Genomic DNA, 72,089 nt, shown 5'->3' with positions numbered 1-72,089 from the left:
GTGAAACATGTTATAAAAGCCGCTTTACAATTCTCCCTTCATCGATCTGACATTAAAACATGCTATAAACAACCCCTTAGGTACCAGGGAAACCCGCGATAGCACCATCCGGCCCTAGGGCAGGGAATGAGACTCTGACCTCTCACCCCAGGCTCCAAGGGCTCTGAGTTCAGGGTTAATGCCAGTCCAGGGGAGGGAGGGAGCATTCCAGGAGTCCCGTGTCTGGGACGCAGATGGCAGCCGTGGTGGAGGGTACACCTGGAGCGTAGAACCCAGTCCCTGGGCAGGAAGACTGTCTGAGAAACTCAGGGGAGCTGTGGACAGTTCCTCATGCCACCCTCTCCCCACAGAGCCTGCAAAAGGACAGGAATAGGGACAATGAGGCTCCGGGGTCTCCCGAATCTATTCCTCGTCCCTCTTCCTCATTAAGGATTATTTCTTTGCTCCCAAAGATTCTCCCATCCCCTATCCAGAAACTTCTCTAGAAAGTTCATGCCACCATCCATACAGAAACAACTAGAGAGTGTTAGTCTCCCACGGTGTCTCCCTGGGCTCTGCTCAGCTCTTGTCCCAGTGCACATCTGAGCTGTAGAGCCAAGAAAAGGGGTGTGGTTGATCTGTGCCCGGAAGGCCCCACTTAGCAGAGCCCAAGACACCAGCACTAAAAATCAAAAAGAAAATTCCCAAGGTTCCATATGGCATGAAATTGATTTAAAAAGAGGATTACAAGTCACTGTGGCCAAATGCCTGTAACCCCTGCCCTGGGGAGGCTGATGGAGAAAGGAGATGTAGTTCAAGGTTGTTCCTGGCTACACAGATGAGTTAGGGGCTAACCTGGACTACCTGAGGCTTCATCTAGTCAACCAACCAACAGAAACAACAAAGACAATTCTAACATGCATTCTTTGTTTGAGGCGTGAGGTGGCTTTTCTGGCATGAACTGCCATTATACACATTTTATGGGCAGCGCCAGCCCCTTGCAGCGTTTCTGATTCGTCCAGTCTGACTTGCCTTCTCCTCTTCTCAAACCAAAGGGCCCTTTGCTCTTTACCAAACAATTTAGGCCTTGTTCTCATTTTTCACTTGGGACGTTGAAAAAATGCTCTCAGAAACAGTTCCACCATTCAAAAATTCCAAATATATCCACGAGCTTTTATTATTCTTCAAGATTACAGGAATTTTCCTTGGAAACTATTTGAGTCTGGGTAGAACTGCAGCCTTTCATGTCTCCTCTTGCTTTTTGAAATGCGTTTTGGTAAATTGAAGGCTCTGAACTTACATTTATTTATTTAGCCAAATTTAGTCCGTCTAAATATGCTTTGTCATTAAAAACCCCCGAAGAAAAGGTCATTTCGAGCCATCCTCCTGAACCTCAGCGTGGAAATTAACCCGGCGCGATATTACAGCGGCTGTTTGTTACCTTCGGCGTTAGCTGGCGCTGGCTTTAGAAGTTGGAGACGGCGGAACATAAATAGCCATCTTTGGGCCTGGAAAGCCGCTCCACCTTCTGGTCCTAACTCTGTCCATTAGGGCCCGCAGTGCGCCAGATTCGGAGCGACTTTGTCTTTGTGCTGCGGTGCTCCTCCACGGAGATGAGAGTGGGAGGTGTTGCCACAGAAACAAACGCTTCGTGGTTGGAGACGCGGGGTGCGGGTGAGCGGCTCTGCTATGCTCACTTCTTCCCTGACATTCTGGAGAGGAAAATGGTCTCCTTGGTGTAGTAGCCTCTCCCAGATGGCAAGGGTCTTTACCCCACAGCTTTTCTCTATCCAGTGATCTGGCCTGCCCAGACACAGCTTGAGCTCTGGAAGCCAAACCTGGCACTGGACTCAGCTCACAGTTACCCAGGACTCAACAGGGGACCAGGAAGCGCGCCCGGGATGGGGGAGGGGCACTTTGTCATGACTTCTTGTGGGACCCACATTACTGTTCTGGCTTGCCAGGGTGAGCCCATATGGAGCAGTGTTGGAGAAACCTGTGAAAGACGTGTAAAAATGGAGAACGAACCATCTGCCCCCCCTGACCCTGTTCCATTGCCCAGAGGGACATCTGCCTGGATCTCTAGGCTCCTCCTAACAGGCTCTTGTTCGGTGAAGCATGACTTCGTTTGGAGGGAAGCTTGCAGGTTTCAGCGCAAGGTCTGAGGTCAGGGCGCCTTCTCCCTCAACAGCTGTGCACCCCCGGGCCATTCCACTCTTCTCTACTGTAAAATGTGGATAATAACATTCTCTGCGCTTCCTTTGGGTAGCTCTAAGGAAGCACGCTGATGGCTCTGAAACCCTTTGGTAATCTGTAAAATGGTCTGAGTTGGAAGTGGTGACATTAGGCCTGTCTGGGGCTCTATGCTGCTATCTGTGCTCTCTGAAGGTGCCCTGGCCTCCAGTATCTTCTGCTGCCTATTAGCTGAGACAGGAGACTGTTTGGTGACTGAGGACTCTCAGCCCGCTCCAGGCATCTTGTTTTACCTTGGGAGGCAGCCCACCTCTTTTTGCCTCAGTTAACTCCCTCTAGAAAATAGTTCACATACTGGGTTAGTTCAATGCCTATGAACATCACAAAATAAGATACTTAACTTCCTGGGTAATTAACTTCTAAAGAGGGAAGAAGCTAGTCAGATGACGGCCTGTAATACTAGTGGTTCAAAGGTAGAAGCAATCAGAGGGATCACTGCAAGTTCAAGGCCAGACTGGGCTACGTGGCCAGTGTCTTCAATTTAAAAAAAAAAAAAGATGAGGAAAGAGAAGGGACCTTGTGGAGCCTGTGGGAAAACGCTCAAGCAGGGACACTTCTTTTCTCAGGCCAGCTGATTACCCATGATGCACCGAACTGAGGGGGCCCTTCTAATTGTCTGTGTTCCCTTCTTGTTGTCAGTGTGTGTCCTGAGCAGCCCACGGGACAGCTGTCTGTCACCTGTCCTGACACACGGCACACCTGACCCTTGGCTAACGTGACTCTAGGAGTTGTCTCTTACCCTGGACCAAGTCATAACCAGTGGTGTGATAAGGGACAGTGAAAGATTAACCTGCCACATACCTGAGCGAAGTCGCAAGGGGCCTGAGGTCAACCGCACCTGACTCATGAACTTGGTGGCTTCCCGGCCACACCTGAAGGCAGCATCTGGACTTGGGTCATGCCAGATGTGTGGCAGACGCTGGACAGGTGGCCGGAGTCAAATTCTATATAAACATTCATTCATTCTCCTATTTACTCACTGAATGAAATAAAACAAAAACCATACTAACTGAGCAGGAAGTTACAACGGCTGCTGCTTTCCCGTTTCCCCTCCCTCCGTCACTGTCCTTCTGCCCTATATTATGGCTTCTTCTTACCCTGGTCAATAGCTCAGGCAATCCCATGACTGCTGGGTCCACTTTAGGTGTACATGAACTGTCTTTGACATACAGTTGTAAACATGTTCAGCCTAATAATAGAGTTTAAATGTTGTCCATAAAATTCTTAGGTATCTCTCTTTCCCCCAGCTCAGGCCTGACCCAACCGCAAAGATTGCATGGTGTGTCTGATAGAATCATGCATTGGGTCCTGCTTCTCACTGGCTTTTTCTAGCTCCGGAGCCAGCTCAAAGTGGGAAGAAGTGGGAGTGGAGGGATGAAACTGAAATGCCTTTTTAAGTAGCCATGACTGCTGTAACCAAGCCTTTAGTGTCCTCTGGGTTCAGATGCTGGGGAGCTGGGTTTCTCTTGTAAGGCATTTGGTAAGGCCTGGATCCTGAGCCATGCAGTGTCTGGAATTGGAAGAATGTTTTTTTCTGGCCAACTCAGAATTCCCCTTCGACTCTAGTGCCAGTGAAACTCCCTGTGTGGCCATCAAATGCCAGGCTCACGTCACTGCATTAGCCAGGGCTCATCAAGATGACCCACGCCCAAGCACAGGACCCATGTGGCTCCTGGTCATCATGTCAGGGCTTTCCCAGCAAGCTTGGAAGTGCAAGCTTTGCCGAAAATGTTTACTTCTACATCTCAGTAAGTACCCACCATGGAGCGAGACATTTCTAGCTTTGCTCCTAGCTGATTCTCCTCCTCTCTTAGTAGGAGAAACTATCCCCCTTGGCTCAGCTGTGGGAGCTGCTGCATGACTATTCCTGGGGAGTCATGAACTAATATCTACTCACCCAGATCGGCACTGATGTCAAAGTCGAACTCGATGAAACGAGTTTATTGGAGTTAACTGCAGGGAAGTGGGTGAGACTTCCTGACGCATGGAGAACTCAAATGCATCATGGGAAACCCTTCCCTAGCACGAGCAGATTCTGGAAAGCTCCACCCCCGAATATCCCTGCATGGCATGCAGGTTATTCCACTGTGGCTAACCCCCTCCCTTAATTGTTAATGCTCACACAACCCTGGAGGGGCCTGTCAATCCTGTAGCTTTCCTAGCATCCTTGGTAGTGCAAGTTTTCTAAGCTTTCCGCGCTTCCCAAGCCCCATGAGCCTCCTTCCTCCCTTTCTGGGCTGTTGCAGGTTGGAGGAAATAGCTACATGACACAGATGTGGTTTATTTCTCACCTCAGAAGGAAAAGAAGGCACAATAGTGCATCCTGGCAATCCTTTTTTTAATTTTTTAAAAATGATTTATTTAACTTTATTTTATGTGCATTGGTGTGAAGGTGTCAGATCTCATGGAACTGCATTTTCAGACAGTTGTGAGCTGGCATGTGGGTGCTGGGAATTGAACCCTGGTCCTCTGGAAGAGCAGTCAGTGCTGTTAACCGCTGAGCCATCTCTCCAGCCCCTTTTTCGTGCCTCACTCCCCCCCTCCCCCCCGGCAATCCTTTACAGTCAGCCTCAAGCTCCAGCTGCATCCATACTTGCATTTGGTTCCCTGCTGTATCTGCATGTCAGTCTCCTGCTATGTCTGCATTTGGTTCCCTGCTGTATCTGCATGTCAGTCTCCTGCTATGTCTGCATTTGGTCCCCTGCTATGTCTGCTGTGGGTCCCCTGCTATATCTTCTGCATTTGGTCCCCTGCTATATCTGCATTTGGTCCCCTGCTATATCTGAATTTGGTCCCCTGCTATATCTGCATTTGGTCCCCTGCTATATCTGCATTTGGTCCCCTGCTATATCTGCATTTGGTCCCTGCTATATCTGTATTTGGTCCTCTGCTATGGCCAACTCTTGTCACATCCCACCTGAATGGTGAGTTGCATCTCTCTGCAGGATGGGGGCCAGTCACCAGTTGCCTATCTCAGCTCTGAGCATCAGCAGAAATTCTCAGGCAACATAAAAAATCCAACTTTCTGTTATTTTCTCATTCATTTAGTCATAATATTATTCAGTATTGACCCTGTGCCCAAACTATGCCAAGATACACTCTAAAGAAGAAAACCTGGCAAAGACTTTAACTCCACTCTGACCTCTTCTCTGGGTGTGGTGGAGACATCACTAAGGGCTGGTCACTTGAAACCTGTTAAGGGCATTCGACTTGGGCCATGCATGGTAGCACACGCCTATAATTCTGGCATCGCCAAGGCTGAGGAAGGAAGATCCTGAATTCAAGGCCAGCCTAGGGTCTGCAAAACCAAAGCAAACCTCTAACACTCTCCCGACGAGAGCTCAGTTTCTCTGCACTGGTGCATACCTGTGAGACAGACAGTTGTGACTTCACACATGGAATGATGGCCCCAAGGGTTCCAGCTGCCACAGAATCTTTGAGGCACTGACATGCTAATCATCTGAATTTAGAGTCGAGCATATTTGGCTGATAATCTTATTCTTTAGCAAGTATAGACTTAATTACGTTTCTATTTTAATACGAAATAGACACTCTTTAACATGGAGGATTCCTCTGTGATCAGAGCATTTTCTAGATTGGATCCCATTGTGTGACATGGCTGGAGTCAGAACCCTTTTGGTTTGTGTTTGTTTATACGGTAGTTCATCCTTTTATGACGGTGGTACTCATATACCTGTGTGGGAGGTCTCTTCCTTTTGTAAGTTTTCTTTTATTAGATTGGATTTGCTTGATATTTTCCTATTTTGTAAGTTCATAGCTATCTTTCTGCCTCAGCCTTCCAAATGCTGAGATTTAGAGACACATGCCACCATGCTGGGTGACATTTTCCCTCTTATTCCTTGCCCAAAGTGCCCACTTTCTTGCTTTGAATGGATGGGTTATTTAAATATGCAATTCAGCTTGAGTTTTGAACAATGCTTATGTTTTAAAATCCTGCACCCATTTTCAGCAATGCCAACCACAGGCATACAGCTTCCCGTGTCTGCCTCATTGAAGCGGGAGTCTAGATGCTTTGGCTTTGTGAAGATTTTTTTTTCAATCTAACCAAACTTTAGCATAAATGAAAAGTTTCTACCTTAGCCAGGCATAGTAAAACACACATGTAATCCCAGCATTTGCAAAGTGGAGGCAGGAGAATTGTATTAATACCAGCTTGGGCTAAACAGTTAAATTTTAATTAAGCCTTGGCTACAAAGTGAAGATCTCTTTCAAAAAGCAGACAGACAAACAACCACAAAAAACAAACCCCAAACAAAGCCATGATTTAGTGCAGGAAGAATCCATAGAATCTGTTGCCAGATATTGCATTTATGAAGCGTTGTATTCTAACCTTAGCTCCCTAATGTAATATATAAACTTGGTTAACCTCATAAATGTGATTTGCAAGAGCAAAGACATCTATCTCCCTTCTTCCCCTATTAAGTCTGATTTGCATACCAGTGCATAGTCCAAGTGCTGGCAGATATTTGAAAGGAAATCAAAGTATAAGAATAGCTGCCTACAGGAAGATGTGTTTTAAATCAACTCGTTAGTCACCTTCTTTTTGAAAAGCAGAAAGAAACAGGCACCTAGCAACAGCAAGCTGTCACTCAGGATTAAGAAAAGTCATTTAAGTCCGGCGGTGGTGGCGCACGCCTTGGCAGAGGCAGGCGGATCTCTGAGTTCGAGGCCAGCCTGGTCTACAAGAGCTAGTTCCAGGACAGGCTCTAGAAACTACAGGAAAGCCCTGTCTCGAAAAACAAAAAAGAAATAAGAAAAGTCATTTACAGACAGAAGCTTTTGCCCTCTCTTCTGGGGGAAGCCAGGCTTGAACAGTTAATTATGCAGAAGATCCTCACTAGGGACTTGCCTGTTGATCGTCCATATTCATGGCCAACGGCAGTAATGGTAGCTCCAAAGGATGGCTTTGGTAGGAGGGCTGGTATAGTTTCTTGGGAGCTTTCTAGAGCCTGCCAGGGCTGTCAGACTCCAGGCTCTGCCTGCAAACCACGCTCTCACTTCCAGAAGGCTACATGCCTTTCTTCCCTTTCTAAGACGATTCTGAGAAGAGTTCTCCTGCATGCCTGGACCACAGAATCAAACACTACCTACTGAGGAGTCATCTCCCTCCACCAGCCATGAGGAGAGCATCAGAATACAGCATTCATATCTGCACCCAAGCAGACTGAATTTTCAGAAGGGTCTTTTCACACCAGATAGGGCAAGTGAGGAGCTACATTGAAAAGAAACAAAAAGAAGTAAACAAACATTCAAAGGCCAACATCTGGGTGGGGAGATCTGCAGTCCAACATCTGGATGGAAGAGTTTCTCGGAGGAGTTGAGCATGTGTCTGCAATGGGCCAGTGCAGTGGGGAGTGTTTGTCCCTCAGAACCATTCTGCTCACATTCACTGATCACCAGCCGATGTAGGAGCTCAGACTGGAGAGCCACAGCCTGGCCCCCAAAGGCAGGGAGCACAGTGCTTTGAGAACATCCTCATAGTGGGATGTCCTGTGGGAACTTGGCAGTATCAGAAATACGCACTGAATCAAGTCAACCTCTTGCCTTCACATCTGGACCTTTGGTTAAGCAGAGGAAATCAAGCATTACAGGGCAGATTTGCATGTAGTAGGCCGCTCGGGCTAGAGGGGAGGTGACTTACCTTCTCTTGGGGGAGAGGGAGGGAAGAGAGAGAAGGAGACAAACACTGGCTTACCCAAGAAGTTTGTGAATGTAATTATAGCCACCGAAGTCAATTAATTTCACATAGCCATATTTATATAGAAACTTTTATATAATGCTGAAAATTATACTGTGTCAAAAATAATGAACTAAGAGCATTTTAAATGAATGAATTATGTGTTATCTGAATTTATTTATTTATTTTTTGCCAGAATTTGAACCCAGAGCCCCACACATATCAGGGAAGCATTCTGATTCTAGTTTGGTATCTGAATCGATGCTTCAGGAGAGCTGTTGATTAAAAATGGTATCAATGCCAGGAGTGATGATACAGGCCTTTAATCCCAGCGCTCGGGAGGTTGAGGCAAGAGGAGCTCTGGTCTACAGAGTTGGGACAGTCAGGGCTACACAGGGAAATCATGATTCAGAAAAACCAACCGAAAGAAAGAAAGAAAGAAAGAAAGAAAGAAAGAAAGAAAGAAAGAAAGAAAGAAAAGGTACCCAGGCGTGTGTGTGTGTTTGTGTGTGTGTGTGTTGGAATGCATACTGTTGCACACTGTTGTCGTGGTTAACAGTTTCCTAGTTAATTCCCTCATGCTGAAATCATCAGAGGGGTGACTAGGCAGGATGGTAGGGGAAGTGTCGCCTCTCTGCCAATTATCACTGGTGCCCAGGAGAGAAAAAAGTACGGTGTGATACATACTAAATTCTAGCGCAGTGTTACAGCTTCATACACTTCTGTACAGAAGGAAGTCACGATGCACTCTGTTCGCAAAGTCAGGGTGCTGGAGACTGAAGCTCCTGCCCCTGGAGACCCACAGTAGTTCCCAGGAATGTGTGCATTTGAGGGTTATACTTTAGTGCTGGGGTCTCTCTTCCTGTCAGGGAGGCGGGAGACAGCTCTCTGTAGGCAGTAGGGAAGAGCCCCATGTGACCATGGCATGTTGATCACATATGTTGCGGTAAAAACAGAGAATGACATTTAAAGGAAGAATAAGGGTTGCAACAGCAGACCGTGAGAGACCGAGGAAGAGGAAGGTAAATGGAGGGCGTGGTTTGGATACAAGATTATCAAGCAAGGCAGGTGAAGGGAAAGACAGGGCCCTGGGAGCAAATGTGAGGAACCGTATTTCCACACCACCTTGCTTCTAGTGTGGTTCCCTGTAACAGGCGACTCCTGACAGGAAACTTGTACCCTGGAGACCACCCAGATCCCTACGGCCAAAGATCTAGATACGCGGTCACTGTGAAGCCACCAGCTGATTGCGTAAACCTGAGAGAGAGAGAGAGAGGGCCGTGTATAACTAATAACACTTGAAACATAGGCCAGTCAGTGACCTGACAGCTTAGCCAGTCAAGGTCAAAGGTCAAAGCTGAGTCCAGGAATGCCCAGAGGGTCTTTAACTACCCCCGAACTGGGCGGGCAGCTGATGAACAACACATGAACTTCTCCCTGGATGGTCATGCATAGAGCGTGTGGGCCCTTCATTGACTTGGCTCACAACAGCCAGAAAAGTAACCAGTTTCAAAAGAGGCCATCTCTGCTTTTGTTTTGCTGTGAGACTCGTGGGCAAAGGAAAGCAAAGGCCTTTCCTCCCGGGGATCTCTTCCAGCCTCTAGCAATGCCTTTCATCATTCCTGAATCCTTCCCTTTCCCCTCCATTTCCCACTAGGCCCTCATCATTCTCAAAGACGCTGACTTTCACTGCACGTACGATGCAGGAGTCCATGTTCCTACTCATTTTTGGCATGAAACCATGAACCCCACCTCCAGCCTGATCTTGGACAACCTTAGGTACTTGGGCCATATGTGACTGGGTTATGAAAGGTCCCGCTGCCATCAAAACTACCCTGCCTGCACCAGAAGCACTCCTTGTAGGTGAAGGGTGTGGTGGGGGAGAGGTCAATGACCTCTGCCTGGAGACCCTGAGAGGGTAAGAACCCCAGCTTCTTTGGCCCCAACACGCAGATGCTGCCCTCTCCCTGGAACTGCGTGAGGAAAAACGCAAACAGAAGGAGGGCAGCTCTCAGGAAACTGTGACTCACTGTCTCAGTGAGAATGTTTCTGGAAGAGCACTTTAAAAAACCCGTAGTGGGGGCAAGGAAGAGGGCACCAAGGAAGCTAGGCTTCCCCCGAAACTGAGGAAGCATGAGGGTAAACCAATCAACCCCCACTTCCCTCCTGGCTTTGCCTTGCAAGGCCCAGCATGACTGGTGCATAGCTCCCGTGGTTTCCCATCAAAAGAGAAAAAAAGCCATGAGCCATGAGCCCAGACTTTAATATCATGTCCTCATTCAACCAGCTGATTCTTCCCGGACTGGGTGTATACTGTCAGTCCAGTGAGTCATGAACGTGACCGGGGGTCACTGAGGATGAACCTGGCCACGGCAGTCCTATGGGTGTGAGTAGGGCAGGTACTGGGTGGAATGCCCTCTACAGTTCCCATGGCAACATCAAGTGGTGTGATTCCCCACAGAGCCTCATCCCTAGTGCTCTGCTGGGCAGTCTTCTGTGGGTTCTGTGTGAGCTCTGATGATGGTCATGGCTGGGCAAAGTGCCCTGAGAAGTGAGCAAGGCCAGAGCTGTAAACTAGCTCGTCTGGGGACCTGGGAGTGGGGGAAAGCTACTCTGTGGCCCTGGGGAAATGGTGAGCAGAAACTAACCAGGGCAGGGACAATTCATAGAAACCCACAAGCTGGTTTACACACCAAAGCAGCGGTTCCAGCAGCTTTTCTAGATCATTCTACCTTCCCTCTCATGCTTCCCTGGAAGTCCCCACTGTCTCCGGCTCCACCCAGAGAGTCTTGTTTCACGAAGCTTCCGGTCTCCCTGGGAAGGAAGAGGGGAGTTATGAACTATGGGTTCACCACCTTTCTTTCTGTGCTTAAATTTGTGGTTTTCCTTGCGTCCCTAGCCTTCAGAGCTATGGAGTGAGCAGGTATGGGGAGCCACTTCATCCCCAGCCCCACCCTGGAAGCCTACAACTCCTCTGAGGCCAGAGTACTGGGTAGACTTCCCTGGGGCTGGCTTGGCCTGTTTGGGATGCTGGGGGGCTAGGTCAGGCCTGCTGGTTTCTTCAGCAAGAGTAAGCTGCTTTTGTAGCCACATGCAAAACATGGGATGCTGCTGTGGACTGAAACAGAAAGGGAGCAGCTCTGCCAGCCTTTCGGAGAGGGCAGCACCAGACTCCAAGCTTGGGTCCCTTCCTTACACTGTGCCTCCCTTTGCCTTCCTTCTGGTCACTCCTGTCAAGCACTGGTGGGCTAAGGATGTCCCCAGGCCCTTTCCCTATCTTTAGGAGATGCTGACAATAGGAAGGACACAATATTCAGCAGACCCAGGCCTTTTCCTGGGCTGGACAAACTTGTGGGTCCTCTCTGCGAGATTCAACTATTAAGGATCAACCAATAAGAACCCACAAAGCCGGGCTAAGGGATGGTTGCATGGTATAAGCACTCGCTGAATAAGTGTGAGGACCTACCTGAGTTCAAGAACCCGTGAAAAAGCCAGGGTGAGTGTCCCTAAACCCAGGGCCCCTGTGGGGACATGGGAGGCAGGAACGAAAGGATCCTAGAAACTCAGTCACTGGTGTATACACACGCACGTGCACGCACGCGCACACGCACACTCGCACGCACAGAAACACACATGTGTGAGGAGGATGTAAGGAAGCTCACCTTGCTGTTTGCTTGCTGTCTCTAACACAGAGGGTGAGCAGGAGGCCGGGGAAGGGTCTGGTTTGAATGACGCGATCGGATGGGGGTGCTGAAAATGAACAAAGGTGTGAATCACTCCACAGCTGCTCCCTCTGGCATCTATTGTGGCTTTAAAATCTGTGAGCATATGGGAACGGCTGGAAGCACGGACTAGCAGTTGGAGACGTGTAGACGAAGGGAAAAAAAAAACAGGCACTCTTATACCCCCGCCCCATCTTGCTTCTTGGCAAAACGCTGGCCCTTTGTGCTCCCAAATCTGAAAGAAGTCCAGGGCAGCATGTCCTCTTTCCACAGCCCATGCCCTCAGCCTCCAGTTTCCATCTCAGCAGACACGAGGCTTTGGTCGCCGGCTAAAGCATTTTTAAATACTGTGCCCTTTTGTGATTTTTGTGGGATCTGGTTAAATTCCATTCTTGGTTTGATATGGCTGATGGAGCGCTGGCATCTAGGGTCTGGGGTGACACTTGGGATTTGGGCCAGGAGCAGTGTCCTAGTTTGCGTCTATTGCCGTGATAAACACCGTGACTGAGAGGAGCAGGTTTTCACTTCAGCTCACAACTCGTAGTCCAATCGCGAAAGAGAGTCAGGGTTGGAACTCAAGGCAGGAATCTGGATGCAGGAACTGAAGCAAGGGTGCTTAGTGGCTTGCTCAGCCTCCTTCTCCCTCCCTCCCTCCCTCCCTCCCTCCCTCCCTCCCTCCCTCCCTCCCTCCCTCCCTCCTTCTCTCCCTTCCTCCCTCCCTCCCTCCCTCCCTCCTCCCTCTATCTCTCTCTGTCTCACTCTCCCCCCCACCCCCAGATGGGTTCACCTGGCTGTCCAGGAGAACCAGGCTGACTTTAAACTCAGGAATCCACCTGCCTCTGCCTCCTGAGTGCTGGAATTAAAGGCGTGCACCACCACTGCCAGGCTTTAGCCTCCCATCTTAGACAACCCAGGACCACCCACCCAGGGACGACACTGCCCAGAGCAGGCCGAGCTCTGCTGTATCAACAACCAATCAAGAAGATGTCCACAGAGAAGCCACAAGCCAATCTGATGGAGGCAATTCCTCAGCTGAGGCCCCTCTTCCTAGTGACTCTATCTAGTATCAGCTCGACAAAACACTAACCAGAACAGGTGACTTCTTGTTCCAGCAGGAGGTGTCCTCTGAGTGGCTACTCGATGCCCATTCCCACCTGTGGTCACCCAGAAAGCCCGCTATCCCCAATTCTCTTAAGCCTTGTGGCCATGAATGCTTGTGTGTCTCTAGACTGAAGCCGATGTCTCTGCCCCTTTACTTCCCCTACCATGCTTGTAAGATTCTGATGTTTATGTCTAAGTTATTGCCATGTGTCCCCTATCTAGCTCAGGAGTGGCTGAGCCTTATCTCTGCCACCATATGCGTTCGTCTTCTATGTCTATTGCCAGGCACTTCCATCAGGAGATGAGACCACTGGTTCTCAGGCCACTCTCTCCTTCCAAGTCCTCTCCTTCCTGTCCAGGTCACATGGGAACCAGAAGTGTGGAGTCCTAGGTTGGATTCATGGGTCCTCTGAGGCTCCCCCAGACGCCTGCCTTTTTCCCATCCGAAGTTCTCACGGAGGGAGCAGTCCAGACAGCAGCAGTTTGCCTGAGCACATCTCTTGAAAGTCCCCGCAGAGAGCGCCGGTTTCATTTTCTGTCTTGATCATAGCCGCAACTGTATTCAAGTGGGTATGTTCTCAGGGAAGTGACTATTTCTCTGCCTCGAAAGGAGAGCTCACTGGCTGGGGCTTCTAGGCACGGCTGCCACTCCTCCGTCCTTACAGCCATCAGGTGTCGTTGGTGAGGGGCTGTCACATGTATACCGACTATGACGCAAAGGCTAAAAGGATAGAAGATCGTCTTGAGCCGGTGTCAGTGGATGACCTATGCCTACATTCCTCATTATACGTGTGGAGGCCAGAGGACACTTAGGGATCAGTTTCTTCTTCCACCACGTAGGTCCTGGATCGGGCTCGGGCTGTCAGGTTTGGTGGGAAGTGCCTTTACCTGCTGAGTCACCTCACTGGCCCCAGTGACCAAAAACTACTCCTCACTGAAGGAACACAGGGAGGAAGGCTGGGTGACTGCTCACAGGCCTTAGAAAACAATTGCAAGCCGGGCGGTGGTGGCGCACGCCTTCAATCCCAGCACTCGGGAGGCAGAGGCAGGCGGATCTCTGAGTTCAAGGCCAGCCTGGTCTACGAGAGCTAGTTCCAGGACAGGCTCTAGAAACTACAGGGAAACCTGCCTCGAAAAAAACCAAAAAGAAAAGAAAACAATTGCGCTTTTACAAAGCTGCACCCTCAGAGATTCTTCCCCAACGACAAACCCTCAAGCCCACCCTTGGAGTTAAATAAGATTCTCTTCTGTGTTCCCAGATTTAACTGCTTCAGTGGAGGTGGACTCACAAACCAACCAACTTCTTCCCTGGCAATGGTTTGGGAAAGCAAGTCATCCCCATTTGCAATGTGGTAGGTCACCTGCAGAAGATGATGAACGGCTTCTGTCCCTCGCATCCCAGTTCTCCAGCAGCCGGCAGCTGAGGGGCTACTTCCTTGTTCAAGCACATCTAGGAGCAAGCATTCAGAAAGGGAGCTCAGGACAGACCACGCAGCGGCTGCACCCATGTCTGCTTGGTGAGCCAATGAGTTTTGCTGGCTCATTTGTTTGTTTCAACAAGACTATTTTTATTTTACTAATATTTATTTAACATCATAAGTAAAGCTTAAAAATTAAGTATTTACTGTCAAACACAGAGGAACACAGAACATAAAACGAAAGGGAAAAATAGCGTAGCTGGGTACAAACGTCTTGGAAACAATGAAGAGTTCAATATCCCAGTAGCTGATATTTTCATGGCCACATGAGGTGTTTGTTAGTTATCCAAACTGATTGTTCTACTTATTTATTTATTTATTTATTTATTTATTTATTTATTTATTTATTTATTTATTATTTAATTTGGTTTTATTTGAGACACAGCTCCTCTGTGTAGTTCTCGCTGTCTTGGAACTCACTATGTAAACAAGGCTAGTCTCAAACTCACACAGATCCACTCCACCTGCCTCTGCCTCCTAAGTGCTAGGATTAAAGGTGTGCACCATTACCGTCTAGCTGAGATTTCTTGAATTTGGAAAAATGTATCTGGTGTAGGAGTTCCTTCTGTTTGTGTGTTTCTTTCATTGGTTAATGAATAAAGAAACTGCTTTGGCCTAGTTGATAGGGCGGAACTTAGGTAGGCGGAGAAAATAGAACTGAATGCTGGGAGGAAGAAGGGCAGAGTCAGGAAAGCCAGGGATCCTCCGTTAGAATCTCTGGTAAGCCACTGCCACGTGGCGATACACAGATTAATGGAGATGGGTTAAACTAATATGCAAGAGGTAGCCAATAAGAAGTTAGAGCTAATGGCCAAGCAGTGTTTTAATTAATACAGTTTCTGTGTGGTTATTTCGAGTGTAAGTTAGCTGGGAGGCCGGGACAAACAAGCAGCCTGCTCCTCCTACACGTATATTTTTCTTTTCTCTTTTGATTTTGTGTTGTTTCCTTCCCTTATTCTTCTTTCCCCTTTTATTGAACTTAGATTCTTTTCTCATACAATATAATCTGAATACAGGTTCCCCTCCCTCTACTCCTCCAAATTCCTTCCTGCCTCCTCTCCCACCCACTCTCTTTACGCATCTCATTAGAGCAGAACGGGTTTCTAAGAGATAAGATAAAACAAAAAAATCACATCAAAGTTGGACAGGCCAAGCCAACAGAAAAATAAAAGAACCCGAAGAGAAGGCACAAAGACCAGGGACCTACCTACTCATTGCTACATTCTGGAGTCCCATAAAAGTACTAAACTGAAAACTATAATATATATGCAGAGGACCTGGTGTGGGCCCGTGTAAGCCCCGTGGTTGCTAGTTCAGTCTCTCTGAGTCCATATGAGCTTTGCTCAGTTGTATTAGATGGCCTTCTCCTCGTGTCTTCCATCCCTCCTGTCTCCCAGCTCCTTCTGCCTCCTCTTTCACTGGTTCCCTGAGCTCTGAGGGGAGGGACTGGATGAAGACATAGCTCATTTAGAGCTGTGTGTTTCAAGGTGTCTCTCTGTGTGCAGTGTCTGGCTGTGGATCTCTGCATCCTGTTCCCATCTGCTGCAGGAGGAAGCCTCTCTGATAACGGCTGGATAAGGCCCTGATCTATGAGTGTAGCAGAATCTCATTAGGGGTGACTTCTGTTCCTTTCCACTGCATTAGGTTTCCCTGTCACCCCCTCCACTGCCCCTCAGTTCTAGCTGACTCTCCTCATTCCCTGCTTCAGCACCATCTCGTCTCCCTCTTTCTACCTGATCCTCCTGATCATCCCCTCCCTCCATCCCACCCATAAAATCTATTCTTTTTTCTTACCTCCCAGGAAGCTCTGTGTCTCTCCCACCCAGTCCCTTCCTCTATGCCTATCTTTTCTGGCTCTATGGATTATAGCTAGATTATCATCTATTTAATAACTACTATCCATATATAAGTGAATACATTCCATATTTATCTTCATGGGTCTGGGTTACCTCGCTCAGGATAATTTTTTTCTAGTTCCATTCATTTACCTGAAAATTTCATGATGTCATTTTTTTAAAGATTTATTTATTTATTATGCATACAATGTTCTGTTAACATATACACACCAGAAGAGGGCGCCAGATCTCATTACAGATGGTTGTGAGCCACCATGTGGTTGCTGGGAATTGAACTCAGGACCTCTGGAAGAGCAGCTAGTACTCTTAATCTCTGAGCCATCTTTCTAGCTCACGATGTCATTTTTTTTAACAGCTGGTTAATACCCCATTGTGTAAATGTACCATAATTTCTTTATTCATTCTTCTGTTGAGGGACATCTAGATTGTTTTTAATTTCTGACTTTTATGTTAATAAAGCCACAGTGAACATGATTGAGCAAGAGTCCCTGTGGTAGGCTGGATCATCCTTTGGGTATTTGCCCAAGGGTGACATAACTGGATCTCGATGTAGATTGATTTCCATGTTTCTGAAAAACTGCCACATTGATTTCCATAGTGGCTGTCGAAGTGTGCACTCCCACCACCAGTGGAGGAGTGTTCCCCTTGCCCCACATCCTCACCAGCATGAGCTGTCACTTGTGTTATTGATTCCAGTCCTTCTGACAGGGGTAAGATGGAATCTCAAAGTAGTTTTGATTTGCATTTCCCTGATGAGTCAATGAGTTTTTGTTGAGGTTCCTAGCACAAGTATGGTGAGGGGTTATTTACAAGGAGTAAGGGTACCCCAAAAGTTATGTCCCCAGAGGGCCCACCCAGTGCAGATGATGCTGGAAAACTGCATCCCTGAGCTACTGAGCAGCCTGTGGGCAGCTCCACACTCCAGACATCTCTCTTCCTCTTCTGGTGTGCTGGTCACTCTCCAGCCCTAGCAACTGTCCTCTTGGGGCTGGAGAGATGGCTCAGTGATTAAGAACACTGATTGCTCTTCCAGAGGACCCGGGTTCAATTCCCAGCACCCACATGGCAACTCAAAACTGTCTGAAGATCCAATTGCAGGGGATCTGACACCTTCACACCAATGCACATAAAATAAAGTTAAATAAACCATTAAAAAAGAAAAGAAACTATCCTCTCCATTTTATACTGTTGGTAGAGCCCCTCAAGAATCTTCCAAGTCTCTGCTCTTCCAAGATATATGACCTTTTGTTTATTTCCTGTTCAACCCCCGAGGCTTCTGAGCCTGCCTCTCCTTATGACCCAAATATTTCAGTTTGGAAGGAATATTGCAGTTACGAAGAACATGCATGCCATAGACAGCCACGAGGCCAGCACTGATTTGGGGCACATTTCAGGGTGTTATCAGCCTGTGAAGTTCCTTCATACCCAATAGCAATGAAGTCACAGTGTGGGAATTTGGGTAGCGGCAGGCGCTGCTGTTTCTTTCAAGGCCAACTGGTGTGAGACAATTCTGTATTCTGTCAATTATGTTTTAAATAAAAGCTGATTGGCCAGTAGCCAGGCAGGAAGTATAGGCGAGACAACCAGACAGTAAGTAGAGGTGGGGCAATGAGAACAGGAGAATTCTGGGGAAAGGAAAGCCCATTCCTCCCCAGTTCTGTCCCAACCACAGAAAAAGGAAGATGTGATTGCCCTGCTGAAAAAGGTACCAAGCCATGTGGCTAACATAGATAAGAATAATGGGTTAATATAAGTTTTAAGAGTTAATAAGAAATGTGAGCTAATGGGTCAATCATTTTATTATTAATACAGACCTCTGTGTGATTTCTTTGGGACTTAATGATTGCAGGAACCAGGCAGGACAGAAACCTCAGTCAACAGCCAATGTCCACATGAGATCTCTAAGGCCGGGTGAGAGACAGACCTCAGTAGAGGGTCTTTTACAAAGCTTGCTTCTCCCACCTCAAGCAGCCAGCTTGTTCATTTGTTTAGAGACTCTGCAGATGGAACACGGGACCCTGTGAATGCTAGGGAAGGGCTCTACCACTAGCTTTACCCTACTCAGTCAGTCAATTTTGGCACACCAGTATGGAGATGACACAGGTTGCTGATGGCAACCAACCCTACTCTCTTGCTCTTTCCCACTTGGGTAAGGTGAGATGCTGGTCAATGGGAGGCAGAACTCTACGGAGACAACTCTGTCCTAAAGGGCCAACCATTCTATTCTGAGAGCTCCCTCTGCCCTGTGGATGCCAACTGGCCCCCGAGGCTCTTAGCCTACCCTCTCCCTCTGTGCCTTGCTCTTGGCATGCACCTGCTCTCTCAACCTGTGTGCTCAGTCACAGGACATCAGCACCAGAATAACCTTCAGAGCTTGCCTCAGCCGAGCTAATAGCGTGCCCAAGGATGAACTGAAGTCTGTGAGGCACTGGAGATGTGTCTCAGACGACAGTGCTGGTCTACAGCCTGCCATCGGGTCCTGACCCTAGAAGATCACACTCGTCACCGGGAGAATGTCTTAGTTAGGGTTTCTGTTGCTGTGAAGAGACACCATATCTACGACAACTCTTATAAAGGAAAAACATTTAATTGATGGGGGCTTCTCCCTTACAATTCAGAGGTTCAGTTCATTATCATCATGGCGGGGAGCATGGCAGCATGCAGGCAGGCATAGTGCTGGCTACATCTTGACCAGAAGGCAACAGGAAGTGGGCTGAGTGCCACGCCGAGCAAAGCCCGCCCCCACCGTGACACAGTTCCTCCAACAAGGCCACACCTCCTAACAAGTCCACTCCCTATGAGTTTATGGGAGCCAATTACATTCAAACTACCACAGAGAGATTAAGGTTTCTTCTTCTATAGTTATTTACAGCTTACAAGCTCCATGCTAAGACCTCCAGCCTAATTATTCCTGTCATATACATGGAGAACACAAGATACAGAGATGCTAAATAATTTTCCCAAAGTCACAGTAAGTAGCAGAGGTGGATCTGAGCCCTGCGAATGGGCTGTATTCTGGTCTGATGCTCCATTCTCCTTTATTAATATGTATACGAGCAATCGTTGAGAAACTCCGTGGCTGGAGGAATTCCGGCTTTGATATGGCTAACGTTTAGAGGAGCCGATGCCAAAATAGGCTAGCAACAGGTGTGGGCCCAAGCCGAGCAAAACAAATATAAACTCTATGGTTAAATAAATTTGCAACATTGTATTTTACTAAAGTCAAACTAGTTCCCTTTACAGAATGCAGGACTTTTAAAATGCCAAAAGACTTGGTGAGTCAAAAAGTTGTCATCTGTGAGTCAAAAGCCTTTCACAATATTTGAGATCCCAGAATCCTTTGCAATGCAGCCATGTCGTCATACATCAGGTGGTTCCCGAAATACTCAATTAGGAGGAAAAAAGAAAATCATAAAGCTAGTTTTGACCTCAAAGTGGCTCAAGGGTTCCCAGGATGCTCTAAACAAAAAAGGTTAAGAGGCAGGACTTGAGCTGTAGCCCCACAGCAAACTCAATTTGCCCTCGACTCACAGTGAAGGAGTGTGTTCCAAGAGCTGTTTCCTGTTGTCCTGCTTCCTTCTTTTCTTTATCCCGCCTGTTTATTTTTAAATACTCCATTGCTCCGTGGAAGACTCCATGTAGTTTAGTCTTCTGGGAAGTCTACACTCCTGTGAAAGAGACACATTTAAACCTAAGTAAACCTCATTTTAGGAAGACTAATGACTCTTCACTCCCTGTGGGTGGGGATCTCCCCTCTCTGAGTATTTATTTGTACTTAATGGGCTCTGGGGGACGGAGAGAGATTTTCTTCAGTGATGTAACCTGTGTTCCTGTAAATAGCCCCTCACCCACACCCCTAATGAAACTCACTGGGCTATCAAAAAAGGAAAGAGAGGGGAAAAGTAACAGAGGAGGAAAGGAAAATGAAATCAGAAGAGGGACCAGGTAGAAAGGGAAGGGAAATAGGAGGGAGGAATGGGGTGAGCATGATAAAACACAGTTAGAGTGTGTGTGAAGAGCCACTATGAAACACATTGTTAACATAATCAAGAGACCCAAAGTAAGTGCATTATATTGGAGCATTGTCATACAGCGCTTGATCGGGCTGAGAAGGTCACCCACATCCAGGAAAGGTTACTATTGTTTATCCCGTGTGTAAATGTCCTCACAGTGAGAAAGAGAAGCCAAAGGAAACCCAGTCATAGAGACAAGTCTCAACTGGGAACTCCAGCTTACTGTCTTAACTTCTCCAAATGTGGGTGCCTGATTCGATGATTGTGGTAGTTTGAATGTAATTGGCCCCCATAGGCACAGAAGGAGTGGCACTATTTGGAGGTGTGGTGTGGGCTTTGAGGTCTCAGATGCAAAAGCTAGGTCCAGTTCCACTCTCTTTTTCTGCCACCTGCCAATCTGGATGTAGAACTCTCAACTACCCCAGCACCATGTCGGCCCGCGTGCCACCATGCTTCCCATCATGACAATGAATGAAACTTCTGAACTGTAAGCCAGCCCCAATTAAATGTTTTCCTTGATAACAGTTGCTATGGTCATGCTGTCTCTTCACAGCAATAGAACCCTAACTAAGATGAGAATATTATCGCTATCTGTCACTGTCCTTTTATTTGGAAGCCTTGTCTGAGGTGGCTCTCTGCTCTGCTCAGGGCTCTCTCCATGGGGATGCTCTAGCTGATTGTCCCAAAGGGGCCACTCCATGCTGTTGAAGGATATTTGATCACACTGCAAACCCTGAGTTTGTATTTGTGTTAATTAAAAAAATTAACCTTGGGTTAGGAGGCTGTTTTAGTAACTAACCAACAGAAAGGAATCATGGAATCTCAGAAGGCATCCCCGGAGGGATAGAAACAGGAAGTAGTAGGGTGGGGTTTGGAGTGATGCAGGGTTTTCGGTTTGGTGACACAGAAGCATGGGTTTTCCGTGGAGACCAGCAGGGAGAGAGGGTTAGCTATTGGCTATTCAGTCTCTCTGAGCTCACAGGTTTTACCCTAACCTTTGAATTTCAAGTCTTATTTATAATTAGAATGATAGAGATTTAGTTAAAGTTACCTTTGGTGGCAGCAACAGGGCCAGTGTCTGCAGGAACAGATTTTTTTTTGACAGGCTGCAACCTGAGCAGCCAGGCCACTGCTAGACAAGCAGGCAGAGTTGCTGCTGCTGGCTGAGATAGCAGCAGATAAAGGTGCAGCCACTGTCAACGTTAGGACAACATTTTGCGCCCCACTTTGGGTGCCATTTGTAGTCACTTTTTCTTTGGGTCTCCAACCAGCTCCCCAATAAAGACAAAGAGACTTATTATTAATTGTGAATGCTCGGCCTTAGTTTAGGCTTGTCCCATTGACTCTTTTAACTTAATTTAACCTGTTATTTATCATATTTTGCCTCAGAGCTTTTTACCTTTCATTCTGTATGTCCTCCTTTCCTGCTTCCTCTGGGTCTGGCTAGCCCCTGCATTTCCCTGGCATCTCTTTTCTTTATTCCCCTGAACCTTAATTCCTCCTACTTACTCTCCCTGCTTGGAAATCCTGCCTGTACCTTAACCCTTTCTATTGGCCATCCATCTTTTTATTAGCCCAATTGGGTGCCTTAGGCAGGTGAAGTACAAAAACACATCTTTACATAGTTAAACAAGGGCAACAATCTTTTAAATAAATATTTAAACAAATAGTTTAAATAGTTAAACAAGTGATCTGCAACACCAGTCAATTTTTGTGGGATGTTTGGGCATCTGATTTTATGATGTTTTGCCATCTATCTATCTATCTCTTGCTATTTATTCTTTTACTTTGGTTGGCTGTATACTTAATAAATTCACTCATTCAAAGCCAGTGTATGGCCATCCTAGATCATTCTCTGGACCACACAAAACATAATAATAATAATAACAAATTCTTCTCTATCAATAGTTTAGAAGCCAGCCTAATATTTAATTCATCGGCATATTGCTTACTTGAGTAAGGCAGTGTCTTTCCAGAAAGAGATCTTGATGAAGACACAACTTCAATAGGGAGGATGTAGACACCTTTGGTTACTCTCACCACAGATGTGAATGAGCCCCTTCAGGTAGAGCCCCCACCCAGGCAGGTGCTATGCAGGGACAGACACCCAGGGTAGGGGGATTACATCATGGGGTTCTGGAAAGCTGGGTACCCTGGTAAAAAAAAAATAACATTTTATTTATGTAAGAGTCTTGTTGTGACCTGTCCTTGACCCATGAACCTGGGATGTTTATACTAGACCAGAGGACCTTGACTTTGGCTTCAAAGCTCAGTCACAGGAAAGGAGGCATTTGTGGTTCTGTGCTGGCAGTGAACACCCCAGCTGGGCAGAGAGAAATGAGAAAAATGACTCACACTTCAGACAGGTGCTGCAGGGAGCTGGCTTGGAACATAGCTCCTTACCCTTAGTTGGCAGGCAATAAAGGCACAAGGACCCTTTGGCCAACACTTCCCCACTCTTCTCCAGGACAGTGATTCCACTTTCAAACCCTCAACGCTTCCTCCCCTATGGCCACTCTGGGCTGGTGACGATGCTTCTTACAGCACTGAGATAATACAATGGACAGTGGGCTGGCGGGTTCTCAGTGTTTCCAACAACCCCCTCTGCCTGGGTCTCTCTGGCAGAGTGCATTTCTTAAGCAAGGTCATACCAAAACGGGCCTGAATTCTGTAGGGCAGCTCCAACTTCGTGCGGGAGCCTTGTCAGTCTACAAGCTCTCCAGTTCCTTCTAGATCCATGGAACCAGAACCTCTGCAATGGGGCCTGGCGATTCATTCGAACTTGTTCTCCAAGAGATTCTGAATGGACAATTTGGCCCAGCTTCCCATGTGGGACATGACCCTCTGTGAAAGTGGTTCTCAACTTGTGGGTCATGACCCCTTTAAGGGTCGAATGACCCCTTCATAGGGGTCACATATTAGACATCTGGCACATCTGATATTTGTATTATGATTTGTAACAGTAGCAAACTACAGTTATGAGGTAGCAGCAAAGATGATTTTATGGTTGGGGGTCACCACTACATGAGGAACCGTATTAAAGGATCGCAGCATTAGGAAGGTTGAGGACCACTGCTCTATAGATGGATGCTGGAATAAACACACATCTGGCAACAGTAGCAGGTTTCTGGGCATGCAACAACCATTAACTCACAATCAGACAGGTAACGAATCCCAGGCATGTCCAGTAACACTCACCTGTGCTGCATCCTATGTGGTCCTTGCAGCCTTGGCTCTGAATGCACACCTCGAGCACCATGCCCCTCGTGTGCCCTCACACCACACAGTGCCAACAAATGCTGCCCGGAACCCCTCAGCTCAGATGTGAGACCTTTATATGCCAGGAACTGCAAAGTTTTTACTGTCTGGACAGTTCTGTTCCTGCAGAAACGGAATAGCTGATTTACAGTCAACAGAAGCTTTAAGTAAATTCCCATCGCTATTCCGCAGGTAGAAACTGCCCACCCGTGCTCACACGCAGGCCTCTTAGCGCCTGGCACTACTTAACTATTCATTTATTTACTTGCTTATTTCTGTGTTTCTCCAGAATATAAGCAGGGCAGGGACTTTAGTTGGTTTATTCTGTGTCTCCAGAACACAGAATGCTCAACTCCTCCTTGCAATGTGGGATGGTAGCCCCTATTTGAGATGACGGTCACCGGACGTCTGTAGACGGATAGAAAGAATGGCTGAGCTGGACAGCGATCCTCATCAGCCCAGAAGAGGACACCAGTTTCACCAGTTGAATTTGGAACATGTGATTCATTTCTGGGGCGGCAACTGTCCTTTTTCACTTGGCCAGTGAACTTCATCTCAACGACCTTGTCCTCAAAGTGACCCGTCCACTTAAAAACATGGCCTTGCCAGTGTTTGATGAGGTCCTACTTGAAGCTTCAGCAGATTCTTGCTCATGTGACCCCCCAAGGCTTTGGAGAGCTGCTGCTTCTGCTTAGATCTTCCTAGAGCTGGGTCTAAAGGAATGTATCCTTTGGGTTCCACTCTTGCAGAAATGCAGAATGGAAACAAAGAAGCCATGACAAGTGATGGCAGAGGCCGGCAAGACTGTTCAGTCCCAGAATCCTCTGGGAGGGATGAGCAAGAATAGCAGGTTGCCCAAGAGGCACTTCTTGTTGGTGCCCCTGCTTTCTGACCCCAGCAGTGGGGAAACTTGTTGGAACCAGAAAACACACAGGCTTGGTTGATGAAAAGCCTGTTTATTCCTAATACACTGGACACTTTGTTCAGGAAGTGTTCATCCATTTGGAAATGTTGCCCTTGTCATGGTGCCAAGGTCAGTGCCTGCTGAGGCTATCAGCAGAGTGTGTGCCAGCTCTGGCTGGGCATTTTATTAGGTGTACGGCTTCCCTGGGAAGTGACGAAAGAACGGGGGATAGTTAATGTGTGTTTAATGCTCTCCCCACATGCAGTCATGATGTTCCATCTTTATTGGGACTTTAAGAGGAAAGGCATATTTTTAAAAACAAGTAAATAGGTTAGAGTACAATGAACTGCTTTAAAAGGGGGTTTCGAGTGGCACCGGCTCACTTCATAGTCCTCCACAGACTCTCGATTATTATAATAGACCCATCTTTGCTAGGCACTGGAGAGCGTTCACAAATATCTGTATTCATTCTCTCCACTGAGGCTCAACTCATCCCTGTAAGGCAAGGTTTGGATGGTCCTATTAGGTGAGAAATTGCAATGGCTTGCATCCAACAAGAGTCTCAGAATGAAACGTGGTAGAGCGTACAACAACACCCAATCTCTTCCAGCCAGAGTTGATGTGCCTGTTACTGTCCCATCATGGCGAACTGGACAGGTAGAGGTGGTTGTGTGGAGGAGAAGGGTCTCACTGCTGTGAGTGTGTGTGGAACTGTATTAGCTGTGCCTTCCATGTGAGGTGCCCCAGGTGATAAACAGTTTCTTTCTTTCTCTGGCAACCTCATGGAGAGGAGACCCCGCCTGCTGAGCAGACAATGATAATCCCCCTTGGTGTGGTGGCACCCAGGGAGGCCAGCATCCCATGCAGTAGCCCATGATGCTTGGAGGGGACTGTCCACCTAGGGCTGCCCAAGAGTAGCATTCTAGGGTCATTTCCTCTGGATGGGCCCACTGTTGACATGAACAAGCAAAGTCTGTAGTCTATAGAAGTGGTCTGGTCCTATCTGTCTCTTCCCCTGGTGGGGACATATGGCCACATTTTATCATGATGTGACAACGCAGGCTGATCAGGTTTGGGGGTGCCAGGAAGCTAAAGAGTGTAACTAATAATGATGAAAGACATTTTTCTGGAAGACCTTGAGACTATTGGGAATGTTTAGCTGAGAGCTCCAAGGTGAACGGACAGAACTCTGCTGGTTGAACAGCGGCTGTATCTGGAGTCGCGTTTGGTCTCCAGCCTTACTTATTCTTAGGGTCTGAGAAAACTAGACACACATGTTTCAACTGGAGAAGATCTGGGTGTTCTCATTTCCTGGAGGTGCCATACGATAAAAATGAGCAAAGAAGTCATCACATTTGTGGGCTCTTCCGATAGGCAGGGGCCTAGTGTCAGGGTCCCTGGGGTCATGTGCTTGGCCCTTCGAGTACTGTGCTCTGTGTAAATGCCTGCGAAGTTCACTGCAAACTGGTAGACAGTGAGTGCTGGGGAATCAAGGTCTACGCCAGGCTACTCTACAGCCTGGGTGGGTGAGTGACGTATGGAACTTTTCATAGAGCTGAGTGCTCAACAGACAAGAAAGCCAGCTGCAGGAACAGAGAGCTAGGCTAGTGAGTGGAAGCCAGAGCGGGGAAGGTTCAGCCGGAACAAAACAAAACAAAACAAAACAAAAAACAGGACCAAGAAGCCATGCAGAGTGGAGAGTTTCTTCTCACCAGATGTGCTAGGGCAGCCTGGCCAGCTGTGGGGCTGTCTGTGCAAAGGGAAACTGATACTAGAATATTCTATGGGTTAGCATCTTATAATAAAAATCTATCTGGATGTCTGTGCCTTCACCAAGAAGCCAAATCAGTGCTCAGAGATGGCTCAATGTGTAAAAATGTTGCTGTCCGGGCCTGATGAAGTTTTGATTCCCTAGCACGCACATGGAGGATGGAGAGAGCCAATTCCTACAACTTTTCTCTTGATTTTCAAATGTGTGCTGTGGCATGCATGCATATATGCGCTTTCTCTCTCTCTCTGTCTCTGTCTCTCTTTCTCTGTCTGGGTCTCTCTCTGTATCTCTGCCTCTCTCTCTCTCTCTCACACACACACAGAGGGAGGGGGCAAGTATGCAAACACAAAAATAAATGAATAAATTAATATTTTAAGTTGAATAAAGAAACCACACCATCCTGTAAGTTCTCTGCCAGGATTTCCTACATGGGCCAAACTAAGGCCACATATTGAATACATTTTTTTTTCTTGTTTGCTGCTGGGGCTGGCTCCCAGAGCCTTGTGCAAGCGAGTTGCCCTAACACAAAGCTGCATTCCCCAGCCCACATGGCATCTTTAGTCATCCTGCCCAAACCACCTGTTTCTAATCTGCTGCGTGAGTCCTGTTAAAAGTGTCCATGAAAAATCCTAGCTCTCACCTCAAAGGAAATAAGAGAGAGTTTATTCTGGATCCAGCATGAATGACTATGGCTTGGACAGAGTCTCAGAGTTTGTGGTTTTTTTTTTTTTCAAACTCTGTGTTCTCACATAGCAACTGTTCCAGGAAGTATTATAGTAGTAGAACAAGGAGAATCATAAATCAAGATAGTGTTTACTCACATCGGCGGGCAGATTCCAGAAAAGCAAGGACGTGACAGCTGCGGGCCTCAGACACGAGCTGGTGTCTGTCATTCTCAGCCTTTTGTTTGGCAGACAATCTCTTTACTGTAACCCCTGTGAAATCAAAAAACAAATTATGTACCTCTAACATATAATGGTACAGAGTATAAATTACTTTCTCAAAATGAGTGAATGAGAGCAAAATAAAAAAACACTAGATCAAAGTAAAACTAAAACCCAGCAGGACAAATGTCAAACCATATAGTTCTATGTGAAGGGCGTATTCAACCAGTACGCTTAAATAAACAGACCAGCTCAAAACAACACATATAATTTAATAATTGAAAGACAGGGAAACTCACGCAACCGGACTAAAAGTTCCAATGTCCAAACGGGTCAGGCGAACACTGCGCGCAGAGAGTGAGCGAATCTGGATCTCCAGGTTTTCTTCCCTGGGGACCAGGTCGCCACACCCAAGCAAAATGTGATTGGCTGAGCTTCCCCATCATCTCCCCCTTTTGTCTAAACAAGATCCAACCAAATCCAATACAACTATATACAATAGGAACAGATACCAAATATAAAATTACAAGCAATAAACAATATTAAGCAAGAAACACATAACAAAAGTTTTATTGAGCATTTTATTTCAAGGAGTCTAAATAATGTATTGAAACTGAGTTTAGCTAAATCATGAGGAGGGTAACTACAATTATCTAATCTTCAACTCCATCATAGATCTGAGAAGGGAAGTAATATTACTTGAGTAAACAGGAAGAACAATCGAGAAACTTCCAAAATGTGCAACAAATGACAGAGACAACTGACTACCTGGGCAATCACCCAACATCTCATTTGCAAAGTTGAGGCAACCAACTTTGGCTAAGGCCTAACGTAACTGACATACCATTTTTAAAGGCAAGAAACTTTTCAGAACTATCTTACCCTGTCTTGGTAGGATATGACAGTCCTGTTTCATCCATTTATGGATACTCTGTATCACTGTCAGTGGTCGAGGTATGGGCATTTCTTTGCCCAAAGGCCAGTTCTGCCAAGAAGAAAGGCTCCAGGTGGAGTGTCTTTGGTGCTCAACATTCTCTTGGGAGTAGAGCAGTGTTGCCAAGAGTGATTGTGTCTCACTACCACAGAACTCTAGGTTAGATTAAAGGCCATTTTCTACAGCTCTTTGAAGAGGTTGAAGATTATACTATCTATACTGAATATAATCTCTATATATCTAAAGAACCTGATTAGCCTAAATATTAATATGACAAACATAGATGACTATTGATCTATAATTCTCAATACCTATCTAACTTAAAGACTAAATCAATAAACAATCATATTTTAAATAAATGCTGATTGGCCAGACAGGAAGCATAGGCGGGAAAACTGGACAGGAAGTAGAGGCGGGGCAGGGAGAACAGGAATATTCTGGGAAGAAGGGAAGCTCTTCCCACATTCCAGCCCAGACCACCAAGAAGCAAGATGTAATGTGCCCGGCTGAAAGGTACCAAGCCACATGGCTAACATAGATAAGAATAATGGGTGAATATAAGCTACAAGAGCTAATAAGAAGACTAAGTTAATGGGCCAATCAGTTTTATAACTTATGGAGATCTCTGTGATTTTCTTTGGGACTTGCCAGCTGTGGGGTACTGGGTGGGACAGAAACCCCAACAAGCCGGCCCTCATGTTACATCTATGTCTGGCGTCAAAGAACCTAATGGCTCCAGCTTTACTGCCTCTGACATAGTTTTTTCTCAGGCTGGTTACATTCCCTGTTTGCAGCTCTTTTCGGCAGGTATATCACGGCTCTGTCTTCTCCAAAATCTTAGGGTCCCCACTGTCACCCAGGTTTCATTTTCACGCTTCACACAAGGGCCACTTACAGCTGCTTCCCCTTTTTGGGCTGTCACTCAGGGATTCCCCCACCACTTGCTACCTGACCTCAGTGGCTCTCAGAAACCACAGAACAAGAATCCACGGCCCCTTCACTCTTCTGTCTTTCATGACTCTAAACCCATCACCACGTGTGAACATTGCCAAGGTCCCTCTGCCAGCTCGGGATGAACCCTCGCTCTCTTGAATGACAGTAGCAGCAGCTTCTGTTCACAGCTTCTTTCTAGGACAGAAAGCCCTTTAAGCCTCTTCCTCTCCCAAGCTGGAGGCTTACCTGGGTGGGGCTCTGAGGGGAGAGCTTCACTGGGGAGCTTCCAGTGTAGAGCGGGCCCCGCCCCCCCTAATGGTGCTAATCTCACTGACAATTACAGCTTCTCTTCCAGCACAAGACATAAGTTTCCCAGTGCTCCTTCCCCTCTCCAATCTGTACGTTGTGTTGCCTTCTGCTCCACTTGCTCTTTTTTATGGTAAGTATTATAAGGAGCAGCCACCAGCAGTTGGTGTCTTAAAATTTCCTCCACCAAAGAAATCTGTGCCCTGCTTCTAATTCAGTCTCAGACTCTTAGATGGAGGTAAAAAGGCAGCAAGTTGTTGTTAGAGTCCTTGCTTTCTCAGAAACCCCTTGAGCTAGGCTTCTGGGGTCCTCGCTGCTCCCAACAATACTGTCACCCAGCATCCTCCTAGCAGGACCCTGGAAGTAAGCACTGCTGGTAGCATTCAACCACTTTCTAGCCCAAAGTTCCAAAGTCTTCCACATTCCTCTCAAAATACCGTGGTCAGGTTCCGCAATGATAATCCCATTCCTGGAATCAATTATATTATTAGTACGCGCGCGCGCGCACACACACACACACACACACACACACACACACACACCTCCTCACAGCTACAGAAAAGTAATATATATAATTTTGAAACAGTTTTTTTTTTTTATGTATTCCTGGCTGACCTGATATGTAGCTCAAGCTGGCCTTGAGTTCTTGACTGCTCGGGTTACAAGGGTATGCATGAATATCTGGCTACTCATGAAGTAGGAGATTTTAAGATCACACATACCAGCACTTAAGAAGCAGAGGTAGGGGGTTGCAGAAAGTCTGAGGCTTGTGTGGGCTAACATCGCAAGGCACTGTCTAATATATACACGCATATATACGTACATATGTATATTTAAACTTTGATTTCATGGTCTTCAGATTGAAGTTATTCTTTTATAGAATAATGACAGGAAAGCTTTCAAGGACTTTTGCCTCTGACAGTGGGCAGTCAGGTGCAGAGGGTCCCCTCTTAAGAACACCTATAAAGGGACTGGACTGTATCTCAGTTATAGGCACTTCTGCCAGCATACACAAGGCCCCAGCACATACACTCCTTTGATCCCTCCACTTGATCTCCACCACTGTAAGAAGAAAACAAAAAAGGAACAATTGTCACAGTGTAGGAGTGCTGCTGTTTGGTAACATGGGAAAAACACCCAGGCATCCAGGACTGAAGGGGCGGGTTCTGAGAAAGGTACCCAGTTCCAACGGAGAGCCCAGATTTTTATTGAAAGTAACAAGCTAATTTTAAAATGTATATATTTTTAGGAAAAGGCAGAAGCCCAAGAATAGCACAGACCATCCCAAAGACATAAAACCTTTATCTTTCTTTTTTTCTTTTGTTTTTTGGAAACAGGGTTTCTCTGTGTAGCCTTAGCTGTCCTGGAACTAGCTCTTATAGACCAGGCTGACTTTGAACTTAGATCTCCTACCACTGCCTCCCGAGTGCTGGGGATTAAAGGCATGTGCCACCATGCCCAGCTTGTAAAAACTGTTTCCTAACACAGAAAATGTGAAAGCTTAGCCTGGTATTGCTTCAAGTATAAACAAGTAGACCAACGGAATAAAACAACCCCCACACAGGATAAGGCGTTTGGTTTTCAATAAAGGTGCCAGTGCAAGGCAATGGGAAATGATGGCCTATTCAATAAATATTGTAGAGTTGATATATTTATAAAAAAATCTATGTTCCCACCTCATATAATGTACAAAAATAAGTCTCAGGTAAGTTATGGACGTAAATGTGAAGAATAAACAATAAAGCTTCCAAGTCATAATGTTAAAGAATATCAACCGGGTGGTGGTGGCACACTCACTCGCGAGGCCTGGTCTACAGAGTGAGTTCCAGTACAACCATAGCTGTTACACAGGGAAATCCTGTTTCTAAAACTAAAAATAAATAAAATACAAAAAGAATATCTTTAGGGGCTGAAGAGACAGCTCAGGGGTTAAGAGCACTGGCTGCTCATGCAGAGGACCTAAGTTCAGTTCCCAGCCCCCACATGGCAGCTCCCAGCCATCTGCAGCTCCCAGCTGATCTAATCCTCTTCCCAGGCGCCAAGATGCAGGCAAAACCATCACAAATTAAATAAATGTTAAAAAGAATAACATCTTCAGGAGTTGGAAAAGCAGCTCAGGGGTTAAGAGCCCTTATAACAGGTGAAAGAAAGAAAGAGGTTTCTTTAATAAATCAGAAAGCACACTATCTTAAAAGAAAATGGTAAATTACATTTAAACTATGGATAAATCAGGCAGTCAAACCAAAGTTCTTTAAAAGCAAAACATTAATTCATTGTAAGAAACTACCAAGTAAATGTAAACAGCACATGGACGGAGAGAAGTGATTTGCTGTTTGACAACGGATGTGACTGGAGAGACTCTCCACAGGTCTTTAAGAGGGTTGCAGACATCTCATTAGTAAAAGGCAGTCAAAAGACTTCACCTCCACTCCACACAAGAGGGCTTCTAAATGGCGAAGATACAAACAGACAACCAGGGAGACGAGAGTCGATGCCACAATGAGATACGAGTCCGCGAGTCCGCGTTTGTGAGGATTAGGGAAATAAAGGCAGCAGCAGGGACTGAAGTGGGTTGTGCATTCCAAGCGCTCACCCACTGAGGGGGGATTTAAGTGGGCAAGCAGATGAGAAGCCCACATGGTGGCATGGATCAAGTCAAAGCCTCCTGACTAACTCCACATCCCTGGGTGTAGAGCCCAGCCCGTGTTAACATTTGCTTGGAGTCTTTCTTTGTATCAGTTTTTATTTTTGGCTCCTGAATTTGTTGCCTCATAACTTGCTCGATAGCGATTGCTGCTAGATTTCCATCTGGCTTATACCTTTGGCCTTCTTGAGCACCGTCTTGCCTGATGTCAGTCGCTTTAACAAGCAATCTGGCTTGACCTAGGGAATACCAACCCTTCCCATTTTCCTGGCTACTCACTTTTTAGTTTTGACAATTCAGCTCCATTCTGGTCAGCAGCGGACCTGTTTACTCATGTTGACCCCACCATCGGCAAATGAGGACCCTCATTCATCTTCATCGCTGTGGCTCATGTCTCTCGATGACTGGCTGGGGTGGGTCTCACTCCTTTCCTTTATTACATCTGGCTATGGGGCAGAATTCAGCAAAGTGATCTGAACACTTAGTAGACCAAATTTTGGCCCTGCTCCTTTCATTTTAATGTACACAAGTTATCTCAAGGTTCCAAGCCAGTGCAGGTTTAGGTGACTCTTGGGAGAGTTATAACTAAGTGCTCCTCTCTCTCTCTCTCTCTCCTCTCTCTCTCTCTCTCTCTCTCTCCTCTCTCTCTCTCTCTCTCTCTCTCTCTCTCTCTCTCTCTCTCTCTCTCTGTGTGTCTCCCTCCTTCTCTCCCTCCCTCCTTCCCTCCCTTCCTTTTGTCTTCCTTTGAAACAGCGTGTTACTGCTTTGCCCAAGCTGGTCTTGAACTCACGACGTAGTCTAGGCTGGTCTAGAACTTGAGATCCTCTGCCTCAGCTTTCTGCCTGCTGGGGTGACATGTGTGCACCACACCTGGCAAATGTGCTTTCCTTCCTGCTATTCCCAGTCTGTGATTGCCTCCTGACGTTCTCTCTCCCTTCGACCTGCCTAAATGTTTGTCCTCAAAGTGCATCTGTGTGCCCGCTGCTAGAGGGAGCCATTCCTGTCGATGCTAACCCTGCAGAACCCCCCTTTTCATTTATACTCGGTGACCCCACCCCGGATTATCTTGGATGCAGATAATAGAAAGCAGTTAAAAATAGCTTAAGCCAGAAGGAACATGACTCATCCCAAGTCCAAAGGGTCAGCGATTTCAGGGTTGGCTAGCTCAGAGAGGCTACTGTGTCATTAAGGCCCCATGGTCTTCCCGCCTTCCACTCTGCGAACTGGAGAGGCAGTATCTTCCCAGTGTACCCAATAGCTGATGGGAAAAGGCAGTGGGAGCGTAAACAAAATACAAACTCTAGACGTTTCATTTGATGTTTAATAATGATACATAGTTTGAAGACTGTGACATTTCTGTACATGTTACAATGTGCAGTAATCATATCAAGGCAATTTGCATATTCATTACCTGAAAACAATTTCGAAGTGTTGGGGTCATTCAAACTCCTCTTGGCTTGCTTTTGTTTTTATTTTTGTTTATTTATGTATTTTGAGACAGGGCCTAACTCTATAACCCTTGTTTGACTGGGACTCACTGTGTAGACCAGGTTGGCCCTGGGAGATCAGAGGGAACCATCATGGAACTTTGAGAAGATACTGCATCATTTTACATCAGCTTTAGCAGAAGATGCACAAGCCCCACATCACGGAAGGGGTTGATATGGCAGCCTGGCTGAAAGGCTAAGGCTGGTGAGGCTGGGAGCTTCAGAAGCCAGGTAGGTCTAAGGGCAGCGAACCAGCAAAATCATCTTCCGAGCAACCTTGCTGAGGCTTTCCATCCTTGCACTTCCCAGATATTTTAGGAATTGCAATAACCTGGGCTGGGCATTTAGTTCAGTTGGCAGAGCTGGCCTAGCGTGCATGCCATCCTGGCTTTGCTTCCTGGCACCATATAAACCAGGTGTAGTGCTGCACACTTGTAATACAGCATTCTGGAAACAGAGGCAAGAGGATCAGAAGTTCAAAGTCTTCTTTGGCTACATAGCAAGCTCAAGTTTAGTTGACCTAAACTGGGCTACAGGAGACCATGTGTCAAAACAAAGGAAAAAGTGAGAACTGGAATCACATTTGTTATTAGCCAATAATCAATATAGTCCTCCTTTTAAATGTTGGTTACTTCTTACAAAATGCTTCAAGTACCAGTACAGTTTAAGGACCTACTCTGAGAGCGAGTATAATCATACAACTCCATGTATGTCTGTATATGGATATGATTGCATATGTGATGATGATGTCTATATGAGAGACAGACAGACATACAGACATACATACAGACAGACAGAAGATAGGGAGAAAGAGAGTTCCCTTAGAGTCCTGTGGTGAGCAGAGAGACATGATTGTGGATTTAAAATATGTTTATTAATTACTTTATGCTTCTTCAACAGAGGTAGGGCATATTCCCTCTTGAATCTGGGCCTGTCTTAGCGGCTGGTTGATCCGTTGAATAAGGAGAGGGTATGCCATGTGTTCTGACATACTATCAATGACTGCAGCTGCCCCCTGTTCTCTTGGAGTCTTGATCTTTGGAGCTCTGAGTTACTGTATTAGAAACCAAAGACGGTTACGGTTGGAGGAAGTCCGGCCTCAGCATGAGTCCAGGTGCAGGTGTTCTTGGTAACAGGGTCAACCAACATTGTCACCAGTAGTCACCAGCAAGCACCAGATACAAGTGATGATGGAGCACACTAAGGGACCAGTCCTGCAGGACGAAAGCCACAGGATTTCCATGATGGGACAACAGCAGGAAATCCAGGAGTTCTGGTGGGAGTCCAGTGATGACGGTGGGCCAACCACTCTCGAACCAGACCAACCACTGATCGCCATGAACACTTGCAGGTGGGGCTGACTGGACAAAGGGATATGCTGTGTGATACACCCCAGGTTCCAATGCCACCAGGACAAATGAAGAGGTGTTGGAAAGCTGGAGGAGCGAGGTTGTTATTTTGTTTGTTTTGTTTTTAACTAATTATGGGGGGAGTCCTTCGGGGCAAGATGGTGCAGGGGTGAGGGGTGGATACGGAGGGACAGGAGGATGAGCGGGATTGGGGTGTACGATGTGAAATTCCCAAAGAATCAACAAAGAATTATGCTATTAAAAAACAAGACAAATGTGTCTTGAAGTTTTGGATTGGCCCATTTACACAGCACAAGGGCAAGGCAGTCAACTAACCAAACAAACAAAAATTAGTATCCTTCAAATCAAATGAATTTGAGTTTAACACAAGACAAGAGTGTGGTGTTTTATAATGGCAGGAGTGTCCACCACGGGAAGATCTAGGAGCTGTGAACAGGTTTAGAGAATGATTACATAGCAAAATCACAGTGAAAAAAGTCAATAAAACAAACAAAAGTGCATATGATGAAAATTACAGAAAATAAAAGGAGAATGAGAAAAATATTAGTGATAGAAGATTTTAATTATTTGATATGAGACTGTGAAAAGTACAGAAAAATGAGAATATTGGTCACCAAAATGGCATAATAGATAAAAATGGGTGTGGTTTGTACATCTATAATCCCAGTTACTCGGGATTATAACAGGAATATTGTGAGCCATCCTGAGTACATGGTGAGATGCTGTCTCAAAATGCAGGTGCATACACAAACACACACACACACACACACACACACACACATTCATACACTGCACCACCAGAAAACCATTTGAATATAGATATACAGATGTCAAAATGTCGCGTCAGAAAATAAGTCTTCTTTAAAGTATTCAATAATGAGAGAAATGGGTTGAGAGAATACTTCCTTAACTCAACTCTCAAATTGTGGCACTAGTGCAGCTGCGACCCTCTGTCAGCAGGACTGGCCAGGTGCCCGGCAGATGCAAGTGTTTGCTATGCAAGCCTGTTGACCCGAGTATCTGCACTCCCAGAATTCCTTCTGTGAGATGAGAGGGAGAGACAGGAGAATTGCTCAGAAGTGCAAAGGCCACCCAGCCTCTGCAGCATGTTCATGTCCTGGTCGGGTTTTGTCAGCTTGATGCAAACCTAGACATATCCAGAAAGAGGGAGCTTTAATTGAGAAAATGTCTCCATAAGATTGGCCTATGGGCGTTTTCTTGGTTAGTGATTGATGTAGAAGGGCCCAGCCACTGTAGGCAGGGCCACTCCTGGGCAGATGGTTCTGAGGTGTATGAGAAAGCAGTTTGAGCAAGTCATGTAGAGCAAGTCGGTAAGCAGCACTCTTCCACGGCCTCTGTCTTCAGGTTCTTTCCTTAACTTCCAGCCCTGACTTCCCTCAGTGATGGAGTGTGCTCTAAGATACAGGCAAACACAACAAGAAAAACCATGCCTCAAAAACTCTCAAAAGAGCTGGGCGGTGGTGGTGCACGCCTTTAATCCCAGCACTCGGGAGGCAGAGGCAGGCGGATCTCTGAGTTCGAGGCCAGCCTGGTCTACAAGAGCTAGTTCCAGGACAGGCTCCAAAGCTACAGAGAAACCCTGTCTTGAAAAATACCAAAAAAACCTCTCAAAAGTTGTTCCCTGACCTACAACACACACACACACACACACACACACACACACAAGTAGATACAATTTTAAAAGTTTCTAACAGCATTTCCATAAAACTAAAATTTTTTTTAGCAAAGCAACTAGAAAGCATGGGAGACCTGCACAGTGGTGGCACTGAGCACATGCGGGCTCTCCCCACACACTGCAGTCTCTGTGCCTGAAGTCCCGGCCCTTTGGATGGCAGTGCGGGAAGAGTTGAAGGCCTATGCAGTGTAGAGAAATCTGTATCAAAAAAAGCCCAGAATATATGGGAATAATCAGTCAGTGCTCAGAAAGAAATCCAAAGACCTCAGAAAGAAATCCATATCAAGAGAGAGAGAGACTGAGAGAGAGAGAGAAAGAGAAAGAGAGAGAAACAATAAAAGTAAATAGAATGTCTAATTGTAAAAAACGAATAAAATTCAGAGAGATGGAAAAGAAAATCTGATTAAGATACATGTTTAACTTCTTACATTATAATTTGGGAATAGGGTAAAATTAACGAAATACAAAAATATAATTGATTTAATCAAGAAAAACATTAGAAAGTTTAACTACACAATATTTTAAGAAATGAAGTTGAAGGGATCATAGCTAGCTGCTTGCTTAATGGTTTTTATATAAATGACAATGGATTTCCTAGAAAACATAAATTGCCCAAAGTGGTCAGAACAGAAAGGAAATCTAAACAGATCAATGAACACGGAGGAATTTGGAAATGTTATTAATAAACTGACCCACAAGAGCCCCCAGTTCCTTAGGCCAATTCTACGAGCTGTTTTAGGGGCTTGTTATTCCAATGAAATTTAAGCTATTTCCAAACAAAGAACAAAAATGAAACACCGTGTTACAATGATATTAAGACCCAATGAGAGGGTTAGGGCTCAGAAACAGGGTAACTGCGTGGCTTGTGTGAGGCCCCATGCTCGACCCCAGTTCAGAAGGAGAAGGAGGAAGAACTCTAGGCAGGAGCTGATGCAGAGGCCGTGGAGGAGTGCTGTTACTGACTTGCTCCTCATGGCTTGCTCAGTCTGCTTCCTTATAGAACCCAGGACCACCAGCCTGGGGATGGCGCCATCAACGATAGGATGTGTCTTTCCACATCAGTCATCACTCAAGAAAATGTCCTACAGGTTTGCCTACATGTTGTATAGAGTCATTTTTTCAAAATCCCTCTTTTCAGAGGATACTAGCTGTGTCAAGTTGACAAGAAGCTAACCATCAGAAACGGAAGCAAAAACATACAAAAACACAGCCCAATTGCATCCGTGAATATCGAAAATCTAGAAAAATAGTCCCAGTAAAGTCAGAAAATAAATAAAAATTATATACTATTATCACTATTATCTCCAAATGTGTTAGAAATGTGAGGTAGTGCATTTAACTCAGAGGGGAAATTAGAGGAACGAAAACACAAAGGTGGGAGGTAGAGCTGTCATTTTTTGTGGGAGGAAATGTTTACCTAAAAAGCAACAACAAGGAAATCAGGCAAGTATCTATTATGATAAGAAAGTTTACCTAAGAAGCAGGCAACAGAGCCAACATTAGGAAATTAATAGTCTAATTATGCAGAAACAATTACCAATTAGACTATGACAGAAGAAAAACCACACAGGAAGAAAGAATAAATTATCCATAGCAGAAGGAAAGTCAAGTCAGGCTATGCAGAGAAAATTTAAAAGGCAAATGAATCATTTCAACAGTGGATGGATAGACAGCAACAGTCTACAGAGGGCTTCTCCCGAGCTAATTGTCCATGTATATAATGAAAAGAGCAAGATTTAGTCACGGAAAAAGGTGAGGAGAACTTAATGTTGCCTGGTGTGGAAATAGTTAAGCCAAACTATGGAGCCATAAAAAGAATGAGGGGTGATCCACGTTGTCAGTGTCTTAGTTAGGGTTCTATTGCTGTGGAGAGGCTCCATGACCACAGCAGCTCTTATAAAGGAAAGCATTCCATTGCTGCTGGCTTACAGGTTTAGCCCATCATCGCATGGCGGGAAGCATGGTGGTGTGCAGGCAGACATGGTGCTGGAGAGGTAGCGGAGAGGTCTATATCCGATGTGAAGGTGTCAGGAAGAGATTGCCACAGTGCATGTGGCTTAAGCATCTGAGACCTCAAAGCCCACTCACAGTGACAACTTCCTCCAACAAGGCCACACCTCCTAAGAGTGCCACTCCCTATGGGGGGCATTTTTATTCCAACCAGCACCGTCAGTGTCTTCATACTGGTGTCATAGCCACAGAGCAGCATAAGAGGAGGCATGACGTAGAATAGGGGCACAGAACCCCACTTCTGGGAAGAATGGTGATCAGACAGCCAAAGGGGAGAACAAATTTCCTTTAGCCAGTGTTAGGATTACATGTGTGTGCAACCACATTCAATCAGGAAGGAATATATGTGTGTCTGTGTAAATAAATTTGTGTACATATATGGATATATATGTATACATATACATAAATGCATATGTGAATATATGTGAGAACATATATATGTGAGCAATATATTCACATGTATGTGTATGCATGTATATACTTACATGTATACACAAATATATAGATGCATACATATACATATGAATGCACACATTCATGTATATGGGAATATATATAAGAACATATATAAGAATATTTTATATATCCACATATATGTGTGTATGTATATATTTGCACACACACACATATATATATATATATACATATATGTACTTATGTGTGTGCATGTGTATGAATATATATATTCTTACTATGTAGCCCTGACAGGTCTGGAACTTGCTAGATGGACCGGTTGGTCTCGAACTCACAGAGATCCTGCTTTCTCTGCCTCCTGAGTGCTGGGATTAAAAGCATGTGCCACCACTTCTTCCGGGAAAGGGTAGTGTTTTGTATGCCTAGCACTGTCAATGCCTGGCTGGAGGCAGGCTACCCCAGGGGCAACCTCAGTGTGGAAGATAAATCCATGTGGATTCTGAGTGCAGAGCGGAAGATGAATTGCTATGGATCGCGAGTGAGCAGGGGCCTCAGGCTGAACCCCACCACCACCACGGCCATGCTCCCCTCCCTGCTGCACTGTGTAGGGCAGGGCTGCCACAGCAGGGGCTGCTCTCAGTCCCCTTCCCTGAGACTGGCGAACGCCACGCCTGGGTGATGCTTACCTGTGTGTTGCGGTTACAGTGAGTGTAACTTTTCTGTTTACAGCAGCTTCTCCATCTGTTCATTCCCACAGCCGTCAGTTCTTACTAAATGCTGTGTGCCGAGCTACACACTGCAGACACAAAGGGAGCCCCCCACTCCAGATGTGGGCCCAGGAGGCTGGGCCTGACTGTCCTATGAGCAGACAGACCTAATCAAATAACTAGCAGGGCAGCCCATTTTGACCCCATGGAACACTCTAGAGATAAAGTGTAGACATCCACCGTGCATCGACCAGTCTGTGAGGTTGGACACGCCCTAAAAGCAGTGAAATGCTCAAAATAATTATGGACAACACCAATATTGACCTCAGAAAGGTGACGAAGTCTTTGTCACCCTGGGGGCTGGGGCTAAGTTCACCCTGTAATTTCCCTTGTCTTTGGAAAATTTGATACCCTATCAAGACGCAGCGAGCCACCGTCGCCATGGCACGTTTTAAGTCTCTCACGTAAGCCGTGAAATGAAGTCCGGAAGCTTTGTGCCCGTTTGCTTCGATCCTCAAGTCACTGCAGCTGGCGAAGATGACCGATGAGTTTCCTCTAATTCGCTCATTTCATTTGCCAGGCTTGGCATTTCCTTGTGGCCGCACACAAGTCTTTGATCTCCAGAAGAGCAGAGCATTCTTTGTCCCCCCCCCTCCCCCCCTTTTTTTTTATTAGTAAAGCTATTTCTAGTCCTAAGTGACTGGCTCTCCTTTCTCAGAAGTGAGCCAGCCGTGCCTCATGTGTGTGGGGCTGGGCCTGGCACTCCTGTTTATTTGATTACGCTAACATGGTTTGAATTCCATTCCTTCTAACAGTTGCTGGCCCTTACTGACTGGAAGCCATCTGCTGTGCTTTAGAGGAGCTAGGGAGGATGCTGCGGGGAGTTTAAGGATCTAGAGAAGGCTGGGGTGAAGCTAGGAGGTTGAGCAAGTGCTTGGCACGCACAGAAGACAGGCTTATACACAGGCACTGAAACCCGGGCTTCCTAGAGCCGCAGAGCACCAAGGAGCCCGAGGAGCCTGCCCCAGAGGGCTTGGCTTATGAAGGAGGTGAGGTGAAAGGACTTGAGGACTGACTAGGGAGCCAGGAAACGGACAGAGAGTGGGAGCCATGGAGACACAGAACATGGCTGGTTCTTAGAGACTCATGGAACAACTTCGGCGGGAGATCTGCTGGATTCGTGTCCAGGCAGTTCAGACACCACCCTAAGGCTTTATTCTATAGAGTTCAGGGAATTGGTGTTGGTTTTACGTAGGTTTTTTTCCTTTTTTCAATATTAGGGGGAAATCTGAATTCCTGGAGATTGACTTCCAAGGGAGAGAACATGAAGAGTCGGCGTGTTCTCTCACGGTGTGGTACATCTGGGATAAAACACGGAACTGTGGCTGTGGAGGGCTTGAAGGAGACAGCCGTTCAGTCGAATCCGCTATTGACCCATTTTTAGCTACCTCACATCTACAGCTCTCTGAGGTGTCGGTGCCGCAGGATAATTTCCTCTGACACGTGTTATTATGGTCACTGAAACATGGACCTTCCTGACCAGCTCTATCTTGTTTCTAGGCAGGGCTGAAAGTGAGGCTGTCTCCGCTCCCTTGTTGGTGGTTGTCCTGAGGCCACATTGTAGGACAACTGGCTCACCTCACTGGCCTTGAGCTACCAGGTCGGGCAGACTGCTTTGTCTGGGTCAGGAGAGACTGTCGCCCTGAGGGACAGGTCAGTTTTGATCTCTCAGAAGCACAGCCAGTGAGTCCAAGTGTGACCAAACAGATGGGACAGGAAGTAAGAGAGTTCCCAAGAAGACTCCCCACCATGTACCAGTGGACCAGAGGAGATTGCTGTCTGTATCAAGTCCCACCAGAATGCCCTAGACTGGGGTGGGGCGTGGCTGTTCTACAGCAAGCCTTCTCTCTCTCACTCTTTGGGTCTCTTTTCCTCACTCCCTTGGTTTCCATTTTTTGGAGGAATATAAATTTGGAGCAGGCTGGTCACCAGCTACCTGTGATCTCAGAATCCATGGTGGAACACTTAGCCCAGTGTGTATCTGCTTTGTCCCCAAACCTGGATGACACGCTGAACCTGGTGAGGTGGGGGTTGGGAGGGCAGAGATCTTACTGGAGCCCTACTTGTTGGCCAAAAGGCACACATTGAAACAGACCAGGCCGCCCTCCCTTTGCCAGCGTCCTTTACAGGTGAAAGACTTGAGATCTGCCCAGCACTGGTTCCTTTATTGCTGAGTTGGTTTTTATAAACCCCCGAGGAAGCATTCCGTAAGCTTTCCAGTCAAGCACACTCGTGAGGCATTTCCATGCACACTAATGATTTAATCTCCCTTTGGCTCCACTAACAACTGGGGCCAGACATGCAATGATGTCAACTTAAAAACCCACTGGGCAAGTTTGCCCCAAAGGGCTGGGAAAAGCAGAGGTGGCTGCCTTCTCTTCAGCTCAGTTTTCCTTTGGCTATGCGGTCTAGAACCCTCTGCAGTAGAGGGAGGAGGATTCATTCACGTGTACCAAAGAATGTGTGTGAACATTCTCACCTCTGCATCTGTCTGAATCTTGTTGAGTAGTTGCTGTGGGGGGGGGGGCGGGGGAGGGCAGGGCCTTATTTAGGAGAGAATGCCCCTTTGCAAATTCTGGGGGAATGTGTTGGCAAGGAATGGAGACAAGACCAAACAGGGGACAAAAGCTTTCTCCAACATGAATGACTTTTTACAAACAGGAAAATTTGCAGGTACTCTCATTTTATTTATAATCAGAAATAGTCAGCTGTTTAGCAGTTCTGCAAGAGAGACCCCAGGGCAGCATGTAGGGAGCAGGCGCAGCCCCAGTCCCAGGTGATGTTTCTTCTGTCTTCTGACACTTGTTCTAATTCAGTCTCTGTGTGCCCATCCCGCCCTTCACCCCCGCTTATAAGCAGGACACTAAGGGGAGGAAACATTTAATATTAGGAAACACTAAAGAAGTAAAGGGCACCTACAGTCCCTCAGAGGACTGTGATCCAGGAATCAGGAACAGTGAAGGGTGACTGCCACCTATGGGCCAGGTTCCAGGGAAGTCGGCACCTGGGTGCTAGAAGGCCTTCCAGGAACCGTTGGTTAGTCTTTCTGCCCATAGATAAAAGCAAGCAAGCAAACAAACAAAGCAAAAGCCTCATGATCCATGACAAGCAAACATTTTCTTCTTGATTTGCAAAAGTAGCTTTCCCGCAAGCGTGCCATCTTTGAAGCTAAGAACTGTGCACACCTCTGGGCCCACCATCCAAATTCAACCAAGAGATGAGGCCTGGGGTCCAGCTCAGTGGGGAGGGCACTTGCCTGGCTGCTCAAAACCTTGAGTTTAATCCCCAGGACAGAAAAAACAAAGGAGCGTAATGGAGCAGATGTTCTCGGCTGTTGGCTGTGAGGCGCCACCGTGGACCCTGGTCCAGCCCAGCACCTAGAATTTTATGGCTGCTTGTAGAAATGAATGAGAGACAAGCATCCTCTCATGGCGCCATCTGGACAGAAAATCAGCAGGAGAACTAACGACCAGGTAGATAACAGACCCATGACTCTAGAGTGTTAGGGTGCGCGGGCGGTGGAAAATGGGAAGGGGGAGGGGTGGGGTGGTTGGACTGACAGATGGAAGCGGAGAGGAACCTTACACACAGCAGAGCCAATGAGCTGCGAAGTCTGCTGTGCAGTGCCACTGGCTCTGCTCCCCAAGTGAAAATGAAAAGTCAGAGGGTTTGAGCTTGGGTGTGGGTAGACGGAGGGCTATTGTGTTACAGTGGGTCCAATGAGGCCCTAGCACTGCCCTTTGTTATTTGAGATCTGTGTGTTCATGTACAGCACATGCCACCATTCCCATTGTCTTCCATTATGAAATCAGATTTGCCTCCACAATATCTACACGACATGGCATTTTGAATGATTAAGCAGCCAGACTCTTGTTGCAGGGAAGGGGGAGATCCTAGTATTTGGATTAGAGAGTGGTTCTACTGTTTCTTCATGTATATGCGTCTGTGCAAACGGGTACATGAGTTCATGTGTATATGTGCATATTATGTGTGATGGGAAAATTCGGGGAGGATGCTGGGTCTGTTCCTCCAAGCCAAAGGATTTAGAGGCCATGGCCAGCATCACAGAACATAGAGAAAGGCTCGCGCAATGCAGGGAAACAGCATCACAGACTCATACAGAGGATCAGACAGTGATCAGAGCACCAACTACCAGGCAGAGCTAGGCTCTAGAGCCTTCTATAGAAGACAGCAGGTAAAACTTAGTGTACCAGGCTTATGGTTCTGGTGAGCACCGAGAGAAACCCATGTTTCCTTTGGAAGAAAGGGGCTTACCTGGTACAAATCGGACTAGACATCTTGCAGAAGATGACAGGAGCTGGCCATGTCCAGAGCCATGCCTGGAGCCATGCCCAGAGCCATGCCCGGAGCCATGCCCGGAGCCATGCCCAGAGCCTTCCCCAGAACCATGCCCAGAACCCTCCCCAGAGCCATGCCCGGAAGGATGCCCAGAACCCTCCCCAGAGCCTTCCCCAGAGCTATGCCCAGAGCCCTCCCTAGAGCTATGCTCAAAGTCATCATCAATTGCTGAGGAAAGAGACTAACAGGCAACACCAGAAACCTCTGGTGTTTGTACAAAAACTGTGCCCAGTTCTCATGTGGGCCTCAGTTATTCCCAAGTGTGGCTGGGGTGCAGCTCAGAGAAAAAGCGCTTACCCAAGGCTCTTAGTTCAACTCACACCTACAATAAATAATGACGTAAGGAGGCATTTATGACACGTAAGTTCAAGGTGCTCTCTAGGCGATGTAATGTTAGGACAGCTGGATTAAAGGGCCTCATTCCTTCTCATGGGTGTGCATCATAACCAGGAAGACTTGATCTCTTTACTGTGGACTCATAGTAACATGTACTATTGTCTCACAAACTTATACTTTATATAAGTTGTGTTTTTACTTGTTTCATGTTAGCTCACTAGGCACATTGAATACGCCCATACGGGTGACATGGATTTGGCTCAATTGTTTTTAATGACTACACAGGGTCGAACTGCAAGAATAACCCACACTGTATCTCCCCCTTTCAGGCCTGTGAGTCAAGCGACTTGCTTTGGCCTTGAGCTCTTACAGAGTACTAAAAAGAACATTCTTCTCAGTGTGCATGGCTTTGGACACATGGAAGTGGAATTGTTGGTCAGCCGTGAACTTCCACCCATGTCCCTGTTCCTCTCCATTGCCATCAACTGTTGGTATTGTCTCACTTTTTCCCTCCTATTGTATCTGCGAAGGGCAGAAGAGGCATCAGGGCCCCTGGAACTGGAGCTACAGAGAGTTGTGAGTCACCTTGTGGGTGTTGGGAATCAAACCCAGGTCTTCTGCAAGAACAAAAAAGCCCTCTTAACTGTTGAACCATCTCTCCAGCTCCTTAGCCTACGTTCTTACAAGACCAGGACAACCTGAGCAGGGATGGGAGGACATCATGGGCTGCTGGCCCTCCCATTTCAATCATTTATCAAGAACATGCCCCTACAGACTTGTCCCCAGGCCAATCTGATGGAGGCTTTTTCTCAACCGAGGCCTCCTCTTCCCAGGTGGCTCAAGTTTGTGTCCATTCGACAAAACCTAACTAGCACAGTGAACACATAAATATGATTTTCTTTCTTTCTTTCTTTCTTTCTTTCTTTCTTTCTTTCTTTCTTTCTTTCTTTCTTTCTTTCTCTCTCTCTCTCTCTCTCTTTCTTTCTTTCTTTCTTTCTTTCTTGGTTTTTTGAGACAGGGTTTCTCTGTAGCTTTGGAGCCTGTCTTGGAACTAGCTCTTGTAGACTAGGCTGGTCTCCAACTTACAAAGACCCACCTGCCTCTGCCTCCCGAGTGCTGGGATTAAAGGTGTGCGCCACCACTGCCCAGCCTGATTTTCTATCTGTAGAAATATGCTTAGTCCAGGGGACTAGGGGTGTGGCTTAGTCGTTAAATACTTGCCTGACAAGCTAGAGGTCTTGACTTCCATCCCTAGACCAAGAAAAAAATAAGTGAAGAAAAATACTGTTTGTCAAATCCCCAGTGCCATTGGTTGAAAAGCCCTGCGTTCTCTGATGACTGGAAAAGCTGCCTGCAACATTCCAAGCTCTAATTTCTAAGTGAGCATTTCCACATTCTTTTCAGAAAATGCCCCACGATTCTATTCACCCACATCTGCCATCAGAGCAGCTCTACGGCTGTAACTTCGCTGTAACTTCTGATCTCTGTCAGGGTGAATTCTTTTCTGCGTATCCTTGCAGAATTGCTTTGGCTGCTCCGGGGCCTATTGTTCTTCTGAATGAATTTTCCGATCTTCTTATTAAAGTCGGTGGAAAAAGTCTTCAGAGATTTTGAGCGAAATGTATTAAATTTGTAGTGGACACTTAGGAAAACGGGCTTTCTTACTCAATCCCCTTTCTTCGCGTGAACAGAGTGCATCTCTCCAATTATGTAGGGTTTCTTTATATCTTTCAGAGGAGCCTAGCAGCTTTGTCTGTAAAAGGTTTCTCCCCATCTCCCGTTAGAGTTTTATTATGATGGTCTTCACAGTCTTTTTTAAAAGAGTGTTGTAAATGTCATAGCTTTTAAACTTCACCCTAACTCTCAAACAGTTATTCTTCCATGTGCAGAGTTCAAGACTAACAGCCGCTCCCCTGAAGGGCTCTATTCATCTTGAAGAAGGAGAAGCAGAGGGTTGTTTTCTTGACCTGACCCTAAAACATCTTTTATGGTGAGATGCTAAGAGTTCCTCATTTAAAGTCACACGCTTGTCAAGGAAAAAGATTTGAATGTAATTTTATTCTAATTTACAATAGCAGACAGAAAAGGCAATAAAAACAGCATATAGCTTGGGTTACTTAAGCTAAATCGGTCTTTTAATTGAAGTCTGAGTCTCGGGCTTTCATTCAATCTGTCTACTGCGATTTGGGTTCTGTGATGGGTTTATTCTTTCATCTGATTTTGTGTTTTCTACTAAATCTTTTTCCTTTTCTGACTTCTGTGAACCAATTCAATAATTGTATTTGGTTTTTGTACTTGTTTTTTTTTTTTAATTTGCTAAGCTTACTGTTCAACAATCTCGTAGTTAAATAATATCTGTATTTTTCTTGCAAACAGAACAAGGCACTTAGAATGGTTCATCTCTAACCACCCTTTCCTACACGTATAGTTGTTTCTAGGGTTTCTGTTCCCTGTGGCATGACCTCTGTTAATGTCATGGTTTCTGTTTCATGTTGCCAACGCTTATTCAGATTTGTCTGTATGTTCAGTATTTTAATTCTCCATTGCTTTAAAAAAAATCTTTATTGGAGCTGGAGTGATGGCTTAGCAGTTAGGAGTTATAGAGGTTTGAAAGAAAATGGCCTCTACAGATCCCATTAGAAAGTATGGCCTTGTTGGAGGAAGTGCATCATTGTGGGGGCGGGCTTTGAGGCCTCCTATACTCAAGATCCGCCCGGTGTCACAGTTCATTTGCTGTTGCCTGAGGGTCAGATGTAGAACTCTCAGCTCCTTCTCCAGCACCATGTCTGCCTGCATGCTGCCATGTCCTTCCATGATGATAATGGATCAAGCCTCTGAAATTGAAAGCCACCCCAACTAAGTATTTTCCTTTATAAGAGTTGCTCTTATAAAGGTGTCTCTTCACAGCAATAGAAATCCTAACTCAGTCAGGAATGTTTGCTGACTTTACAGGGGATGGAAGTTTGAGTTCCAGTACTTGCTCCTGGCCCATCACAATCCCCTGTAACTCCAGCTTCAGGGGATCTGATGCCCTCTTCTGGTCCCCATGGGCACTTGTGTGTGAGCACATGCATACACACGTGCAAACAAATAAATAAAAAATAATTCTTTTAAAAATGATTTCAGCATCTTTATTGAGTTATAATTTGCATATAGTTTATCCATCTACTCATGAAATTCAGTGGTGTTTAGTATGGTCAGAGTTGTGTCTCGGTCTATAAAATAAACTTGAGAATATATTCATGAACCCTAAAGGAACCCATACTTAGAAGACACCTCACATCTTCTCAAGTTCCCCCACCAAAGACAGCCACTGATTTTGCCCTCAGTTCTGACAGATTTATCTGGTTATTTCAGAGAAGAGAATCATACCAACAGGGTGTGGTGGCACACACCTTTAATCCCAGCATTTGAGAAGCAGGCAGATCTCTGAGTTTGTGGCCACTCTGGTCTGCATAGTGAGTTTCAGGCCAGCCAGAGTTACACAGCAAGACCCTGTGTCAAACAAACGAAAGCAACCCCTTCCCAAAACCAAATAATACAACAAAAAAATAGCAAAAAAAACCCTCCTCAAAAAACAAACCAACAAAAGAAAAGCAAAACACAAAAAGAAAAGGAATAGAATCATACAACAGAGGGATTTTGTGTGTGCTCGTGCGTCTGTGTGATTGACTTTTCTCATCTAGCACGCTTTCAGAAGTCATCTATACTGCAGCAAGTCTTAATTATTTTCTCATTGCAGTGATAAAATGCCCCAAGTAAAGCAACATAACAAAGAAAGAGTTAATTTTTACTTGCAGCTCCAGAAGTCCACGGCCCATCATATAGAGGAGACCACAGACAAGGAAGGCATGGCGGCAAAGGCAGAAGTCTGGTTGGTCACATGATCCCAGTGACCAACTTCTACCAGTGGGGCTCCACCTCCCAATGGCTCCTTAACCTTCCCAAACAGCATCACCAGCTGAGGACCAAGTATGTAGACAGGTGAGTGTATGGGGACATTTCAAGTTCAAAGCACAATATAGCATGTATCCTAGGCCATTCCTTCTAATACTGAATGGTATTTACTATATAAACTTACTATGTTTTATATCCATTTATCAGCTCATAATATTTAAGGTATTTCTACTTTTTAGCTGTGATGAGTAATACGATCATGAACATTAACTGGCGGGTTTTACGGGCATGTGTATTTCACTGCTTGGGGAATATACACAGGAGAGTAGTTATTCATTCAAATGGCAACTCTTAGCTTAGCCTTTTGAGGAACTGCCAGATTGGTTTTGACACGACACATTCTTTTATAATGCAGTCTTTCTAAGTGCATGTGAAATGCTATCACATTGTGGTTTTGGTTTCCATTTCCCTAATGACTAAAAATATAGAGCATATTTGCAGGGGTCCAGTGGCCGTTTGTGTATTTTATTTAGAGATAAAATGCTCCCTCTTCCCTCCTCTCCTTCCCTCTGCTCTTCTCTTCCCTCCCTCCTTTCCCTTCCCTCTTCCTTCCTTAAAGACAGGCTCTCACTATGTAGCCCTGCCTGGCCTGGAACTTACTCTGTAGGCCAAGTAGGCCTCAGACTCAGCAAAGATCCACCGGCCTCTGCCTTCTGAGTTAGAGGGGGTTAGAGGGGGTTAGAGGGTGCCCCTTTGCTTGTTTATAAACTGGACCTCTTAACTCTTTCATATTGCGTTGTGAGAAGTTTCTTTTGCTGTTTCTGCTTGTTGGTTGGCGGGGTGGGGGCTGATTTTGAGGTAATGGAGAGGGAGGACACAGGGCCTTGCGACATTCAAGAAAGCACTCTTGGTATTATTTATAAAGTAATAAAAATTATTAGTTAAAAAAGGAAAGCACTCTACTGCTGAACTCTACCCAGCCTTAAGAGTGAGTAGTTCTTTCCAAATTTAATCTGTGGGACTGGAGGCGTGGCTGAGTGAGAAAGCACGTACTACATGTATGAACATGAAGATCTGTGTTCAGGCTCCCAGAGCCATATTTATTTGGACACAGTAGCACAGGGCTGCATTCTCAGTGCCCTTGCAGGGAGATAGGAGGTGGAGCTATGGCGTAGGAGGTCCTTCTGTCTATGTGTTGCTTTCATTAATGAATAAAGAAACTACCTTGGCCTGTTGATAGGGCAGAACTTAGGTAGTGTGTGTGTGGGGGGGGGGGGAGATGGAACTGAATGCTGGGAGGAAGAAGAGCAGAGTCAGAGAAACCACCATGGACCCATGGCCAGAAACAGATGCTGGGAATTTTACCTGGTAACCACTGCCACGTGCCAATACATAGATTAATAGAGATGGGTTAAATTAAGATGTAGGAGTTAGCCAATAAGAAGTTAGAGCTAATAGGCCAAGCAGTGATTTAATTAATACAGTCTCTGAGTGATTATTTCGGTTCTGGGTGGCCGGGATGAACAAGCGGCTCCTTGCAGCAGAGCTAGCTAGCCTGACGCACACATTGGTGACCAAGAGACCTCAAACAAGGAAGCCAAGCAACAGCACCTCAGGCTGCCTCTGGGTTCCCCATGTGCAAGACAGCACACGCGCACCTGCACTTACACATGGACACACTCACCCATAAATACGCATGCACTTGCACAAAGACTTCTTAAAATGGGAATAGAAAAGTCCCTTTGTCTCCGTCTGAAAATTTTTTTAGAAATTTGCCTTTACTGTCCATTCATTCTTGGATCTGTTCTGACACTATACATCTCCAATTAGACCTTTTCAAGTAGAGAATAGCCCTTGGCGGCTGGGATTTTTTATGTCAATCTTCATTATACCATTGGATTTATCCAAAGGGCCGATCTCTAAAAATCGTGGTTGGGAAAGACCACGTTTCTTGCTATGATTTTCTGTCCCCCTTCAGGCCGTTGCCTCTCACCATCTCATGTGCGAAACTTCCAGTATCGAGCAGGTGGCATTATTTTTGAAGGTTGTAAGAAGTTTAGGAGGTGGGGGCCTACCCAGAGGAAGTAGGTCACAATGGGGCATGTACTTGGGGGCTATAGGTTGCCCTGGCCTCTTCCTGTATCCTTCTTCTGTTTCCTGTGCACCCTGAGATAAACAATCCCTTCCGCCCCACATGCTCTCAAGCGAAGGACCACGCTGTCACGGGCTGAACCTCTGAGACATAAAGGAACAAATGGAATCTCTTCTGGGTTGATTTTTTTCCCATTGTGTAGAGAACAAACCCGCTAGCATTTATATAACAAAACAAAGATGTGCCGTGCATCAATTGCTTCTTGAAAAGCCTCTTGGAAAGACACGCTGGGTGATGATAGAAGACCTCGTAAGATCAGCAATCAGAACTTATTCTTGCTTGAGTGCCATCGCATGGGCCTCCCCATGAAGTGTCTGCTACCCTCTGACTAGTGAGGTCTCACTAGCACCCTTGCACTGTGGTTTGACCTCCCTAGAACCCACCGATTAATAATTAATTCAGTTTATGGGAGGGAATCCTTACTTGGGGAAATGTCTGTGGTAAGTGATATTTCATAGCTTTTCTTCTACCTCATTCTCTGTGGACAGTTATAGAAGGCCCTATATAAACCATTCTGGGGTTACTTTTCATACTTCCTTGTAACAAAGTTGATCTGGAAGGCACACACCGCAGACCAGTGGATCTCACTCAACCTTCCTAATCCGTCGACCCCACAATACAGTTCCTCATGTTGTGGTGATCCCCAGGCATAGAATTATTTTCATTGTTGCTTCCTAACTGTAATTTTGCTACTATTAAGAATTGTAGCCAGCCTGATCTACAAAAGCTAGTTTCAGGACAGGCTCCAAAGCTACAGAGAAACCCTGTCTCATAAAACAAAACAAAACAAAACAAAAAACAACAATTATAATATAAAGCTGCTGGTGATGGTGCACACCCTTAAATCCCAATACCCTCGACGCAGAGGCAAGCGGATTTCTGTGAGTTTGAGGTCAGCCTGATCCACAAAGTGAGTTCCAGGTCAGCCAGGGCCAGACAGAGAGAACTGTAATATAATCTGATAAGCAGATGGTCTTAGGCAGCCCCTGTGAAAGGGTTGTTTGACCCCTCAAAGGCTTGTGACCCCCCAGGTTGCGAACCACTGCTGTAGATGGGCCTTGAGGACTCCTAAAAGAGAAATGCTTAGAAAATTGATTCAATCAAAATGGGACTGTTAGAAACATAGGTTCCCTGTAATTTTTCAAGCCAATATATTTAATTCTGTCTGGCAGAATGCTCTAAATTGAATCTCTACTAGATGGATGATGAGCACCTTGGAGCACCGTGATTCACGGAAGCAGGAATGACCCTGCAGTCAGGGTCTCTACAAGGTCTAAATCCTGCTGTGGGCTCAGTGTCAAATTCTGCCCTCACTAGGCTGTCTGTGTGGATTCTTTCCCTTGCATTCACGAGGGGAATTGGGAGTTCTCTATAAGCACATTTTAGTGACGAATGCCCACGTGTGTGTAGTGCATTCGGATCTTTTCCTTGGAGGGTCGTAAATAAATCCCATCTTTATAAAGCCGCACCACTTAGCCTGTCCCCTGCAACACAGGCCATCACTAACCACGTACAGAATGGTGACTCCATTGTTTGTGGATATGAGTAACAATCACAGTACACGTTTGTCTCATAGCCCCTGTATCCAGATGACATGCTAAGCCTGTATTAACGCATGCTTATACATTCAATTTAGTCTTTACAATAAGTGCTATTGGCCTTCTGAACAAGGACAACAAAGCGAAGCTGTTGAGATCCCTTCTTAGATAGAGATCTGCAGCAAGGGGACAGGACAGTTTGAGGTGCCAGGCAGCTATGCTTGCCTTAATAACTCCATCGACAACAATTTTGTCTACCCGTCCTTCCCTCTTTCTCTTTCTAGACATTTTCCGAGTACTTTGGAGATAAGAGGGGAAAGAGGAGTGCATTAGCTTGTCGGTACTATAAGGGAATGCTGGAGACGGTCAACTTAGAAAGAGATAAGGTTCATCTGGGCTCACCATTTGGCAGCCTCAGCTCCGGACTGACTGGCTCCTGTCCTTTGAGCCGTTGGGGAGACAGTATATCATGGCAAGGGACACATGGTAAGAGCAAAAAGTCACTCTTCCACAACAGGAATGCAAAGGGAGAGATGAAGAGACAATCTGTAGTCCCCATTAAGGGCATCCCCTAGTGACCTAAAACCACCTACAAGGTGCCATCACCACACATCAGTCACCATGCCTTTGACGCATGACTCTTTGGGGGACAAACGGCCGCAAGGAGAAAGGATTTCTTTGTGTGAAATCCTGCATTCAAGGTCAGGAAACAGGTTCCGTTGATGTCAACAGTGGAGACCAACAGGACAGTGGTCACAGCGAATCACATTTCAGGGAGCTCATGATGGACCATTTTCATGCCTCCAGCCTCTTGCTCACACACCTGGCCTCTAGCCTCACCTCTCTATGCTGGAGACAACTTGCCTTGTACCTTCTCTGTGTTCTCTGTCACCTTGTCAGCCCTTGTTTCACTTGGCCACAGTTCCTCATAGGGCATCCAGCATAGTGCATTTAGAAAATATTTAAATTTTTGGGTTTATGCCTGTGAGTGTATGCCACTTGTGGATGAGTGCCCTTGATGTTCAAAAGAGGGTCTTCCATCTGCCAGAACTGGAGTTACAGGCAGCAATAAGCCACCCAGTGTAGGTGCTGGGCATCAAACTGGGGCCTCTAGAAGAGTAGCAAGTGCTCTTAACTACTGAGCCATCTCTGCAGGCCAGCAGAGTTTGCTTTAACCACTTATGTAATGGGATTCCACTTCCTAAGGTGAGAAAGGTACAGATAGAGCATTAAACCCGATCTATTTAGACACAAGATAAGTCATAAATATCTTGAGGGATCATCTGGAAAAGCCTGAACTTTAAATAAACATTCTAGAAAGACCCCCTTCCCCCCAAGGCTAGGTGTATATCCCCAGCACTCAGGAAGCTGATATACGAGGACCAATGGGAGTTTAGGGTCAGTGTGGGCTACTTTAAGATAGCTGGATACTATCTCCGAGGAAGACCAGCAAAGCTCTCCTTACTTTTCATATGGTAACTATAAAACAAAAAAAATCTAGTCTACTAGTCTATGTCAGGTAGAAACATTTCAGTTCACAAAGCTCTTCTCCTTTCACCCACAACCCATGACCTTTGCCAGGTGGCTCACTATCATACAGGGCAGTTGTCGTTAAGGTTAGATTGACTGGCCTTGTGTGGTAACCAGCTTGATCTAGATATCAAGTTCCAGGCTGGTCAAGGCCACATAGTGAGACCCTAACTCAGAAAGGAAAGGAAAGAACAACTGATCTTCCCAAAGTGACATCCTTCTCTTGTTGCTATTCAAAAACCAAAGGAAGGGACTGGAGAGATGGCTCAGCAGCTACGAGTGATTGCTGCTCTTCAGAGAGGACCCAAGTTCAATTCCCAGCATCCACACAGCATCTCACACCTGTCTGTGACTCCAGTTCCAGTGAACCTAATGCCCTCTTCTGGTCTCCATGAAAACTAAGCATGCACATAGTGCATAGACATACCCACAGGGCGGGGAACCGTCATTACACAGTCCCAAAAGGAAGCATTTTATGTAAATTTATTATACAGAACTTTCAAAGATTCTAACTCAATAACATTTTGCAGTATATGCAGATAATTCGAGGATAAAAGAGCACAACATCCATTTGTCAAAGCTCATCAAATAACCCTCGTGCTTAAATGGAAACAGAAAACTGGTTATGATATTATACACAAGTTCATCTCACATCCCTGCCTACTTGTGACCCCAGTCTTCCCTCAGGATCAGCTCAGCTACAGCTTTTGTGAGGGTTGAGAGTAGGGAGGGGTGAATCCTTCCAGAAATATCACCTGCACACATGTGTCTGTCCCGAGGGACACATGGCAGCATGTGGGACACCGTCTTCTTTGCTTATTTCATTTTCTAACTTTGAGTGGATGTATAAATGGCCAGTATCTATGTGTGCACATGTCTGTCCATGTGTGTGCATGTTCATGTGTATGAAGGTGGCTTCCTCTACTGAGTTCTATCTTGAGTTTTGGAAAAGGAACTCACCAACTGGGCAAGTCTAGCTTGCCACCCAGCAAGCTGCCTGTCCAGCTCCCCAGCTTTAGGATTACAGGTGTGCACCATCATACCGAGCTTCTTCATGGGTGATGGAGATCTGAATTCAGGTTCCCATGCTTGTTTGGCAAGTCTCCTCAGCCCCTCATCTATCTGTAAATGGAGATTTGGCATTTGTTTCCCAGTCACCCAGACTCGAATAATCACCCCAAAACTATATCAATTACAACACTGTTTGGCCAATGGCTTAGGTGTATTCCTAGCTAGCTCTTACATCCTAAATTAACCCATTTCTAGTATTCTATGTATCACCATGAGGCTGTAGCCTACCAGTAAGGTTCTGGCATCTTTTTCCTTTGGCACCTACCTGGTGTCTCCCTGACTCTGCTTCTTTCTTCCTCTATCTCTGCTTGGATTTCCTGCCTGACTTTATTCTGCTAAACCATTGGCCGAAACAGCTTCTTTACTAACCAATAGTAATAAAACATATTCACAGCACACAGACGGGAATCCCACATCACTTATCCTTAATAAAAACAAATTAGTGTGTGTGTGTGTGTGTGTGTGTGTGTGTGTGTGTGCGTACATGCCATGGCACAAGAGTGGAGGTCAGAGTATAACTTTTAGGAGTCAGATCTCACCTCTTAGTTTAAAAATTATAAAATAAATGTTTGATGCCCAGCACCATGTAATTAAACTCAGTTTGACATGCCACATTTCATAGCCCCAAAGATATAGCTAACGTTCCCTCAAAATGAACAGGAGTGGCTGAATTTGCTATTCATTTTTTACTTGTTTTTACCTTTGAGCTGGAATTATTCTGTCAGTTAGCCATGGAGTTTGATTGTATAGTCTTTTTGCTGACTGGGAGGTAGTAAAGAATATTCAATATTTTTTCTCTGTGTGCCTGAGCCATAGCATGGCTAATGCCATGCAAGGCATTGCCCAGGCATGCAGTTCTTGCTACACATTGCCACATCTCTTATATCTCTCTAAGTGACAGTAAATCCGCTGGACTCCAGCAGCAGCTGAATGCTGGCAGCCATTGGTTCCCAAAGCCCTGTCACCTACCTTTCAGAGCATACAGGCTGACCATCAAGGTGACTAATCTGGGGGTCTGTGCCCCGAAGAATGTGGCCCCATTGGCTATTTAAATCCAAGTTGGACGACATAAGCAAGCAGGACTGAAAGGAAGAAGATATCATGTCAGCTGCATTATTTACAGGGAGTTGGGCTGAGGCTAGGCAGAGAGGATGGTCCTGCCACCTGTGCAGAGCCCAGATCCCTGCACCTCACTGCCTCCCCAGCACAGAGAAGGGATGGCCATAGAAGAGCATCTGAAGCAAAACTAAGTGAGGATGGAAGTAATAATATTTATTTACTTATACAATATGCAGGCAGATATAGTTAATGTTCATTTATTTATCTATTTAGTGTGTGTGTGTGTGTGTGTGTGTGTGTGTGTGTGTGCATGCCATGGTGCACACATGGAGGACAGAAGACAATTTTCAGGAGTATGTCCTCACCTTTCACCCTTTTAAGTAACCCCCGTCTTGTTTCTCATGTTGCTCGTTGCACTCCAGATTGGCTGTCCAGCGAGCTCCTGCCTGGTTTTCTATCTACCTCCCTGCTCAAGGCAGGAGCGTCAAGGTTGCCAGTGTGCCCCTGCAACTAGCTTTTCATGTGGGCTCTGGGGAGTCACCCCAAATCATTAGGACCACCAGTGACTACTTTAACACACCAACTAATGCTGGCAGCCTTTGGCTCCAAAGCCCTGTCACCTACCGTTCAGAACATACAGGCTGGCTGGCAAGGTGGCTGATTTGGGGGTTTGTGGCCAAGAGAATATGGCCTATATTTTTTGTTTGATTAGATTTTCTCTTGTTGCTGCCTCTCTGCTTAACGGATCTCTACTTAGATAAACGCACTAGACCTGGTCCAGTCTGCACCGACTAGGGTGTCATAGGAAAGGGGCTGTTGCCGGGTTCCTGAGAAAAGAACTGCTTCTGCTTCTCTCTCTGGAAGTGTGCTCCCAATAAACCCAAGTGAAATTTTGCAGGCCATTTCGCAGCATGAGCAAGTTCTGTGGCTCAGGAAATGACGCCGAGACGCTTGCTTGAAAATTGCAAGATGGTCTTGACACAGCATTGGCACAGGATATGTGACGGGAAGTGGCATGGCGAGCAGTGATAACGGTCCTTGTGGCCAGACCAAGCGCCGGTTTCACACCCCAGCCTGGGTCCCCACAGCAGGAGCAGAATCTGCGCTGAGGCCGGAGCCTCATCACACAACACAGTGGGGCAGGGCGGAAATCTGGCTGTGCTCCTGAGAGGCCAAGGGGCGGGTAGTGAGCCCAGTGAGCTACCAGTACACACGCAGTGCACTTGCGAAAGTTGTTCCGCTTGCTTGGTTTTCTGCTTCGCTCATCCCTCCTTTCCCAAAGCACCTCCTGGGAATAGAACTGGCTTCGGGACCAAAAAGGATGCAACATTTGTCTTTTGTATCTTCCCGGGAAAAGCTGTGAATGCCACATACACAGGAGCTCATCCAAGTTCAGTGGTGACTACTGTTAGTGACAGGGTGTTAATAAGACCGGAGCGCCACAGAACCCGCAGCCGTCTGCTTAGGAGGTGGCTTTTTTTCCAGATGGCGATCGCCTTTACAGCAGAGAAGGGCTTTCCCGCAATCTTGGGTTGCGCACAGCGGTACTACGCTCAGAGACAAAAGTTCTCAGGCTGGAGAGACCCGTGCTTAACAGCACTGGCTGTTCTGGCCGCGGACCTGGGTTCGGTTCCCAGCACTCATGAGGGAGGGGGAAGGAGCGGAGTGGGAGGGGAGTGAGGGCGGGAGGGAGCTGGCTCTCAACCACCTGTAATTCCAGTTCCAGGGATCTGATGCCCTCTTCAGTCCGCTGCAGGTAACACACATCCACATGCAGGCAAACACTCACACACATAAAATAAATACAAATAAAATTTCTAAGTGAATCAATTCTGAGCACACGGAAAGGAGGTTTTCAACCTGAGAGAGTTCTTGGGTCAGGGTCACAGGGAAGCCCTCTTCCAAAGGCTAGCACTGGCATTATCCCAGGTTTCGCTGGCCCCATTATTTCAACAGCCCTGTTTGGAGAGAGAGAGAGAGATGGCTAGTCAGGAACTTTTGCCACAGTGGGGAGGGGACACATTGGGATGACAAGGGTTCAGAAGGGTTGTTCCATTTGGTTTGTTTATTCTACACTAATCTTCCTTTAGGGAATAAGAAGGCAGCATTTAATATTATTTTGCTGTTAATAATTAATATTAAAATAATATAATTAATAAATTATAATATATAATAATCACTGTAATTTTAGTGAAAATAGGAAAGCAAATATATTCTTTTGTTTTGGGGTTTTTACCCCCAAGATGGGATTTCTCTGTATAGCCCTGGCTGTCCTAGAACTTGCTCTGTAGACCAGGCTGGCCTCTGAACCCAGAGATCCTCCTGCATCTGCCTCCCAAGTGCTTGGCCTAAAGGTGTGCACCACTATGCCCTGCAGACAGATTCGAACACTCCTTTAGCCAACAAGTCTGATATGAACTTTAAAGAGATCACAAAGGTAAGTGTCACGAAAGGCCCAGTCTCAGCAGTGAATGACAAAGGAGTTACTTACAAGCTGCAAGGCTAACAGCCAATGTCTTATCTACACGAGCACACCAGGGACCAGGGCAGAGAAAAACCCTCATCTGTACATAGATAGGATTTGTACTTGAAGATACTCAACAGAAAGTGAACGAAACAGATGTAACTCAAAGACACAGCATGTACGTGCTAATTGTCACACGTAAACTCCATACCAGAGTGCCAAGGAGTGTGGTGAGGGCGAGATGCTGGGTTGGATCTCACTAGGTAGAATTGGAATGTTCTATCAGTGGCTCTCAACCTGTGGGTTGCAACCCCATTGGCAAATCTCTGTCTCTAAAAGTATTTACATCATGATCACAACAGTAGCAAAATTACAGTTATGAAGTAGCAATGAAAATAATTGTGTGGCTGGGGTCAGCACAAGATGAGGATCTGTATTAGAGGGTCACAGTGTTAGGGAGGTGGAGAACCGCTCTTCTGTGTGAACCTCTGTGGCCTCGAAACAACACTAAATGGACTAAGGGAGCCGTGAAGCAAGAGCTAATACAGAGAGAACGAGAAAAAGAGGCTACCCAGCTGTGTGCGAATTCCTGTGGATGGGATTTAAAAATATATATGCATAGTTAAGTTTTTAAGATCCAAAGACAAACGGGGTTAAAAATTCCAGGTCAGAGCTGCCGGTGGAGCGTGTATTGTTAAATATTTACTGTCTCCCTAAGGGAACATGATTCTTTGTTGTTCATTAATACCGGGCTGGTCACGTGACCTACTTTGGCTAACCAATAGAGAAGTGACACTTGTCTCTGCCATGTGGATTTTGAGAGATACCGTTACTCCTCCCATGTTCTCTTTTCTATGCTCTCTGATGACCAGCGAACTGTCGGATTCAAAGGCTCTTACAGCCTCAGTGTGGGCCCTGGCAGAAGGACAGCTTGGCACAGAGCCAGGGCTGATTCTCGGTAGAAACACCATTGGTGTAAGCAAGAACTAAACCTTTGTAATAGCCGCCAGTTTCTAAGCTTTTTGTGTAGGGAGCAGCGGCAGCCCTCAGTGCTGTTGACATGGGCGTGGCCATGTCGAGGATACCAGACCCTCAGACCTAAGCAGAAATGGCAAAGCCCCTGGGTTGTGAGGCTGAGGGGGGCAGAGGATGGCAAAGACTTCCGTGAGGGTCTGAGCGCAAATGTTGGTGGTGTCTGCAGAAAGGGACCGCCACAGAGTTCTCCCCTGGATATTTATGCCCTGAAAAGTGACCTTCTACAGAGACTGCTCCTACTGAGGTTGGCTAAACCTGCCTCCTTGATCCAGCTGTGTCCCATAAACCCTGCTGCTCTGTTTGTTTATAATAATCTCACCTTCTTGCTCAACTCTATACAATAAACACAAGGAGTTTCTGGGGTGGGGGTGGGGTTGCAGCTGTGGTTTCTCCACCTAAGAACCCAGTCCACCCAATTCCTAGCATTTCTATCCTGTGTCTGTGTCTGTTTTCTTTATTCCTTCATCCCTTCCCTTTTCAGGAGAGTCCCTGGAAGTTGGGTCAAGAGCTCAGAACTGTTACCAAATTCACAACTCAGCCTAAGCTAACTGAACTCCACAGCTCTGGAATCTGACTGGACCATATCAAACTTCAGTTCCCTTGCTTATGACAGGAGCTAATACTAGTATTTGTTTCAGAGGACTGGGTGGCCATTCTCAACAGGGAAAGTTAGGGTGAGTTTTGCTGAGAACTTGCACTTGGTCATAAGGCCTTGGGAAGGGGCAGACTGTCTGGGGATGCCAGGAGAAGGATGCAAACAGAATTGAAGCAGAAGCATCCCTGTGTTTAGAGGAAGAACAAGGAGGAAGAACAAGGAGAACAAGCAAGGGGGTCAGTGGTGGAAGAGTTCAGAGATTAATGATGGCGCCGCGGACAGATCATACAAAGCTTATCCCAGGCTACTGCAGAGACTGGCTTTTATCTCAAGATGCTTCTAAAGTTTGATTAGGGGAACAATGTGATTTATCCTTTAAACTGACCTGTCTGGTGTCTATGTTGGGAGCAGACTGATGAAGGTTAGGGCAGGAGCTAGCAGAATAGAAGGAAGGCTACTGAAGTGACAGGTGGCCTGGGCTGGCATAGTGGCAGTGGCAAGATGAAGAGAAGATTGTGGTGGTTTGAAAGAAAACGACCTCCAAAGGAAGTGGCACCATTAGGAGGTGTGGCCTTGTTGGAGCAGGTATGGCCTTGATGGAGGAAGAGTGTCACCATGGCAGACTTTGGGGTCTCATATATGCTCAATATACTGCCCAGTGTCACAGACCACTTCCTGTTTCCTGCAAGATGCAGGGCTCTCAGCTACTTTCCCGGCACCGTGTCTGCTTGAATGCTGCCGTGTCCTACGATGATAATGAACTGAACCTCTGTAACTGTAGATGCCACTTCAATTAAATGTTTTCCTTTGTAAGAGTTGCAGTGGTCATGGTGTCTCTTCACAGCAATAGAATCCCTAACTAAGACAAGGATAGACCCTCAATTTATTTTGCAATTGTAAACTCAATATAATGAGTTCATGGACTTGTTGTGGCACATGAGGCAAGGGACCCAGGTTAAGTTTGTGATGTTGACATCAATAACTGGGAAGATGGAGTTGTGAGTGGCAAGGACCTCAAGAGAAGCAGCATGGGGTGGAAGTAAGCTCTGCTTTAGCCACGATGATTTTGAGACGTTCTTAGACATCCACCTGCAGATGTTGAGTAGCAGTTGGAGTGTAGGCACACAGCTTGGGAGTCATCCAGGCTGGGCGCTTAGCACTGAAGCTCTAAGCACATGGGTGCTGTTGAGGCTGCAAGAAGGGACTGGACCATCTAGAGTCAGTACAGGGAGAAAGGGATCCTGAGGAACGAGTCCCAGGGTTCCTGGCAGGAGAGCAGGGGCGAGAAAGAGCAACTAGCGAAGGAGGATGAGCGAGAAGTCATGGGGGAGAACCAGAGAGCAGCGGTGTCCCAAAGATAAGGGAAGAAAGTCTTCCAGGGAAGAACAGCATTGCTGAGTGAAGGCAGGTAGACTGAGAACTACCTGCTGGACGTAGCTACCTGGAGGTCACTGGTCCTGACAGGAGCAGTATGGTGGGTGGTGGAGAATACTGGCTGACTAAAGTCAAGAAAGTTTCAAGACAGAAGTTGTAGATGGTGGAGGAATTCTGCTACAACAAGAGCAGGAACATAGAGTGATACCAAGAAAGAATTCATCCTTTCTTTCTTCCTTCCTTTCTTTCTTTCTTTCTTTCTTTCTTTCTTTCTTTCTTTCTTTCTCTTTCTTTCTTTCTTCTTCTTCTTCTTCTTCTTCTTCTTCCTCTTCCTCTTCCTCCTCTTCCTCCTCCTCCTCCTCCTCTTCCTCTCTCTCTCTCTCTCTCTCTCTCTCTCTCTCTCTCTCTCTCTCTCTCTCGATCCTGGCCTATATGGATGGAAAGAACCCATAAGAGAGGCAAATTCAAGTTGTAGGAGACACAGAATGTTCTGGTGCTATGGATTTGGCTCTGTGAAAGGTTTTAGAGTCTGTTGTACAAGTAGAGAGTGGCCTTAGAAAGATTCCAACACTTAGTAAAGAGGGAAATGTCTGTGTGGAAGGTGGGGATGGGGAGGGATGGGAACCAGATGCAGGTGCAGATTGTTTGCAGTGGGCACGGGGGGGGGGGTTTAAGGGCACCTGTTTCTGCTGAGTATCCACCTCCACCTTGCGAAATACAAAGCAAATTCATCAGCTGAAAGGTGAGATGGAGATTTGAGAAGGAAGGAAAGGTGTGAACTAGTGGGCCAAGAGAGGAAGAAGGGGATGGTCCTAGGAGGACCAGCACAAAGATCACAACTTAGTGGCCACGGAGACCACAGAGATGGTCACCACCACTCTCCATCACGGGGATAACGGTCCAGCATGGCCACGGAGGCCACTGAGATGGTCACCACCACTCTCCACCACGGGATAAAGGTCCAGCATGGCCACGGATCTACATAACTCAGATGTAAAGAACCCGAAGGAGAGACGAGTGTGGTTAGGAACAAGTGTGGATTGACTCAGGAGCTGAAAGGTACTTGAGGAGAGATTTGTTATTTTGAGAAATGAAGCAGAGGGATTCATTCTTTACCCACGGCCGTGTAACAAACTCTTCACTAACGGTGACTGAAGACAACACGCATTTATCACCCACTGTCCCAGTGGGTCAGGAATCTGGGCAGAGCAGAGCAGGGCCCTCCTGTGTGTCACAGGTCACAGTTAGGGGTCTCTGAACAAGGCTCATCTGCAGGTTCCTCGTTCGAGGACCAGTCGGGGAAGAACCCACTGCTGAACTCACACGGTTCTCCACAGGGTCCAATCTTTATGTTATTTGACGAAGGGCTAACTCCCTGCTGTCCCCAGCTGCTCTTTTAATTCCTTGCTTTCTGGTCCTCCCCATGTGCCTATGTCATCCAAGCCAGCCAAGGACAGAACTGATGAGGGGGATAACACAAGGAAAGTCGCAATCTTTGGTAAGAAAATCCCAGGAGTAATATTATCTTAGCTTTCGATTACTGAATGTATCTAAGAAATGTCAACTTAAAAAAAGAAAGGTTTGTAATTGTTAAAGCTCAGGGTTTTATAGGTTTCGGCCATGGTTCGCTGGTCCCGTTGCTTTCAGATTTGTGGTGTGTGTGTGGAGCAAAAAGTCCCTCAGCTCATGGTTATACTGTAGCGGGAGTGGAGGAGACCAGGGTCTTCAGTCCCTTTCGATGGCACCACTCCAGTGGTACGGTTTTACCTGTCACCCCTTAGAAAATCCCTTCATCTCCCAATAGTACAGACTGAGGACTAAAAGCGGTCAACACGTGGAGGCACTGCGCTAAAGAACTCTCATTGTCCACTTGACCCAACCTAGAGTCCTCTCAGAAAGGGATCATCTGGGGGCCTGCCCAGGTCAGAGTGGCCTAAGGCCATGTACATGGGGGGATGGTCTTGATTATGGATTGATGCACGAGGGTCCAGCTCACTGTGGGTGGCACCATTCCCCGTCAGGTGGTCCTGGATGAGAAGAGTCTGTTACGCAAGCAAGCCAGCAGGCAGTGCTCGTCTGTGGTTTCTTCTTCAAGCTCCCTCCCACCCCAAATTCCTTCAGCGACGGACTGTCACCTGGGGGGGGGGGCAAGCCAAATAAATCTTTTCCTCTCCAAGTTGCTTGTGGTCCAAATTATCTTTTTTATCACAGCAACAGAAAGGAAACTGGAGTGGACACTTAATACCCAAAACTAGAGCAGGAGTCGCCTTAGCCGATTTCTAGTAAAGCCACAATATAGGACACAGCCCCCCCCCCCCCCCCCATACACACACACACACACACAAGAGGAAGAATTTCCACAGAGGTGCAGATAAAATACAGGAGGCAGGACAATTTGGAGCTATTTCAGAGTCTGTCTGTCACAAAGACAAAAAAACCAAATGACATATCCTAAGCAGAAAGACGGGAAACTGAGGTCTTGAAATACCACAGATGGACCTCTCCCACTGAGAGGGGAGGCAGGGTCACTCTCGAAGGGCAAGAGCCTCAGAGGACAAGCGGAAGAAACCGGCTATGTTGAGAAGTGTCTGTAGTTGAGGCGGGGCCGTCGTGCCCAGCACTGAGGCCCTGATGGGTGAGAAGGTGTGTGTTCCTTCTGAGCCGAATGGCAGGGAAGCGGTTTGCCCTACCAAGAGAAAATGCTCTGCTTTGAGCTAGAGATAAGTAAATGATGGAGGACTTGCTGGCAGCTTAAGGAAAGGAGGATGCTGGAGCCCAGGAATTCCTGTGACAGTGGTGTTTTAAACATGTGTGTTAGTAGCCTGTCCCTAGGCCACCATGCTGCAGTCGGCTTCTGACCAGTCCCAGACGGCCCCTGCAGGCACACAGCAAGACAGATATTCTTTCTGAGGGCCCAAGACTCTGAGTCTCTTCCCCTCTTCCAGGTGCCTTCTGCTGTTTCCTTAGGCTCTTACCATCCCTGAATCCCCAAACGGAAGACTTTGGTACCTGCCCCACACCCCCATTTTATCCTCTACATCAGCTACAGTGTCTGTTAAGTGTTTCTGTTTAGCTCCTTTGTAGACACAGCTTAAAGAGGGCGTTCTCGGCAAATTATGTTTACTGATTAAGTTTACAACTAGTTGAGAAGATTAAACTGCTAAGTAGAAGCTCCTAAGATTCCTTTGCTAAGAAATGTAATTCTCATTTTTCAGTATTAATCATTATCTTTTTCTTGATCATGTGGCTTCTTCAGTCTTTTCTTTTATTGCCTCTAGAATTACTTATTTTTATTTTATGTGTTTGGTCATTTTGCCTGTATAAACATGTATTAGTTGTATGCAGTACCAGCAGAGACCAGAAGAGGGTGTTGGATCTCCTTAAACTGGAATAAAGGCAGCTAGACCGCAATGTGGGTGCTAGGAACCGAACATGGGTCCTCTGCAAGAGTAGCCAGTGTTCTTAATCACTGGGTCATCTCTCCAGGCCCTCTCTTTTGTCTATTATTGGTTTAAGGCTACTCCAATAAAAGAGAATTATTACAATTGCCTTTGAAGGATATCTCTTCTAGCAAAGACTTAAAATAATAATCCCGTGGGAAGGCTTCAGGAGGATGGAAGCCATAGCTGTAGCTGACGAGTGAGAAGTACTTTATTTAAAGCTTAGCATCAATGTAAAAATGTTTCCTGCTTCATAAAATTCTTAGAGAAAGGATCATTATTCCCACACGAATAGAGCGACATCGTGTCTTTTCCATCTTGATAACCCTGTGCACCCAGCCCACGGTGAGCCCATAGCTCTTCTTCAACAAGCATTTGTTAAACCGAAATGAGCTGATCTTAGGTAAGACATTAGCAAATATGAGTCATCCTTGAATGACGTCAAATGAGTGAAAATTAGAAGAAATCCAGAATACTAGAAGAAATTAGAGGTGAATTTTAACATTGGGAGACTCACTACTGTGGGATCCTGCTCCTGTGGGGACCCGCTCCTGTGGGGACCTGCTCCTGTGGGGACCCGCTCCTGTGGGCACTTGCTCCTGTAGGGACCTGCTCTTGTAGGGTCCCGCTCCTGTGGGCACCTGCTCCTGTAAGAGTCTCGCTGCTGTGGATGCTACTCTCTGAAAACACAGGATCTAGAGAAGAAACCAGCACTTACCTACAATTCTCTCAGGAAGAATTAAGGTCTACTAACCTTTTCAGATTGAGGGAGAGGAGATGGCTCAGTGGGTAAAGTACTTGCTGTCCAAGACCGAGTGGTAGAGTTTGGATCCGTAAGTCTACATAAAAGCCAGAACTACCTCCAAGAGGCAGGTAGCTCCAAAGGACTTGCTGGCCAGGCAGTCTAACCAAATCAATGAGTTCCAGGTTTAATGAGATCATGTTGCAAAATTTAAGGTAAAGAAGGATAAAAGACACCCATTCTCAACATCATATGGGCTACACACACACACACACACACACACACAGACAGGTGCAAGCATGCCAACACACACATATAACATACACATGCATATACTACACAAACACACACACAGACATTGGCACGCACACTTGGCATATACACTTCCAACTTTGTCAGTATTTTTAAACCTTCCAATGTGCAATTATGTGCAAAAATATAAGCAATATGTCAGGCTGTGTGTGTGTGCATATGGGTACATGGGGAACTTGTATATATGCTCACGTGTGTGGTGCAGAACCAGCCCATCCCCAGAGTTTCTGTAGTAGGAGAAGGGCATTATTAGTGCTGGGGCAATAATAGAATAAAGAAGCCTCTGTTTTACACGTCCATGTAGAGATGCGTGACTCACACGATATGTTTTTAAAACCATCGAAACCAGAAATGAATACGCAGTCATGGGGAAAGATTCCAACCTGACCCTCGGACTCCTCCCAGTCTCTGAGTGTTCTCTCCAGAGATGGCCACCATTGCCAGGTCCTGAGAAGAGTCCCAGAAACATCATCTACGTATGCAAATACACACTCTCGATTTCCCTATGCAGACGGCAACATACGAGGTATACTGTTTGGTCCTTAAGCCTGGCGTTTCAAAACTGATGGAAGAGCTTTTAAACAGCAAACTGCCTGAACATGCAATTAGCAATCAAGACCATTTTTTTCCTCCCCATCAACTCAGACAGTTAACCTAGGGCAATCACATACAATGCTCTTCCTAGCTGAACAGGTCTCTTCAAGTCGCAGATTGTCATATTACTGCTAGACAGTTAGTTCCTGTTCAGTTGAATTTACTTAGTTGAAATGCCATCAGAAAACTCTTGATATTTTTGGTAGCTAAAGCAAAATCCTGCAGAACATAACAAAATCAAACAGAGGGAAATTTGGGGCTCAGCTTAAAATACAGCTGGGCAAGCCCACACTCAGTTGCTGGAATAAGAACCAGCTGGGAGGGCTAAATTTAGCTTAGAGCCTTAAATATGGCCAGTCCTGATGTCCACAGCCTCCAGGCAGAGAATTCTGCCCCAGCTCCCAAGTTGGATCATTTGCCGAAAACGCTGAATTTACAGAAACATCCTAGTCAATCTGAAGTGATCTTCTAGGCTGTGAGAGGCTTGATTTCAGGGATCAATAGGCAGACATTATGATTTGTCATGACGGGGATGCAGAGCCCAAGGACCAGAATAATGCCAGAGAGTGGGAAAAGATACGCAAAATCATAATGTCAATTTTTAATTTTGATTTTTAGAAGAGGCTAGATCAGACTTGAATGGGTCTCATGAAGATAGCTGAAAGGCAAGTGGAAAGTGGGCAGAATTATCTTCCTATCTGTCCCCCTGAACATATGCCCGGGGGCCCCCTGCTTAGGTGCTTCCCCGAAGCCCAGGGGAGAGCTGCAGAGGACCAACCTCCCAGCTGGGTTCCTTTGATTTGATCATGTGATAAGCCTCAGGGAGGAGGAGCCTATAAGAATGTGGCATCTCCCCCATCCTAAACAGAGCGCTAAAAAAGGCCAGACCACCCTCCTGGAGATCCCCATGTCAGCTTCCCCAGAAAGCCACATGCGATAGTTTTGGGGGGCAGTATTAGGATGCTGTGACTGCTGGGGAGAAGAGGATTTCTCACGTCCTATAGACGCATGTGCAGAGAACATATCCGCCATGGCCCTTGTGCCCCCCTGCTCTCTGGGTAGTGACAAAGAGAAGTCAGATTGTGGCCCGTCAATGGAAGACACGGTCAGAGGGTGGACCTGCTGTCTTTATGGCTGCTTTGGACTCTGTGGTGAATTTGCTCCCTCCCTCCTCTGGTGCTGTCTGGAAAGGCAGTTAGTGTGGTGGGATCCGGGCGTCCCAGGCTGATGGTGGTCAGGTGAAGATGGGAAGGGGCTCCTTGCTTCCTGCTGGTGACTTCTAAGCTGCGGCCAGGCTGTTCTGCTGTTCTGGCCTCAGCCATCTGTGAAAGCCTGGAGCCGTCTTTCTGAGCCCGTGTTGGAGCTCAAGGACCCTCCCTATGGATCTGGACACCCTGACCTCTCTGTCATCCTGGGTACATCTGAATCCTGCCTCAGTGTCCTTCTGGCTCCCAACCAGGCTCCCAGCCGCAGCTTTGACTACCAAGGCAGTTTGCTCCTGGCATGTTAGGGCCTTGGTAAATTCCCTGGCTTATGGTGACAGGAGGATCCCCGAGAGAACAGTTCAGACCCTGTCTCCCACATCTAACCATGCACAGAGATGTGAACGGAAGGTCTAGGAGCTAGTAGGATACTTATCTTTACCAAGCTTAGCCACAGTGTGTCCAGAGCTTCTAAAGATGTCAGCACAGGCTCTGATTACACTGAGAGAGATGTCAGCACAGGCTGGGATTCCACCGGGAGGGGCTTTAAGGAGAAAGTCAGCTAAAGTGTCCCTTACCATCTCCCAAGGTCAATCTGTGTCAAAATTACTCAGAGAGGGTCTGGAGAGATAAATCAGTGGTTAAGACTACTTAGGGTTCTCACAGAGGATCTCAGCTGCATTCCCAACACCATGTGGGGGCTTACAACCGTCTCTAACTCTGGCTCCAGGAACCTGAGGCCTTTTCTGACTTCCCAGGGTATCTGCACTGACAAACACCCTGGCAAGCATACACAAAAAATAAATAAACAGATCAGTACTTTAAAAATTACCTGGAGGTTTTGTTGAATGCCCACCCCTGGGCCAGTGCCCCCAGCTTGGGCTTCAGTGGGTCTGGCATGTAGCACGCTCTCAGATGACAGTCACAATACACTTTCACAGAATTTGATCTTTCTGTCATAAATAATGTGGAGTGGAGACCACGACAGACTCCATGTGTCCCAGGGTGAGTCGGCTTAAAAAAAGAATCTCTTTTAGCTTCTGCTCTGACAGCTGGGAGGCATTCTCATCACACACACTGAGCAGGAGGATTGACAGTTCAAGACTTGGCCCTGGAGTAGGCCCTAAAGGCCCACATGTTGAGGGCTCGGGACCCGTGATGTCTGCGAGCGGAGGAACCTTTGGGATATGGGGCCTAGCAGAAGAAAGTTGAGTCATTAGGGGACATTCTTAGAAGGAAGACTGAGTTCCTGGAGTCACCATCTTCCTTTAGTTAATCTGATGAGGTCGCGCTCCCTCTGTGACGGGCTGCGCACCCATAGGCCCAGAGTAGCCACAGGCCGAAATCAGAAATCCTGAGTCAAATTCAACATCTCCTCGAGTTGACTGTCTCTGGGGTTCTGTCAGTGTGCGGAGCTGACTGACAGGGCCTGGGGTGTGGTTTCTCTGTATCATTGGACAGGAGGACCTCGGGCTGCAGACCTGGGCGCTCTCCCCTTAGGCTGCCCTCCCTGAGTGTTATCAAAAGGATAGAGGGGCAGAGCAAGGGGCCCCTCTTCATCCTGAATGGTCTCCAGCCAACAGGGCCTCTTTCAGGCACAATGTCTATAAGTGGGTATAGCAGTACACACACTGAGGAGGCTGAGGCAGGAGAATTGCTGCGAGCCTGAGGCTGGTGTGGGTTATGTAATGAGTTCCAGAAGGAAATCCGGTGTGACCGGGCAAGGCAGTGCAGAGGTTTCTCCATCTTGTATTTTTGCCGAGGCCAGAATCCTACGGAAAATTATCCAACTCTATCCTAGGAATCCAAGGTCCAGACTCCTTATCTAACCACTTTATCTTAGTTTCTGTTACCCTGCTTGGGTGCAGCAAATCCCCCTCCTACCCCCTAGGGACCTCCCACCCCACCCCACCTCTACCCCACACCCCTCCGCACCCCACCCCACCCATAGTTGCTGAGCAAGATGCCAGGACGGCGTGATTTCTGCCTTCAAAAACCCCTATTTTCTGGACACAGCATGCTCTACTCGGGCTCCCAAATACCTGAGTGTAGTCCCCGCTGGCTGTAATAAAGACTTTCAATTGGCTATAAACTGAGCCTGAGTGCTCATCTCTGGTGGCCTCCGGGTTACACCAATATCAAAACAAAACACCAGGAACTCCCTCACTGTGAATGATTTCTACTGGTGCCCTAACCACCTCAGGTGACCGCATGAGATTGTCTTTGTTCAGGACAAGGCTGCCTCCTCGGCCCTGTGTGAACAGAAGAAACCAGATTGCCTGCTGGAGGAGGGATTCATGGTATTGCTGGCCTAACTTCAACCCCAGCAGTGGGTGTGGCTTCCCCAGTGGATATTGGGTGCTCTCCAAGGAGAAGAACATGTGTTCCAGATGTGTACGTGTATCCAGATGTGTATGTATAGCAGTGAAGGAGGTACCTCCCGCAGGGTAGTGTTTGGAGGCGGAACTGTACCAGCCAAGCAGGGGCTATAGGATCGCCTTCTGAGAGAGCCCTGGGTGTGTACCCCGCATGTGCATTCTGCGAATGTGTTGTTAGTGTTTCAGTGGGCTACCACTCTCCAACTTAGGGAGCAAACGCTAAGAGCAAATCCTCTGTCACCTCGGTTAACAAGAATCCTGGGGAGGAAGCTGATTCATACAGACCAGCATTAACATAACGGGGCTGGAAACAGATGTGGTCCCTGTCTTATAGAAGGGCGGAGTCATCGCCTTCCTTTCTTCCTAAGTGGGGTCTACCTTGTCTGTCTTGATCCCATAGTTCTAAATGCATACGTTGTCATACAATTGACGGTATTTTAGATCCTGATGATTTCTTGGCACCAGACTTCCTGGCCTGACGTCAACTCTCTTATTTCTCTTCAGTCTTTAGGGTTTTTTTTAAACCACTGCTAGTAAAATATCTGTCAAGGAAACTATCATTTAAAAACCATCCTTTTGTACTTAGAGGTGTTATTTTATGGGAAAGCACAGCATGTATTTTGGGGACATAAAATGCTGTCTCAAGGGGAACAAATGAAACAACTTCTAAACAAGAATTCCCAAGGGAATCTGAAACATTGCTTCCTTCCATTTAGACTCCAGAGAGTCAGGGAAACGACGCGGAGGCTATTCCTGATACGAATTCCATAGTGTATGCAAAGCTACCAGACAGCGGGAAAATAAAAGGAAGCTTGTTGTGTAATGATACTATTGAAATGTCAGGGCTCTTGAAGGTAGATCTGAGCAATCCAAATGAAAGCCACGAGGTCAAAATGTCACCATGCTGTTTGGCTTCTGGTGGCTTGTCTCCATGACTCCAACTGTTTACATGCTTTTGGAGGCAAATCAAGGCCACAGCAGCCCCAGAACTCAGTTCCCTGGCTGAACTGAAAATTGGTTCCTCCCTGGTTTGCTGGAGTATAGTTGTCATTTAACGCCCCCCCCTCTCTCTCTCTCACACACACACACACACACACACACACACACACACACACACAAACTCTTTTGATAGTTTCATCATAAACAACCCCAGTCTGGACATACTTGCTAGCGGAAAAATATTTTTGTTTGTTTTTCAGACAGGGTCTCATGTATCCCGAAACTAGCCTCAGACACACTATGTCAACCAAAGTTGACACTACGTATCTCTGTTCTCTCTGTTCCTCCAACTTTCACCTCCTAGATGCTGGGATTACAAGCATGCACCACAGTGCCTGCTTCATAAAAATCAGGGCTTCATCCTTCCATCAGAGAAATGCAAATCAAAACAACTCTGAGATTCTTTCTTACACCTGTAAGAATGACCAAGACCAAAAACACTGACTACAACTTATGACTGAGAGGATGTGGGGTAAAGGGAATATTATTCCATTGCTGATGGGAGTGCAAACTGGTACAGCTGCTTTGGAAATCAGTATGGCGATTTCTCAGAAAATTAGGAAACAACCTTCCTCAAGACCCAGCAATACCAATTTTGGGTATATATCCAAAGGGTGCTCAATCATACCACAAGGACATGTGCTCAACTATGTTCATAGCAGCATAATTTGTTATAACCAGAACCTGAAAATAACCTAAATGCTCCTCAACCACACAATGGATAAGGAAAATGTGGTATATTTACACAATGAAATACTACACAGCAGAAAAAAATATGACATCTTGAAATCTGCAGGCAAATAGATAGATCTAGAAAACATCATATTGAATGATGCAGCCCAGACCCAGAAATACAAGTATCATATCTACTCACTCATAAGTGACTTTTAGACACAAAGCAAAGAAAAACAAGCCCGCAATTCACAATCCCAGAGAACCTAGACAACAAAGAGGGCTTTAAGAGAAACATCCATAGATCTAATATACATGGGAAGTAGAAAAAGGCAAGATCTCCTGAGTAAACTGGGAGCATGGGGACCATGGAAGAGGGTAGAAGGGAAGGGGAGAGGTAAGGAGGGGAGCAGAGAAAAATATATATCTCAATAAAAATAACTTTTAAAAAACAGGGCTTCATGCATCCTAGGTGAGCACACTAGCAGTGGGGATATATCCCAGGCCAGTGGTGCCCAAGATCAAATAAGAACCTTTTATCTGCTTCTCGGATGCCTGCATAGGTCTCAGCATCCTTTCTGAAGGGCTTGTCTGCCTTCACGACATCCCTTCCATTGTGTCCTGGGTGCATCCACTTTCTTTTCCACTCACCTCCACAGAGACCACTTTCCTGCCATATTGTAGGCTGCTGGAGACAAGAGCTAGAGCTGAGAACAATGCCTTCAGACACAGTAAAAACACTTAACATTGCTGGGAGACGGGTCACAAAGAATATGGATATATATGTCTGTATAGCCCTGGTTGTCCTAGAACTCACTATGATGATCAGGCTGGCCTCAAACTCCCAGAGATGCATCTGTCT

The sequence above is a fragment of the Arvicola amphibius genome, chromosome 8 (genome assembly GCF_903992535.2).
Source record: "Arvicola amphibius chromosome 8, mArvAmp1.2, whole genome shotgun sequence".
Lineage (NCBI taxonomy): Eukaryota > Metazoa > Chordata > Mammalia > Rodentia > Cricetidae > Arvicola > Arvicola amphibius.
Note: the sequence above shows the minus strand (reverse complement) of the source record.